Raw genomic sequence first — 58379 nt, forward strand, 5'->3', positions numbered from 1 at the left:
ACACCCAAACTTCTATCCCATGATGCTTTATCCCTAAACCCCTAAACCACTAAACCCTAAATCCTAAAACCCTAAATCCTAAAACCCTAAACCCTAAACCCTAAAACCTAAACCCCTAAATCCTAAAACCCTAACCCCCTAAACCCTAAAATCCTAAACCCTAAACCCTAAACCCTAATCCCTAAAACCCTAAACCTTAAACCCTAAACCATAAACCCTAAACCATAAAAAATAAAAAAAAACAATAATTTATAACATAAATAGCAGCATCTGAAATATATATATGTAAAATGTCAAACAGAAGAAAATTCAGAAATACACCCAAAAAACTAAGCTTTACACCCATATTCTGTAACTATACACCCAAAAAACTATTCCCTGCTTATGGTTCCCTGAACTGATAATACATAACACGTTCTGATATTGGCTGGAATCCAGACGCACCACTGATGCAGCATCAAAGAGGTTTAACTGGAAATAATATACTCACATATTAGCAAAAATATTAACAAGAAAATTAAACTCAATCATCACATGTTTAAAGAACATCACTTTTACCTCGTTTAGAGCTTTCGTTTACTTCTTCTTTGAGGTATTTGCAATCTGTTTGTCCAACTTTGAACCTAGCCTATTTTTTGGATGTCCTCTTGTTCGAACCCTTGGAGGGCTTTGAAGCTCGTTAACGGATTCCAAGTTGGCATCTTCGTGAGATAACGAACATGTCCACTTCTTTTTGGCTTTCAGTTCTTCCATCTCAACCATGACGTTATCGTACGCACAGTGCAGAATGGCAGTCAGCTCCTCCGATTCTAATGCAAATTCGCAAATATTTTGCGAACGAAACACCAATTTGTCAAACCTCTTGCTTCTTTTGATCCAACAGTGGCTCGTTGTGGCTGCTCTTGATGTGTGTGTGTCGCCTCTTTACCTTCTTGCTCCATCGTTCCAGTATATATCTCGGTGACACTTGGGTTACTCGTTCAAAGCTTAACACGCTTAGTGCGTGACGGCACAATATGCCTCTTGACTCGAATAATAAGCATTGGTATTTCACTTGGACTGCTACTGAGTCGTAAGTAACCACAAACTTGTTGAATATTGAGCTGGAAACTTGTTCTCCAACTTCGTATACTGAAAACCCTAGAGCGGAGTTCGTTAATCTTGTGATGCAATTTGCCTTTCCTCTGAATTGTGCTTAGACTTCCCTAAACTTTTGGTGAGTGTACACATGTTGAAACTAAGCTTCAATGGAGGATTTTGTTGCACACGGTATGACCGTATGAAAATCTGCAGCATCCGATTCTCTCTCTGCTTGCTCCCTGCTTCCGAGGCAATTATCGTATTGTTTGACAAATTGAATAAGCGAGCTGTTCCGTGTAATAAACTTGTTAAAAAATGAATGCATGCTCTCGCTCCTTTGTGTGCTTCTCATCCCCGCCCAGAAGTGATGATCCAGATAAATTGGAACCCATATATGACGATCTTCGTAAAGATCTGCATAATACACCCAAATAAGGCTATATTACACCCAAAAATATGCAATTTACACCTTTGCTGCAGATTTTAAACAACATTACCTGAAAGCCACTTGTTGTCCACAAGACCATACTTTAGCAGAAAATCATTCCAATTCCTATCAAATGAGTCTTTGCTATGAGAGTTCCAAATAACTTGGCTCATTTCTTGTTCAATTTCTGCGTGTCCCTTGTACCCATTTAATTTGCCTGGAATCTTCTTCGTGATGTGCCAAATACACCAACGGTGAATTGTTGTTGGCATACAAGCTTCTATAGCCCTTTTCATTGATGCGCATTGATCGGTGAGAATCCCTTTCAGAGCATTTCCTCCCATGAAACGAAGTCAACATTGAAATAACCATTTGAATGATTCAATTTCTTCGTTTTTCATCAAAGAGCATCCAAGAAGTGTTGACTGACCGTGGTGATTCACCCCGACAAAAGAAACACAAACCAAATTATACCTGAAACAAATTACGATATTGTAGAATGAAAAATCATTACGTACACCCAAATAATGCTTTTATACACCCAAAAATATCCAATATACACCTCTGCAGCAGATTCATAAAACAACATTAATTTAGCATCATAAACAAGAACAACACATTACCTGTTGGTATTGTAGGTCATGTCAAATGAAATAACATCTCTGAAATACTCAAAGGCAGCTCTGCTCCTTGCATCGGCCCAAAAAGCCAGCTTAATTGATTGATCATCGTCGAGTTCGAGCTCGGAAAAGAAATTCTAATTCTTCTCTTTCATTCTTAATAAATATTTCCTGAATTTCTTTGCATCTTCTTGTTCCGAAACATTCCGCACTTCTCTCGTGATGTAATTTCTCACATCCTTTTCAATAAAATTTAACTCGCGGTGACCCCCAACTGCCGCAACAAATGATTGGTTAGTTTTGCTTGGTCTGATACCAGCCTCCTCGTTATTCTCTATTGTACGACGAACGGACATGCTTAGTTCCCTGTGCTATTTGAGCATCTCTGCTTTAGTTGGACAGCAAGGGTGTGAATGATGCAGCACAACCTTCGAAATGATCCAAGCACCAACATCCTTTAATGTGTGTATATAAATTCTTGCAGGACAATTTAAACCAGCTATGGGATTTGTCTTCTCGGTCGGAGATATTTTAGATTTTTATTTTTCCTCTCTGCTACATGTAATCAATTGATTCTTAATCCCGTTTCTCTTCTTATTTGTGCTCCGAACTCTTGTAGAAAAACCTGCAGCCTTGGCATAGTCCTTGTAAAATTTTACAGCATTTTCAAGGGTGTTAAAAGTTATTCCAACCTTAGGAACAAACTGGTCATCAACAACACAGAGGGGCTGCAAAATACACCATGTTAAAAATAAGGATATACTATAAAGTTTCTGCACATCATAAAAAAAAATTAACAATTCAACTAAAATACACCCAAGAATTCCTGATCTACACCCGAACGACAACAACTCAACTAAAATAACAAGAAAAGCAATAAAATATAAATACACCCAAACTTCCCCTAAAATACACCCAAAAAGTTATGATCTACACCCGAATGTCTGATATAAAATGCAGAAAATTAATCAAAACTAGTACATTAGATTCAATTCACAGATTATGTTCACGCATTAATTTCACAGTCAATGTTCACGGATTATTTAGCTAGAAAATCATAAACGACTGACTGCATCAAATTCAGATTCAATAATTAACTGAAACTAAATCATACCTCAGGAACTTCGTTCGATTCAAATTCAAAATCTATTTCGCTCTGGTTCAGCTGACAATTTGAAGTTGAATCATCCATTATCTTCAAAACGAGTTCAAAGCTTGATTTCAGAAACCATGAAAATCGAAAAAAAAAAAACAAAGCAAGAATACAGACAGAGAAACTCACGTAAATGACGAAGAAGAAACCAGTGTTACACACGTAAAAACAACGAATGAAAAGGCAAAGAGAGAACGCACGAAGGAGATCGAACAAATTTGGCAAGAAACTCGAAAAAAGAAACGAAATCTTTTGAAATTAGAAGTTATATATTCGCGCGTTAATTGATTTGGATTGATTTAAAAGTCTGTTACATAGCGCGTGAAAGGTACGTAACATAAACAGCGCATTTAGCGGGTTCGTTCTTTTCAGAACTTATAAAACTTGTAAGCGCAAAACACTTAAATGTAGAGATTATTCCTTTATATTAATAATTTATATTTAAAAGAATAATTTATTAACCATGTTAACTACTTTTTTTTGGTAAGTTTATAAAACAACCCCTCAAAACTACAAATAGCATATCATTTTCTAAGTCGTATTATACTCGTTACTTTCTTGATAGTGCATTAATCGATTTTCACGTGCAAAATGTAACCCAATTTGCTTCTTTAATTTTCTTGCTACACTAACTATATCTACCAATAAATTTAGGAGATTACACCTGCAAAAGATATTTTCACGTAAAAATAATAATTAAAATAATGACATGTATTATACTAAATAATTTATAAAAATATTATTTACACATTAAAATTAATTATTATTTATTTATATATAAATATATATAATTTAATTTTTTAATATATATTTTATATTTATAGAATTTTAATGTAATCCTAGTTTAATAATTTAACATGTTAAATCATTCACAGCTTTTCAAGATCAAATATCAACTATATATAGCTAGTCACCAATTTATTTTACATTTATCATTTACAGATGCCTATCGATTAATGCGCGCGCGCACACACATATATATATATATTAAAAAAATATTTATAAAAGAGTAATCGCGAGTGCATGTGGCCGGGGTTTAATAAATAGAAAAATAAATGGTAATTGTCCAGCAATGTTCTATTTAAAAAAAAAAATTAGGAAGCCAGCACTGATTCAACTAATAAATTTAGAAATTAGTCAATAATTGAACAATAAAAAAAATTAAAACTAAAACAATAAAAAAATCCAAAATTAAAGTAAAATAAATATTTAAAAATAGAACAAAGTAAAAATCAATTTAAAGTATGAAATTTAGAATTTATAATTTACAATTAGAATTTAAAGTTGAATTTATAATTTACAGTTTAGAATATAAAATTTAGAGTTTATAATTTAAAATAGTTGATTGTTGTAAAATAAATAAATAAGGAAGAAAAATAAATATAAAATAGAAAAATATAAATATGCTCTTATCTCACTGTAATAGAAGTAATTTATATGTCTATGAATACTATAAATATTATAACTTAAAACTAAAGAGAGAGAGTTTATATTGTAATGTATAAAGAGAAAGAGAGAAATATTTGTGATTGTTATTGATGTGTGTGATCACAAGTTCACTTCTTCTATTTATATATACAAAAGATATTCATTTTCAACTATTATTAAATTTATTCTTCCTTGATATCTTCAGCCTTCAACATTGTAAAATATGAACCGCTCATATTAAATGACGGTCATCCACCTCATTTGTTCTTATCACAACACTCCTCCTTAGATGACCATTTAGGATTATGCCTCATTAAAACCTTACTAAAGAAAAACTCAATAGGAAAAAACTTTAATGAAGGAAAAATAGTACAATATCCTTTTGTGATGGGGACTGCCTCATTAAAAACCTTGTCAAGAAAAATCCAATGGGAAAAAAACCTAACCAAGGAAAAAAGAATACAGTCTCCCCCTCTTGTCGACATCATTTAATGTCTCGAAATCGACGCATCCCAATCTCATGTACCAATCTTTCAAAGGAGGATTTTGGGAGTGACTTTGTGAATAAATCTGCCAGATTGTCACTTGAGCGGATCTGTTGGACATCAATTGTCCCTTAATTTTGAAGATCATGAGTGAAGAAGAATTTAGGAGAAATATGTTTTGTTCTATCTCCTTTGATATATCCGCCTTTAAGTTGAGCAATGCATGCTGTATTATCTTCAAACAGGACAGTTGGAGATATTTTATGATCAATTAGTCCACATGATGACAGAATATATTGGATCAAACTCCTGAGCCAAAAACACTCGTGACTAGTTTCATGTATCGCTAGTATTTTAGCATGATTAGAGGATGTTGCCGCAATCATCTATTTTGTGGACCTCCATGATATAGTTGTTCCACCATATGTGAACAAGTATCCTGTTTGAGATCTCCCTTTGTGTGGATCAGACAAGTATCCAGCATCAGCATAGCCAACTAATTGTGACTTTGATCCATATGGATAAAACAATCACATATCAACCGTTCCATGAAGATATCGAAAAATTTGTTTGATTCTATTCCAATGTCTTCAAGTTGGAGAGGAACTATATCTTGCTAGTAAATTCACATCAAATGATATATCGGGTCTTGTATTATTAGCAAGATACATTATCGCTCCAATGGCACTAAGATATGGTACTTCAGGACCAATAATATCTTCATTTTCTTCCTTAGGACGGAATTGATCATTTTCCACATCCAAAGATCTTACGATCATTGGGGTACTTAACGGATGTGACTTATCCAAATAAAATCTCTTCAAAATTTTTTCTGTGTATGTTGTTTGATGAATAAAGATCCTATTCTTTGTATGCTCGATTTGCAGGTCGAGACAAAATTTAGTCTTTCCAAAATTTTTCATCTCAAACTCTTCTTTTAGAGTTTTTTATGATTGTTGGAATCTCTTCAAGAGTTCCAATGATATTTAAATCATCAATGTATACAGCAATTATAATGAACACAAATGCAGATTTCTTTATGAAAACATATGGGCAGATATCATTATTCTTGAATCCGTTTTTGGCCAAATACTCAGTAAGACGATTATACCACATTCGTCCAGATTGCTTCAGACCATATAAAGATCTTTGCAATTTGACTGAGTATAACCCCTATGAATTTTCATTGGATGATTTAGACATCTTTAGTCCTTCAAGGACTTTCATATAGATATCACGATCTAATGAGCCGTATAAGTAGGGTGTTACTACATCCATTAAATGCATATGTAATTTATGATATACGGATAAACTGACCAAATAACGCAATGTTATCGCATCCACTACAGGAGAATATGTTTCTTCATAATCTATACCGGGCCTTTGTGAAAAACCTTATGCCACAAGTCGAGCTTGTAGCATACGACTTCATCTTTCTCGTTTTGTTTTCTCACAAATACCCATCGGTATCCAACAGGTTTTACATCTTCTAGTGTACAGACTACAGGTCCAAAGACTTCATGTTTTGTAAGTGAGTCTAAGTCAGCCTTCATGGCTTCTTCCTATTTTTGCCAATCATTTCTTTGTCAACATTTTTCGACTGATCTTGGCTCAATATCTTTACTTTCATGCATGATATTTAATGCCATATTATATGCAAATATTTCATTGATAATTGTCTTATTTCGGTCCCATTTATCTCCTATAAAGACATAATTTATCGACATCTTGTTATTTTCACAATTTTCAGGTACCTGATCGTCTTCTGGCATTAAAACTATATCAGAATTTTGGACAACTACAGGTATCTTTTCTATGTCTTTTTCAACAGGAATAATATTTACCTCTTTTCTTTTTTGAGAATTTTTGTCTTTGGAATCGACAGGCCAGCCACGCTTCTAGCGTGAATTTGCTTCGGTGGCAATTTATCCGACTGGGACATCAACTCGAATCGGAGCATTTTCAGCCGGAATATAGGATTTAGTAATCCTTTTCGTATCAGAAAATGTATCAGACAATTCATTTGCTATTCTTTGCAAATGTATAATCTTTTGAACTTCTAATTCACATTGCCTTGATTGAGGATCTATATACATTAAAGATGATACATTCCAATTAAGTTCCTTTTCAGGAAACTTATTCTCTCCCCTTAATGTTGGAAATTTTGATTCATCAAAATGACAATCCGCAAACCGGGTTTTAAATACATCTACAGTTTGTATCTCAAAATACCTCACTATGGAGGGAGAATCATATCCAACATATATCCCCAATTTTCTTTGGGGCCCCTTTTTGGTGCGAAAAGGTGGTACACTGAGAACATATATCGCACACCCAAATATTCTTAAATGAAAAACATTTGCCTGATGGCCAAAAGCTAATTGCATAGGAGAGAACTGATGGTAACTCGTTGGCCTCAAACGAATAAGTGCTGCGGCATGTAAAATAGCATACCCCCAAGCTGAGGTTGGAAGTTTTGTTCTCATAAGTAAAGGTCTAGCAATCAATTGGAGGCGTTTAATAAGTGATTCTGCTAACCCATTTTATGTGTGAACATAAGCTACTGGATGTTCAACACTTATTCCATTAGCCATACAATAAGCATCAAAAGCTTAGGAAGTAAATTCACCAGCATTATCAAGACGAATTGCTTTGATTGAATTTTCTGGAAACTGTCCTTTTCATCGAATAATTTGAGCAAGTAATCTCGCAAACGCCAGGTTGCGAGAAGACAATAAGCACACATGTGACCATCTCGAAGATGCGTCTATTGGGACCATAAAATATCTAAAAGATCCACATGGTGGATGAATAGGTCTACATATATCGCCTTGAACTCTTTCTAGGAATTTAGGGAACTCAAATCCAATCTTTACCGGTGATAGCCTTAAAATTAACTTTTCCTGAGAACATATAGCACAACAAAATTCACTAGATTTAAGAATCTTCTAGTTCTTTAGTGAATGTCCATGAGAATTTTCAATAATTCTCTGCATCATGGTTGTTCCCGGATGACCCAATTGGTCGTGCCAAGTTACGAATTCATTTAGGCTAGTAAACTTCTGGTTTACAATGGCATGTAATTCAATTACACTAATTATAGTATAATACAACCCAGATGAAAGTGAGGGTAACTTTTCTAATATAATCTTTTTATTTGAATCATAGGTTGTGATATACAAGTACTTATGATTTTCCTCATTCATTGTTTCAATATATATCTATTTCGCCGAATATCTTTAAAACTCAACAAGTTCCTCAGAGACTTGGTAGATAATAGTGCATTATTTATTATGAATTTTGTTCCTCCAGGAAATAAAATTATAGCTCTTCTGGAGCCTTTTATCACATTGCGTGAGCCAATAATAGTATTAACATATTCTTCTTTTGGCACAAGATGAGTAAAATATATATTACTTTTGATAATGGTGTGCGAACTTACACTATCCGCAAGGCATAGATCTTCTTTATATGTCCTTACCATTCTCTTCAAAGACCAATAAAAATAAAATGAGTAGAAATATTTGCGTAGTAAAAGTATTTCCTTGATTGAAAATATTTTTCTAAGAAGTATAATATATACTGAAAATTTTATTGTTATTATCTTGTCACATTCAATAATTTTGAAATTCATAAACATAAATATTTTATCAAACATTATTCATATATATGACACTTGAAATTCAAATGCATCAAACTTAACAAGAAGTTTCTTACATTATTTATTCACATGAATACTTAACAAACACACACATTAAACTATTCCATCATTGATCAAATGACCAATATTTCCTTCAGGATCCTCAAAGAAATCAGATACATCACAATGAGTGGTGGAATTTTCAACATCATTTGAAACAAAATTTGTTTCCTTTTCTTTGTCGTCTTTTTTCAAAGATGCTTGATAAAGATCGACTAGGTGTCTTGGGGTACGACAGGTACGTGACCAATGGTCATTTCCACTACAACGGAAATATTTATCCTCAATTGATTTATTTTGCCCATTGTTCCTTTCTTTATCCCACTTCTGGTAAGATCCTTTCTTGTGAACATAATTTCTTTTCCTTCCATAATTTTTTTTGTTACCAAAACTTTGCCATTTACCTCTTATGGGGTTATGATTTGCTGCATTTGCTTCAAGAAATGGGGCGGCGCCAGTTGGGCGCACTTCATGATTTCTTAAAAGTAACTCATTGTTGCGTTTAGCAACAAGAAGGGGAGAAATTAGCTCAGGATATTTTTTTAATCCTTTTTTCGATACTGCTGCTGCAGGAGCATATTCGAGGTTTGGAAGTTCGAGAAAGTTTTCTCTAACATATCGGGTTTGAGGAAGTATCACCGTCTTTTGATGATTGTACCTTTCTTCAAGGTCTTTCCACAGACTTGCAGAATCTTTTAACGTGAGATATTCATTTTTCAATTATACGTCAAGATGACGACGAAGAAAAATTATGGCTTTGACTTTTAATTTATATGTTTACTAATACTATAAATATTATAACTTAAAAATAAAGAGAGAGAGAGAGAGTTTATATTGTAATGTATAAAGAGAGAGATAGAGAAATATTTGTGATTGTTATTGATGTGTGTTGTTTCAGACATTCACTTTCTCTATTTATACATACAAAAGGTATTCCTTTTCAATTATCATTAAATTCATTCTCTCTTGATATATTCAACCTTTAACATTGTAAAATATGAACCGCTCATATTAAATGATGGTCATACACCTCATTTGTTCTTATCACAACTATGACGACAAACCATGATAACTGATGGCTAAGATTGTAGTGTTAAAAGAAAATAAAATAAGTAAAAATAAAAGATAAAATAATAACTTCAAACAATAACAATGTATAATTGAGTTTTTTTTTTTTGGGCTGAAATTAGTTGTTTTTTTTTTTGATTTTTTAGTTGGATTGTGGGAAAAAAAATTAATTTACCTCGTCAAAATAACAATTTGTCCTTAGAAAAATTTTTTTGTATTCATATTCAAGAAATATTTACACATCTGGCTCATATACGGGTATTTCACATAGGACTGGTAATGGGTAGGATAGGGTAGAATTTGGACCCTCTCCTAACCCTACCCACGAGTTAAAAATTTTATTAAAATTTTATTCTATTCTACCTGCGGGTTGATAATCTTTCAACCCTAATCTTACTCGCACCCTAAAGTTCTAAACCCTACCCTACCCTACTCTATCCGCAAAAATATAAAATATTTTTAAAATAAATATAAAATTTAATCATTCCAAATTTCATACATATTAATAAATGCTTTGTATTACTAAATTAATTAACTAGTTTAGTGATTGTTCATTTATTGCAAGTCATTCCATGAGAGGTTGTGGATTTAACTCTCACTTATACTTAATTTTTATAAAATGTGTGTTATATATGGAGTGCGGCTAGAATAGAGTAATTTTTATAAAATATGTGTTATATATGGAGTGCGACTAGGATAGAGTATAGTACACCCTAAACCCGTACCCTACCATATCCGTAACGGGTCGGATAGCCTACCCGCGAATAGGGTATGTATTGCCAGTCCTAAATTTTCACAACCATTTTTTCAATAATAAATTTTATGAGTCGATTTCTATATTGATATTTTTTTTTATTATGAATTTGGAATATATCGTATTTACAACCATCCATAGGGTTAGTACCATAAAATTTAGGCCTTAGTCCTATATGGGTTAGGATAAAAAATGATCCAAAAATAAAGATTTCTTTTTTTTTTTTTTTCAAAAAAATCAGTTTGACAAAACTATTATACAACCTAGAGGGTTTGGAGCCAACTTTAGAAGTATCTCTTTTACCACATTTTCTAAATTTATTTTTAATATTTAATTTTGGCCTCTCATTTTAGCCCTATATTAATTATAGTTACCATATTTTTACCACTTTCGATCCTATATCATTGAAATCGGGTGGCAATCACCTAGGGAGTTGGTCAGCCGACGATTGTCCTGGTGTCAACCAATGATCGATCAGAATAGCAGGTCACCATAAACTGATCGATTAAGTTAAGGTCCATACGTTATTAGGTCAGTTATTAGAGTTGGTTCGTGTTGTTCAATAAGTAACCTAAAATTTTAAATAGTTTAGGACTAACTTCATAGATTATCAAGTCTAGCAGTTTAATTGAAAGACTATTGGGAACTAGGACTAAAAAAGACTTTTTAGAAGATGGGATTAATTTAAGATCAAGATTTTAGAGTGTGGATTTGGAACTAAACCGAGAGCCTAGAGTCAAATTGACATCTCTATTCATATCTATTGAAATTAAACACAATTGTGAGAACCCTAAAAGATATAAAGACCTAACTGATGATTTAACTTAAAATTTATCAAAACTAAATTATTAACTCTTGTTTCTAAGACATTTGAAAGTTTGTGGTGTGGCTACTGATTGAAGAACTCCATGACCCATAAGCTGGATACATTACAAATCAATGTTATGCTACTAAATCCAGATGCTTTGGCCAAATGCATGAAATCTTGGAGGGTTCGTTCCTTTCCTTTTGACATTTGAATCATCATGAAAACATCAGACCTGAAAGTCATCTTAGCAAAGTCTGTCTGCTCTGGCATTGCAGGAAGAATTTTGTCCACCACAATCACCTTCCCATCATTCGGTATAGCCTTCCGACAATTCTTTAATATCTTCAAGCATCCTTCGTCATCCCAATCATGAAGTATGTTCTAGAAATAAAATAATATAATCTAAAAAAATTATAGGATCAACTCAATCATAATGTATATAGTTTGTTCCATTAACATTAACTTCGGTTTCTAGTGTAAATGTTTGGGAGAAAAAATTTATTAATATATGCTAATGTGATCAAACATTACATGTACATAAAAAATCAGCTATCAAATAAATTTTTTATATAAAATAAAAAAATACATATGAAGAATGAATTCAATAACATATTTGTTATACACAAATATACAAAATCTAATTTATTAAATAATTTTTTTGAATATACTACATGTACATTAAAATCAGTCACTAGTATAAAATATATATTGAAAATAGGCTACACAACACATGTATTTATATACAAATATATGATTACTGATTTTGGTAACTAATTTTAGTATACAAATAGCATTTTTGTTAACAAAAATGTTTGGTAACCAAAGAAAATCAGCCAAAATCAGCTATAACTTGCCTTATTTAGCATTCATTAATTGTTGCGATAATTAATTAATGCTAAATAAAGCAAATTCTGGTTGTTTTTTTTGTCTACTCTTTGTGTATATTTGATGGATATAAGAGCAATGCACCAGAGAAGCATAAGGACCAAGTGACAGAGCAATCAAGAAAGTCTTCAAAAATATCTGTTTTAACTAATTTCCCTTTTTGCTTAGTTAGTTAGTTGTTCTGTTATCCTCTCTTAGACTAAATCAATCTCTTATACATGTATGTAAAGTGGATAACATGATAATCAAGTACACAAGTCACATATTCAATATCATAGTTTCTATATTCTGCAGAATTAATTTTCTCCTGTGTTTTCATCATTCTCTCAATCTTAGTGCTAAGTCCTTTAGATATTTTTTAAGGCCTATTTGCATTTAATTCAACCACTAGCCTCATGATGAATAATTTGCAAGTAACAGAATAACTTTAAACTCACAAGTCACACCTTAATAAAAATTGCATCCCCGTTGGGAACGCTCTCGAACATATCTCCGCCTATGTGCTCCACACCTGCAACAATAGAACAACATAATAACATTCAATTCTTTTTAGTAACACAATATTCATAATTTCAAAGCACATATACAACACGAGAGATCGCATACAAAATCAATAAAAAAAAAAAAAGAAAAACTTGGAAATTTGTTCTGTCATGTTACTAGCTTCATGTAACATCATGCCATCCTCAATTTCTAATAATCATATCAACTTCAAGAGTAGACAAGCCATCTTAAATTAAACAAAAATTTATACAAATAAATTAAATAATGGTAGATCATATATACCAGCATAGATGGGGGCATTTTCTATAACATGAGGCAAATCAAAATTGACACCCTGGATATTAGGGTATTTGGAAGTGATCAAGTTGAGAGTGGCCCCAAGACCGCCACCAACGTCAACCAGTTTATTGATGTGGTCGAAGCCTTTGTAGACATCAAGAATCCTCTTCATTGATATAGTGGAGGATGTGAGCATAGCTTTGTTGAAAATCTCGTTGAACCGTGGATCAATATTTGCATACTCGAACATATTCATACCATAAACCCTGTTGAATGGTATACCTCCTTCTAAGATCGCTCCTTTTAGTTCACTCCTGATAATTAAAAACCCACCAATAGAAAAAAGAAAGATACTATCGTAACTCATGCATATACTACTTACTTTGGAATGTTAAGTCTAAAATAAGTTGCAACTTTATTTATTTTCATGTGAAATTGATGGCAAAATATTATTAGATGATAATAGTAAATATATCAAGTTTGTTGTGATAAGAACGAGCAATAGTGGATGTCCATTCCCGTGTAAAACTCATATTTTCAAAGAAGGAATGACATTAAATGCATGTTAAAATTAAGTTCCCAATATATGTATAAATATATGTATAAATAGAGGCCTTTGCCTCTGAGAGAAAGCAAGCACACGTACAATTACAAATATTTCTATTTCTCTCTCTCTTTACAGTAATAAAATAAATGCAATTTTCTCTCTTTACTTTTAATACTTCTTTCTATCCTTACATATATATACATATTACAACATATAATATTAATATATATATATATAAATTATTATTGAGCTAATTATATAGAGTCTTCTATTTACATATTTTATTTTATATTTACATCTTCCTTATTTATTTAGTTGTTTTACAACACGTTATCAGCACGAGACTCTGAGCAAATTTTTAGAAGACTCAGGTAACAAATTTTCATTATGTCAAAACCCTCTCATCTTGAATTCAATGCTTTTGATATATCTGGAAATAATTATTTATCATGGATATTAGATGCTAAAATCCATCTTGATTCAATGGATCTTGGAGATACCATTAAGGCTGAAAATAATGCATCCCAGAAGGATAAAGCCAAAGCCATGATTTTTCTTCGTTGTCATCTTGACGAAGGATTGAAAAATGAATATCTCACATTAAAAGATCCTGCAGATTTTTGGAAAGACCTTGAAAAAAGGTATAATCATCAGAAAATGGTGATACTTCCTCAATCTCGATATGAATGGACGCACTTGCGTCTGCAGGATTTTAAATCTATAAATGAATATAATTCTGCAATGTTTCGAATCACCTCACGAATGAAATTATGTGGGAAAAAGATAACTGATCATGATATATTGGAGAAAATTTTCTCAACCTTCCATGCCTCGAATGTGCTCCTGCAGCAGCAGTATCGAGAAAAAGGGTTTAAAAAATATTTTGAGTTAATTTCTTGCCTTCTTGTTGCTGAACGCAATAATGAGTTGTTATTAAAAAATGATGAAGCGCGCCCAGCTGGCGCCGCCCCATTTCCTGAAGTAAATGCGGCAAATCATTACCCCAGAAGAGGTAAATGGCAAGGTTTCAATAACAAGAAAAATTATGGAAGGAAAATGAATTATATTCAAAAGAGAGGATCTCACCAGAAGTGGGATAAAGAAAGAAATATCGGGCAAAATAAATCAACAGAGGATAAGTGTTTCCGTTGTGGTGGAAAGGGCCATTGGTCACGTACCTGTCGTACCCCAAGGCACCTGGTCGATCTTTATCAGGCATCTTTGAAAAAGGATGACAAAGGAAAGGAAACAAATTTTGTTTCAAATGATACTGAAAATTCCACCACTCATTATGATGTATCTGATTTCTTTGAGGATCCTGAAGGGAATATTGGTCATCTGATCAATGATGGAATAGTTTAATATGTGGGATTGTGAAGTATCTATGTAAATAAATAATGTAAAGAACTTATTGTTAAGTTTTATTTCCTATGTATTTAAGTTTCAAATGTAATGTATATAAATAATGAAATATTAATGTTTATGAATTTTGAAATCATTAAATATGTCATGTTTTAAAATAAAATTTTAGTATATGACATTATGTGCATGTATTGCTACTCATTTTATTATTATTTGTCTTTGAAGAAAATGGCAAGGATATGTAATAAAGATGTATGCCTTGCGGATAGTGCAAGTTCGCACACTATTCTCAAAAGTGATATATATTTTACCCATCTTGTGCCAAAAGAAGAGTGTGTTAATACTATCATTGGCTCAGGCAATGTGATAGAAGGCTCCGAAAGAGCTATAATTTTGTTTCCTAGAGGAACAAAATTCATAATAAATAATGCACTGTTGTCTACCAAGTCTCGAAGAAACTTGTTGAGCTTTAAAGATATTCGCCAAAATGGATATCATATTGAGACTATGAATGAGGAAAATCATGAGTATTTATGTATCACAACTCATGATTCAAATAAAAATGTTATATTAGAAAAGTTGCCATCACTTTCATCTGAGTTATATTATACCAAGATTAGTGCAATTGAATCACATGCCATTCTAAACCAGAAGTTTACTAGCCCAAATGAATTCATAACTTGGCACGACCGATTGGGTCATCCGAAAACAACCATGATGCGGAGGATTATTGAAAACTCTCATGGACATTCACTAAAAAAACCAGAAGATTCTTAAAACTAGTGAATTTTGTTGTGCTGCATGTTCTTAGGGAAAGTTAATTTTAAGGCTATCACCAGTAAAGATTGGATTTGAGTCCTATGAATTCCTAGAAAGGATAGAAGGTGATATATGTGGACCTATTCATCCACCATATGGATCTTTTAGATATTTTATGGTCTTAATAGACGCATCTTCGAGATGGGCACATGTGTGCTTATTGTCTTCTCGCAACCTGACGTTTGCGAGATTACTGGCTCAAATTATTCGATTAAAAGCACAATTTCTAGAAAATCCAATCAAAGCAATTCGTCTTGATAATGCTGGTGAATTTACTTCCCAAGCTTTTGATGCTTATTGTATGGCTAATAGAATAAGTGTTAAACATCCAGTAGCTTATGTTCACACACAAAATGGGTTAGCAGAATCACTTATTAAGCGCCTCCAATTAATTGCTAGACCCTTGCTTATGAGAACAAATCTCCCAACCTCGGTTTGGGAGCATGCTATTTTACATGCCGCAGCACTTATTCGTTTGAGGCCAACGAGTTACCATCAGTTCTCTCCTATGCAATTAGCTTTTGGCCAGCAGCCAAATGTCTCCCATTTAAGAATATTTAGGTGTGCGATATATGTTCCCATTGCACCACCTAATCGCACCAAAATGGGACCCCAAAGAAAATTGGGGATATATGTTGGATATGATTCTCCCTCTATAGTGAGGTATCTTGAGATACAAACCGGGGATGTATTTAAAGCCTGGTTTGCGAATTGTCATTTTGATGAATCAAAATTTCCAACATTAGGGGGAGAGAATAAGCTTCCTGAAAAGGAACTTAATTGGAATGCATCATCCTTGATGCATTTAGATTCTCGATCAAGGCAATGTGAACTAGAAGTTCAAAAGATTATACATTTACAAAGAATAACAAATGAATTGCCTGATGCATTTTCAGATACAAAGAGGATAACCAAATCTTATATACCAACGGAAAATGCCCCAATTCGAGTTGATGTCCCAGTAGGACAAGTAGCCACTGAAGCAAATTCACGCCAGAAGCGTGGCAGGGCGGAAAATGCCCCAATTCGAATTGATGTCCCTGTAGGTCAAGTAGCCACTAAAGTAAATACACACCAGAAGCGTGGCAAGCCTGTTGGTTCCAAAGACAAAAATCCTCGAAAGAGAAAAGAGGTAAATAATATTCCTGTTGGAAAAGACATAGTAGAGACACCTGTAGTTGTCCAAAATTCTGATATAACGCCAGAAGACGTTCAGGTACCTGAAAATTGTGAAAATGACGAGATCTCGATAAATTATGTCTTTACAGGAGAGAAATGGGACCGAAATAAGACAATTGTCAATGAAATATTTGCATATAATGTGGCATTAAATATCATGCATGAAAGTAAGGATCTTGAGCCAAGATCAGTTGAAGAATGTCGACAAAGGAATGATTAGACAAAATGGGAAGAAGCCATGAAGGTTGAATTAGACTCACTTGCAAAACATGAAGTCTTTGGACCTATAGTCCGTACACCAGAAGATGTAAAACCTGTTGGATATAGGTGGGTATTTGTGAGAAAACATGAGAAAAATGAAGTTATGCGCTATAAAGCCCGACTTGTGGCACAAGGTTTTTCACAAAGGTCCGGTATAGATTATAAAGAAACGTATTCCCCTGTAGTGGATGCGATAACATTGCGTTATTTGGTCAGTTTATCTGCATATCATAAACTGCATATGCATTTAATGGATGTGGTAACAGCCTATTTATACGGCTCATTAGATCGAGATATCTATATGAAAGTCCCTGAAGGACTAAAGATATCTAAACCATCCAATGAATATTCGCAAGGGTTATACTCAGTCAAATTGCAAAGATCTTTATATGGTCTAAAGCAATCCGGACGAATGTGGTATAATCGTCTTACTGAGTATCTGGCCAAAAACGGATTCAAGAATGATGATATCTGCCCATGTGTTTTCATAAAGAAAACTACATATGGGTTCATTATAATTGCTGTGTACGTTGATGATTTAAATATTATTGGGACTCCTGAAGAGATTCCAACAATTATAAAAACTCTAAAAGAAGAGTTTGAGATGAAAGATCTTGGAAAGACTAAGTTTTGTCTCGGCCTGCAGATCGAGCATATAAAAAGTGGGATCTTTATTCATCAAGCAACATACACAGAGAAGATCTTGAAGATATTTTATATGGATAAGTCACATCTATTAAGTACTCCAATGATCGTAAGATCTTTGGATGTGAAAAAGGATCAATTCCGTCCTAAAGAAAAAAATGAAGATATCCTTGGTCCTGAAGTACCATATCTTAGTGTCATTGGAGCGCTAATGTATCTTGCTAATAATACACGACCTGATATATCATTTGCTGTGAATTTACTAGCAAGGTATAGTTCCTCTCCAACCAGAAGACATTGGAGTGGAGTCAAACAAATCTTTCGATATCTTCATGGAACGGTTGATAGGGGATTGTTTTATCCCTATGGATCCAAGTCACAACTGGTTGGCTATGCAGATGCCAGATACTTGTCTGATCCACATAAAGGGAGATCTCAAACAGGATACCTGTTCACATATGGTGGTACAGCTATATCATGGAGGTCCACAAAACAGACGATAGTAGCAACCTCCTCTAATCATGCTAAAATACTGGCGATTCACGAAGCTAGTTGTGAGTGTTTTTGGCTGAGGAGTCTGATTCAATATATTCTGTCATCATATGGACTGATTGATCATAAGATAGCTCCAACTGTCCTGTTTGAAGATAATACAGCATGCATTGCTCAACTTAAAGGCGGATACATCAAAGGTGATAGAACAAAGCATATTTCTCCCAAATTTTTCTTCACTCATAATCTTCAAAATCAAGGGACAATTGATGTCCAACAAATCTGCTCAAGTGACAATCTGGCAGATTTATTTACAAAGTCACTCCCAAAATCCTCCTTTGAAAGATTGGTACATGAGATTGGGATGCACCGATTTCGAGACATTAAATGATATCGGCAAGAGGAGGAGACTGTACTCTTTTTTCCTTGGTCAGGTTTTTTTCCTATTGGATTTTTCTTGACAAGGTTTTTAATGAGGCAGTCCCCATCACTAAAGGATATTGTACTCTTTTTCCTTCACTAAGGTTTTTTCCCACTGGGTTTTTCTTTAGTAAGGTTTTAACGAGGCAATAATCCTAAATGGGCATCCAAGGGGGAGTGTTGTGATAAGAACGAGCAACGTAGATGCCCATTCCCATGTAAAACTCACATTTTCAAAGAAGGAATGACATTAAATGCATGTTGAAATTAAGCTCCCAATATATGTATAAATAGAGGCCTTTGCCTCTGAGAGAAAGCAAGCACACATACAATTACAAATATTTCTATTTCCCCCCCTCTCTCTCTCTTTACAGTAATAAAACAAATGCAATTCTCTCTCTCTTTACTTTTAATACTTTTTTCTATCTTTACATATATATACATATTACAACATATAATATTAATGTACATATATAAATTATTATTGAGCTAATTATATAGAGTCTTCTATTTACATATTTTATTTTATATTTACATCTTCCTTATTTATTTAGTTGTTTTACAACAAAGTTATCCTATAATTTTGAATTATCAGCTTTATACGAAGGGAATTACTCAGATAAAAATGCTTAAAAAGTCTTTTTTTAAAGGTGTTTTTTAGTAATTAAAATTCAATATATATATAATTGATTAAATTGTGTTATTTTTATTAAAATTATATCAGATAAATTGATTTGGCCAAAAAATGATAAATTACACCTTGAACCGATCAAAATATTTTTTTATAAAAATGACTACAATATCTCTATTATAAAAAATAACTAATATATTCTTATTCTTATTCTTATTATATATATGTATAAAGTTTGAGAATCCTAAATTATAACCCTTCTTTTCTCTCTTTGCCGTCATAGAGTTAGGATTTATGGTTCTCAAAATTTAAAAAATATATATATAATAAAAATATTTTAGTCATTTTCTATAATAGAAATATTGTAGTCATTTTTTATAAAAAAAAAATATTAATTTAGATCGATTCAAGATTTGGTTTACCGATTTTTCGGTCAAATCAATTTATCTAATCTAATTTTAACAAAAACAATACGATTTAATCAATTATATATATATATATATATATATATATATATATATATATATATTAAATTTTAATATTAAAAAATATCTTTAAAAAAAGACGTTTTAAGCATCTTTATCTGAGTCGTTCCCTGATATAAAAACAAAATAATTAACTATATCTAAAACTCCTGAAATGAATTATTTGTTCATAAAATTAAATTTTAATTTATATTATCAACGATACACCTAGATCTTTATTAGTTAGGAAATAGTCAAAATCAGATATAATTTGTTATAATGTAATTGATTCTGAGGGTCAAATTAGTTTGATTGGTTCACAAGCTTATTCTATCTTCCCATGAATAACTTTTACTCTGTTTTTGAACTTCTCAATAACAGAATAAAGGAATTATAATTTAAAATAAGAAAAATAATATAAGAGTGAAATAATAATTTAAAAATATTTGACTAATAATCATTGAAAATAGTCGGTTTTTAATTGGATTTAAAGGATTAACCTAAGGTGTAGTTGCTGTCAGCCGTAATTATCAAGTTAGCATAACAAATAATTCTAAAAAAGTTATTACTTTCAAATTTTATATTTTATATTTTATATTTTTTTAAAAATAAATATTAAAAGAGTTAATTTTACATAAAAAAAATTAGCTAATACTTTTTATTTTTTATTATATTTTTTAATTTGACAAATTAAAAATTAATTCATCAAAAATTTAAACTTTATTTAAAAATTTATAATTAATCAATACATATTGTGATAAGAATACCTTATCACACCTTATGTGGATGCCTATTTTTCATAAGATACAATTTTTTAAGGATGACTGTATTTAATATAGTTTGAAAAATTGAAGCCTTGCACATGTATAAATAAGGGTATAGGCTGAGACTTTTGACACACAACAGAAACAATAAAATACTCTCTCTTTTATATACTGTTCTCTTCTCTCTCTCTCTTACAAATAAGTTGCTATATATATTCAATATATTGAGTTGATTATATTGGCTAATATTAATACTAGAGTCTTCTATTTTATCTTCTTTATTTATTTATTTTACAACACGTTATCAGCACGAGACTCTGATCAAATTTTAGGAAGACTCAGGTAACAAATTTTTATTATGTCGAAGTTCTCTCATCTTGAATTTAATGCTCTTGATATATCTAGAAATAATTATTTATCATGAATATTAGATGCTGAAATCCATCTTGATTCAATGGATCTTGGAGATACCATTAAGGCTGAAAATAATGCATCACAGAAAGATAAAGCCAAAGTCATGATTTTTCTTCGTCGTCATCTTGACGAAGGTTTGAAAAATGAATGTCTCACATTAAAAGATCATGCAGATCTTTGGAAAGACCTTGAAGAAAAGTACAATCATCAAAAGACGGTGATACTTCCTCAAGCCCGATATGAATGGACGCACTTGCGTTTACAGGATTTTAAATTCATAAATGAATATAATTCGGCAATGTTTCGAATCATCTCACGAATGAAATTATGTGGGGAAAAGATATCTAATAATGATATATCAGAGAAAACTTTCTCGACCTTCCATGCCTCGAATGTGCTCCTGCAGCAGCAGTATCGAGAAAAAGGATTTAAAAAGTATTATGAGTTAATTTCTTGCCTTTTTGTTGCTGAACGCAACAATGAGTTGCTCTTAAAGAATCATGAAGCACGCCCAGCTGGCGCCGCCCCCATTTCCTGAAGTAAATGCGGTAAATCATTACTCCAGAAGAGTTAAATGGCAAGGTTTTGGCAACAAGAAAAATTATGGAAGGAAAAGGAATTATGTTCAAAAGAGAGGATCTCACCAGAAGTGGGATAAAGAAAGAAATATTGGGCAAAATAAATCAACAAAGGATAAGTGTTTTCACTGTGGTGGAAATGGCCATTGGTCGCGTACCTGTCGTACACCAAGGCACCTAGTTGATCTTTATCAAGTATCTTTTTGAAAATGGATGACAAAGGAAATGAAACAAATTTTGTTTCAAATGATGCTGCAAATTTCACCACTCATTATAATGTATCTGATTTCTTTGAGGATCCTGAAGAAAATATTGGTCATTTGATCAACGATGGAATAGTTTAATATGTGAAATTGTTAAGTATCCATGTAAATAAATAATGTAAAGAACTTATTGTTAAGTTTTATTTTCTATGTATTTAAGTTTTAAATATGATGTATATAAATAATAAAATATTAATGTTTATGAATTTTGAAATCATTAAATGTGTCAAGTTTTAAAATAAAATTTTAGTATATGACATTATTTTTATGTACAGTGTTTTTTAGAAAAATAATTCCGATCAAGTGTTCAATTTAATTGTGCATACTACTCATTTTATTATTATTATTTGTCTTTGAAGAAAATGGCAAGGATATATAATGAAGATGCATGCCTTGTGGATAGTGCAAGTTCGCACACCATTCTCAAAAGTAATATATATTTTACCTATCTTGTGCCAAAAGAATAATATGTTAATACTATTATTGGCTCAAGCAATGTGATTGAAGGTTCCGGAAGAGCTATAATTTTATTTTTCGGAGGAACAAAATTCATAATAAATAATGCACTATTGTTTACCAAGTCTCTAAGAAACTTGTTAAGCTTTAAAGATATTCGCCGAAATGGATATCATATTGAGACTATGAATGAGGAAAATCATGAGTACTTATGTATCACAACTCATGATTCAAATAAAAATGTTATATTAGAAAAGTTGCCATCACTTTCATCTGAGTTATATTATACCAAGATTAGTGCAATTGAATCACATGCCATTCTAAACCAGAAGTTTACTAGCCCAAATGAATTCATAACTTGGCACGATCGATTGGGTCATCCGGAAACAACCATGATGCGGAGGATTATTGAAAACTCTCATGGACATTCACTAACAAAACTAGAAGATTCTTAAAACTAGTGAATTTTGTTGTGCTGCATGTTCTTAGGGAAAGTTAATTTTAAGGCTATCACCAGTAAAGATTGGATTTGAGTCCTATGAATTCCTAGAAAGGATTGAAGGTGATATATGTGGACCTATTCATCCACCATATGGATCTTTTAGATATTTTATGGTCTTAATAGACGCATCTTCGAGATGGGCACATGTGTGCTTATTGTCTTCTCGCAACCTGGCGTTTGCGAGATTACTGGCTCAAATTATTCGATTAAAAGCACAATTTCTAGAAAATCCAATCAAAGCAATTCGTCTTGATAATGCTGGTGAATTTACTCTCCAAGCATTTGATGCTTATTGTATGGCTAATGGAATAAGTGTTTAACATCTAATAGCTTATGTTCACACACAAAATGGGTTAGCAGAATCACTTATTAAACGCTTCCAATTAATTGATAGACCCTTCCTTATGAGAACAAATCTCCCAACCTCGGTTTGGGGGCATGCTATTTTACATGCCACAACACTTATTCGTTTGAGACCAACGAGTTACCATAAGTTCTTTCCTATGCAATTAGCTTTTGGCCAGCAGCCAAATGTTTTCCATTTAAGAATATTCGGGTGTGCGATATATGTTCCCATTGCAGCATCTAATCACACCAAAATGGAACCCCAAGAAAATTAAGGATATATGTTGGATATGATTCTCCCTCTATAGTGAGGTATCTTGAGATACAAACGGGAGATGTATTTAAAGCCCGATTAGCAGATTGTCATTTTGATGAATCAAAATTTCCAACATTAGGAGGAGAGAATAAGCTTCCTAAAAAGGAACTTAATTGGAATGAATCATCCTTGATGCATTTAGATCCTCGATCAGGGCAATGTGAACTAGAAGTTCAAAAGATTATACATTTGCAAAGAATAGCAAATGAATTGTCTGATGCATTTTCTGATACAAAGAGGATAACCAAATCTTATATACCAGCGGAAAATGCCCCAATTCGAATTGATGTCCCAGTAGGACAAGTAGCCACTGAAGCAAATTCACGCCAGAAGCGTGGCAGCCTGTCGATTCCAAAGACAAAAATCTTCGAAAAAGAAAAGAGGTAAATACTATTTCTGTTGAAAAAGACATAGTAAAGGCACCTGTAGTTGTCCAAAATTCTGATATAATTTTAACACCAGAAGACGTTCAGGTACTTGAAAATTGTGAAAATGACGAGATCTCGATAAATTATGTCTTTACAGGAGAGAAATGGGACCGAAATAAGACAATTGTCAATGAAATATTTGCATATAATGTGGCATTGAATATCATGCATGAAAATAAGGATCTTGAGTCAAGATCAGTCGAAGAATGTTGACAAATGAATGATTGGCCAAAATAGAAAGAAGCCATGAAGGCTGAGTTAGACTCACTTGCAAAACGTGAAGTCTTTGGACCTGTAGTCCGTACACTAAAAGATGTAAAATCTGTTGGATACCGATGGGTATTTGTGAGAAAACTTAATGAGAAAAATGAAGTTGTGCACTACAAAACCCGACTTGTGGCACAAGGTTTTTCACAAAGGCCCGATATAGATTATGAAGAAACGTATTCCCCTGTAGTGGATGCGATAACATTGCGTTATTTGGTCAGTTTATCTGCATATCATAAATTGCATATGCATTTAATGGATGTGGTAATAGCCTATTTATACGGCTCATTAGATCGGGATATCTATATGAAAGTCCTTGAAGGACTAAAGATATCTAAACCATCCAATGAATATTTGCAAGGGTTATACTCAGTTAAATTGCAAAGATCTTTATATGGTCTAAAGCAATCTAGACGGATGTGGTATAATCGTCTTATTGAGTATCTATCCAAAAATGGATTCAAGAATGATGATATCTGTCCATGTGTTTTCATAAAGAAATCTGCATCTGGGTTCATTATAATTGCTGTGTAAGTTGATGATATAAATATTATTGGAACTCTTGAAGAGATTCCAACAATTATTAAAACTCTAAAAGAAGAGTTTGAGATGAAAGATTTTGGAAAGACTAAATTTTGTCTCGGTTTGCAGATCGAGCATATGAAAAATGGGATCTTTAATCATCAAACAACATACACAGAAAAGATATTGAAAAGATTTTATATGAATAAGTCACATCCCTTGAGTACCCCAATGATCGTAAGATCTTTGGATGTGGAGAATGATCATTTCCATCCTAAAGAAGAGAATAAAGATATCATTGGTCCTGAAGTACCATATCTTAGTGCCATTGGAGCGCTATTGTATCTTTCTAATAATACACGACCCGATATATCATTTGCTGTGAATTTACTAGCAAGGTATAGTTCCTCTCCAACCAGAAGACATTAGAGTGGAATCAAGCAAATCTTTCGATATCTTCATGGAACGGTTGATATGGGATTGTTTTATCCCTATAGATCCAAGTCACAACTAGTTGGCAATGCAGATGCTGTCTACTTGTCTGATCCACATAAAGGAAGATCTCAAGCAGGATACCTGTTTACATATGGTGGAACAGCTATATCATGGAGGTCCACGAAACAGACGATTGCTGCAACATCCTCTACTCATGTCGAAATACTAGCGATTCATGAAGCAAGTCGCGAGTGTTTTTGGCTCAGGAGTTTGATCCAATATATTCTGTCATCATGTGGACTGATTGATCATAAGATAGCTCCAAATGTCCTGTTTGAAGATAATATATCATGAATTGCTCAACTTAAAGGTAGATACATCAAAGGTGATAGAACAAAGCATATTTCTCCCAAATTCTTGTTCACTCATGATTTTCAAAATCAAGGGACAATTGATGTCTAACAGATCCGCTCAAGTGACAATCTGACAAATTTATTTACAAAGTCACTCCCAAAATCCTCATTTGAAAGATTGGTACATGAGATTGGGATGCGCCGATTTCGAGACATTAACTGATGTCGACAAAAGGAGGAGATTGTACTCTTTTTTCCTTGGTAAGATTTTTTTTCACATTGGGTTTTTCTTAACAAGGTTTTTAATGAGGCAGTTCCCATCACTAAAGGATATTGTACTCTTTTTCCTTCACTAAAGTTTTTTTCATTGGATTTTTCTTTAGTAAGGTTTTAACGAGGCAATAATTCTAAATGGTCATTCAAGGGGAGTGTTGTGATAAGAATACCTTATCACACCTTATGTGGATGCCCATTTTCCATAAGATACAGTTTCTTAAGGACGACTGTATTTAATATAGTTTGAAAAAGTAAAGTCTTGTACATGTATAAATAGGGGTTTAACACACAAAAGAAACAATAAAATCACTCTCTCTTTTATATACTGTTCTCTTCTCTCTCTCTTACAAATAAGTTGCTATATATATATATTGAGTTAATTATATTGGCTAATATTAATACTAGAGTCATCTATTTTATCTTCTTTATTTATTTATTTTACAACAATTCATTATTAATTAAAATTTAATTTTCTACTCTTCTATCCTTATTATTTTTACTAATAATGTATGTGACAATATATAAATAAATATATGTATTATAAAATAATTTTACAGATAAAAAATTAATAAAATAGAATAATTTATTTAGTGAAAGGGCATAAAAATCCAAGATAAGATGCAATGCGTTTACTGACCAGCATGGATATAAGACTTTATCCAGAAGATGCGCCAAAGAGGGTCCCCAAGACACACCATCAGCATCAGTCACAAAGTATTTGGAAACAGGTGAGAGGCTATACAGTAGCCTGTGGTGCAAGTTATTAGAGCTTTCTGGATCTTCAACAACAGAACAAGACAGTAATGAATGACTTGCAAGAAGCCTTAGAACACGATCCAACATTGATGCTGCTTCAGGGTTGTTGCTTCCAATGCGATCCACAATGTCTTTTGCTGAGAGCTTTGCACCTTCGCCTTCTTTTGCTATGATCTCAAATACACCAAGCTCTATTGTGGTCCTCACAGCCATTGGAACCACAACTGAACATGCCATTTGCGCAAACATAAAGGCATCATCTTCTTGTTTCTCAAGTTTTGCATCGGAATCATGTGATGCAAGAGCCATAGATGTTCGGAAGCGACAGTAGCAACAAAGCAGAGAAATTGGATGGTGTTGTGTATGTAGCTTAGAGTTGGACTTATATAAACTGAAATAGAGTTGGACTTATATAAACTGAAATCTTATCTTATCTTAATATCTTGAAATGGGAGTTTTTGGCCCCATTTTTGGTACGCTGGTCAACTCACCACTTTTACCACAAAGATGCTGTCCATAGATTGCTTATTTTTTACGTTTAATTGTGGTTTAATAAAAAATATTTTTTTTAAATATATTTAAATATCACACATCAACATATTCAATTTTATGTTAATATATATTTTTTAAATAAATTTTAAAATAATATATATTATTAATTATTAAAATAAAAAATATTTTAAATATTTTATATAATTAAAAATATAAAATAATTAAAAATTAATTTATATTTTAATATAATAATATATTAAAATATTATTATAATTTATTTAAAAAATATTTTATATTTTATATATATATAATATTTTCGTATTTTTAAAAATTTTAAATTTGTGTGTATTGTATGTCTTGTATTTTATCATATTCCATATTCGAATAAGTGTCTTTGCATCATAATTTAGAAAGACTTTCACATGTACCAGTGTATTTGACTGGTACATTGTCACACTGATATACCGTAAATAATAGCCATTGAGATACTAATTAAAAAATAAAAACGATTGAAATGTCAGGGGAAATAACTGAAGTGCATTTTAGAACATTCAAAACATGGTGTGTAATAAACCTGTCTTATTATAGATGGATGTTGTAGAAAAAATGTGTCCCCTCTTGATGGGCTGTACTGTTGTAGCATTAATTGCTTATAAATGATTCTTGATTTAGCTAACTTAACTGTGTTAGCATTTAGAACCAATGCTCTACTATTGGTCTCTTTTTCTGAAAATAATGGACCTCTGGAGATGCAATTTTATCATTAGGCTAGTATAATGTTATTAGCCATTAAAATTATCATTTTTCGTCCTATTATTTCAAGTATTACACAAGTATTATAATACATTATAACATAAAATTTTTGGTTCTGAGATTAAAAAAAAAAAGTAATCTTTTATCATATTGGTATAATTAAAAAAAAGTGAGATTCAACAAAATAATCTTTTTAATAATATAAAAATTATTATCTAATATAATAAAAGAAATTAGAGAAAGATAGATTTAATGTATTTTTTATAAAAAATACTAGAAGATTATCAAAATTTATTATTTTTACTTATCAATTAGTTATTAATATTTAAAAGTATGGGATAAAGAATATTATTAGACTATTAGACTAAAAAAATTAAATTAATGACTAAATAATGACTAAAAATAATAAATTCTAATAGCTCTTAATATTTATTTTATTTCTAAAATAGTCTTTATCATATGTATATGAATAAAAAAATATTATTTTTTCATTTACAAAATTTAAACTCAAAATTTCTTAATTAAAGAATAAAATATTCATATACTCATTATCTTTACTAATCTTGTATTGTAATAATTATATATAATAAATAAAAAGAAATTAAAAAATACTGTATATCTACTAATTCATTAATTTATATATCTATCTATTAGTAATATATTAAAATAAAACCTAAAATAATCTTTAAATGCATTGTTATTTTTATCTTAAACCAAACTCACCAGTACATTTATGCCCACCAAATTTAAACACAACAAATTTCCATCTATTTTTTCAATGTAGTTGCCTGTTCCAATTATATCTGGGCCTGTATTTACTATTTACAGAGCCTATCAACTTCTAGCCATCTAAAATTTATTTTAATGTGACTTGACTTATTAATACAAGTTATCATTTAGTCACAAATTTATTATTTTTAGGTATCTTTTTTCTGCCTTTTTATGGATCTTTTCGTCAATATACACCATGCAAGATGACAAAAGCTTTACTAGCTAGCCACCGATCCATACATGGTATATTGTTGTACTAATAAAGTGGCTGGTATATGTGACAGTATGCTTGAAAATCTTCCCATAGCATTTTGCCATTTTCGGTGTAGTTATATCAAAGCCATCCATGTTTTGAATTGAATATACGCGTGTGAGAGTGAAAAATATAATTTTCAATTTTTTTTTTTTCATCCTCAGTTAATAGATGATCAACTGGGTTAGTTGTAGATGTGTGGAACAACGGAATTAGTCAAATTATCGTTACGATTCTGTTAGTTAATTAATTAGGAGTAAAGTTAATTCTAATTAATTAATTAAAAAATAGGTTTCTTATAAAAAAATTATTATCCTATTTTTTTAAATTTTAAAATAAAAAGAGATTAACTTAGTTAGCTGCTATAGTTGGTTCCTAAATTTTTTTTTATGATTATTATTTGGGTATCATTTTTTACTTCTATTATTTACAAATATAATATATATTTTTATATTCGTTTTCTTTATACATATAATGAAATTGCATGTTTTCTTTTAGTTGATAACAATATTATTTATATGTCTATTATATTATTATTTGTATTATTATATTAATATATATTTTTATATTATATATACATAATGAAATTACAGTTTTTCTTTTAGTTTGGTGATTCACGCAACAGAATCGTTTTTAGAATGGAATTCAATCAAAATTCAACTTGTTATACCTGAATAAAATAAGTTAACATAGTTTTTAGTTGTTTTTATTTATAAGTTGTTTTTATAATAAATAGTTTTTAATAGTTTTTGCACTTCAGGCGGATTCGTGATTATCTCCAACCTCTTCTCATAAGCTCATTTACACAATATTCGTTTTAGGGACATCTTAGAACGGTGAAATATAAGGTAAAGAGCAAAATTTAAAGATGTGTTTAGGTCGCAAAATCCAAACCACACATTCTAAAATCACACTTTTCATTTAAAACCGTAACTCTTCATAAAAGCGTTATCTAATGGAAAAAAGTAAATTAAAAGATTTAAGAGAAGAAATAATTAAGTTATCAAAATTAATAGATCAAAAATTAATGATTTTAACTAATGTTAACTGTAATGACACCGAATTCTTAAAATTAATACAAAATGATTTTTCTCAAAATCTTTATTTTACTATAAGTTTTATTGAAGGACTTCAAAAACCTGAAAAAACTTATTTTTCACATGGAATTTCTAAAAAATGTTACCATGGAAATGATTCACCACATCTTCATCATACCTTTAACCCACAATTAAATTCTATAGTAGACATGCTTGAAGAAATATTAGTATCTATAAAATTTCAAAGAAATAAGGAAAAAGAGAATCCCAAAGAAGAAAAATTTCACAATATAATCAACATAACAGATTTAAAAGTAAAACCACCACTAAAATTATGAATATTGAAGAAAAATTAGAAGAAGTTACAATGCTTTTTAAACAATTAAAGATGGCTCAAGAAAATAATATTATGGAACAAGGATTTCAAATAGAAGAAGAATTAGTAAACCCTGAAAATATAGAAAATGAAGAACACATCCTAGATTATTCAAGTGACGAGGAACCAGCAATTCCAATACAAGTAAAAAATGAAGCTGGAATATCTAAGGATAATCAATCTCAATTTAAATGGGAAACATGTTTTGATAATTATGCTTTTAAAAAAGGGTTTATAAATAAAGATTCAAAATAAACAAAAATACCATCAAAATACGTTCCTAAAATCCAGGAAATGGAAGGAGATAGAATGCTCGATTTAGACTGTAAAAAGAATGAAAAAAAAAATTTCGAAAATTGGTTGAATTCCTTGAATTCTCTTAGGAGAGCAAGGAGAGCTAAGAGTACTCATATGCTAGGAGGCTAAGAGTACTCATATGCTAGGAGAGCAAGGAGGAAGCTGCCAAGGCGATTCTATAGTCTGAGGAAGAATTCCCTTAGGAAAAATAATTCTAAACTCCCCTCTGGAGTTGGCATCTACAATCTCCCCTCTGGAGATAAAAACACCTTATGTAAAATATACTAAATAAAGGAAGTTTTTCCTCCAGAAAGGTACATCTTCATCCTAGTCTTCAATTATGAATTATTTAGAAAGTTTAGAATTAACAGAAGAATCTGATTATTATAGATTAACTGCTTTATTAGATAATGAAAAACAGGCTGTTCTAAAAATAGAATTAAATCTCAAATCAAATGAAAACTTTAATAAACAAAATCCCTTAAAAGAAGTTTTTAATAGAAAAAATATAATATACTATGGAAAAATTCAACTTGAAGCCCCTATAAAGATAAAATCCGCCAAGTTGAATTTATAGGGGCTTTAAGTTGAATTTTTTCATAGTATATTATATTTTTTCTATTAAAAACTTCTTTTAAGAGATTTTGTTTATTAAAGTTTTCATTTGATTTGAGATTTAATTCTGTTTTTAGAACAGCCTGTTTTTCATTATCTAATAAAGCAGTTAATCTATAATAATCAGATTCTTCTGTTAATTCTAAACTTTCTAAATAATTCATAATTGAAGACTAGGATGAAGATGTACCTTTCTGGAGAAAAAACTTCCTTTATTTAGTATATTTTACATAAGGTGTTTTTATCTCCAGAGGGGAGTTTAGAATTATTTTTCCTAAGGGAATTCTTCCTCAGACTATAGAATCGCCTTGGCAGCTTCCTCCTTGCTCTCCTAGCATATGAGTACTCTTAGCCTCCTGCTTTCTATTGTCTGATGCTTCTACAATTGCCTAAGCAACCTATTTATAATAGTTGGGTTTGATGGACAATTCCCATCCTTACCCTTCTTATGACGTCATTGCTTACGTCATTGTTTTGTTCTTTTGCACCAGCTACATTGTTGGTGCTCTATGACCTAAGTGCTTACGTCACTATGCAATAATGTTGAGAGATGCTTCAGATGCACTGTCCTCCTCTTTTATCATGTGACCCTCAGATGCATTGTCTCCTTCCTTCATCATGTGAGTTGATTTTGTTTCATTATTGCTTTCTTCAGATAGCTCTGAGGCACATAGCTGGCACTTGTGGTCTTCTCTGTCTTTTATCAAATAGCAGAGATTCCTCTTTATCCCTTCAGGGAGCTTTTCTAAAAGTCCAGATAAGTTGTAGAATGCTAATTCAAATTCCACCAAGAGTCTCATCTCTCTTTTTACAATTTCATTTCTTTTACTGGACACAAGCAGAGTATTTCTACTTTTATAATTAATCATTGTGTGAGATTCCTTCGTTATTTTTTGAGTTCTTTCAAAGACCCTTTCTAATGTGCTGGCTAACATTCCTTCATGACTGTAAATCGTTAAATCTTGAATCTGATCAATTGGTTGAAAATTTTCTGGGAAGACGGACATGAATATTACTTGGTGTGCTGGAACCAAACATTCTTCTTCTTCGTTAAAAATAGGTTGACTGTTTGTAAATTTTAGGGATATATCCCTTGGATTTACATTGTCAATCATATTTTTAAATCTCTTTACTGCATCAACGAATCCTGTAGGAAACTCACTAATAATTTTTAGGTCATTAAAAATTAAAATTGTATCAATTAATCCATATTGGAAAAACTGATAGGTGTCAGATGGGGAAGCATCTGGGAATATAACCAGCTTTGTTAGCTGTTCTTTGGCAATAGAATAATATCCCAAAATTGCCCTTTTTTCTTCAGTCCAATTCAGGACTATGTTAAGAGTTTCTCTGAGATTTGATCTACAGACCCTTTTCTTTTCCTTGATTTCAGCCCTTGTAGGAATGTTTCTTATTATCCCTGTTCTCTGGGTTTGAATTGGAGCTTTATCTGCTCTTTTTAAGGTTTGCTCTGGATGGAGAGCTTCATATTTCCTGAAGGATTCCTTTGCCTCTTCCAGTGTTAGAAACCCTCCTTTATGAATTATCCTTGATTGATGTGTGAATGGTGCTGCTTTTTCCCAGGCATCATATACTCCTTTCATGGGGCCATTATAAATTACATAATATTTTTTATCTTGGGTGGATTTTTTAATGATTTCAGAAATTGTTTTATTTTCTGAAATTTTTTCTTCACCTGATTTGTCCACCACGCTTAGCTGGCTGAACTCTGATGGTTTTGCTTGTTGTGTTGATTTCATTGCTTCGATGGCCTTCTTGAGAGATTGGATCTGTGTCCTTATTTGCTGACAATGCTTGCATTTTTCGAGCTCTTGCTCATATTTTTGAATTTCTTGATCTAATGCATTGTAGACGAACTCCATTCTCTTGTTAATGTATCTGCAATAACATTTTTGTCACCCTTAATATATTCAATTTTTATTGGATATTGTAACAAAAATAATTGCCATCTTACCAATCGTCCATGATTATAATCAACTTTTAAATTATATCGTATGAAACCTGTTAGGTAACTTGAATCTGTCCTTAAAGTAAATTCTCTGGGTAGTAAATCAATTTTCCATTTCTTAAGAGATTTAATTGCTGCTAGAGTTTCCTTTTCATGAGTGGTATATCTCTGTTCTGTTGGAGTAAAAGTCCCTGAAATATACCTGCAAAGTAATTTCTTTGGAGAATCTTTAGAATCTAGTGATTCTTTTTCTTGTTCCAAACTTTTTATAGCTTTCTTAGCTTTTAGACATCCTGACCAGGTTATGTCTGAAGCATCTGTTTCTACTATTAAGTAGTCATTTTCTACTGGAATATAAAGTTCTGGAAGTTTTTCACATAATTCTTTAATCTTTTGAATTTGCATACTATCTTTTTCATCCCATTTCCATTCTTTTTTAGTACTTATTTTTGGAAATAAGCTTTTAGTGTATTCTGTTATATTCTTTAAAAATCCTTGATCAGAAATATAATTTATACACCCTAAAAATCTTTGTAATTGTTTTCTATCTTCTATTTTATTAGGAAATAAATTTACCTTTTCTAGGACATTTGGCTGAAGTTTTAGCTTTCCTTGAGTGGATAGAATTAATCCAAGAAACTCTATTTCTTGTTTTGCTATTCTTGCTTTCTTTTTGCTAAGAACTAATCCTTTTTCTTTACATCTTTCTAAAACTATTAATAGTTTTTGAAGATGATCTTCTCTATCCTGTTTTGTAAAAATTAGTATATCATCAATGTACACTAAAACAAATTCATTTAAATCTTTTAGATTTTCTTCCAAAAATCTTTGATAAATACCTGGGGCTTGTTTTAATCCGAATGGTAATATATTCCATTCATAGAGCAACACACTTGTTGATTCTTTTGTTGGGCAAGTAAAAGCAGTTAATTTCTTTGTTTCTTCGTCTAAACGAAGTTGCCAATATCCTGATTTTGCATCAAGAGATGAAAACCAAGTTGCTCCTTTGATTTTTTCTAAAATAGAATCTTTTCTTGGAAGTTTATGAGCATCACCAATAGTTGCTTCATTCATCTTCTTATAGTTAATAACCATTCTTCGTTTTCCCCTTTTAATTTCATTATTGTTTTCGACATAAAAGGCTGGAGCCGCATGAGGACTTTTACTTAATCTTATAATTCCTTTTTCCAAAAGATCTCTACATTCTAGTGAAAACTCTTCTCTATCTCTTGCGGAATAAGGAATTTTATTTGGAACATTTATCTCTTTTATAGGATCTTTTAATTTAGTACTTACTAATTCGTTATTTGTATTTTTAATATCTAAAGGATTTTCAGCACAAATTTCATCTAAAAGTTGTTCTATCTTTATTTCAAGATTATTTTTTGGGATATTTATCTGAAAGTATAAATTTAAATAACATGTTTCTAATATAGAAAATATTTTGAATTTTAAGATCTTATCTATAGTAGTAGTTGGTATTTTTATACGTGTTGATTTTTGATTTATTGAAGAATCGTGTGGAGCTTTTAAAACTATATATGTTAATTCTTGAATGAATGGATGATATAGCTTTAAAAAATTATTTCCTATGATAAAATCCATTCCAGAATCTAACATATATATAGATGGAACAATGAACCTATAATTTTGAATAAAAATTTCAACCATCTCTGCTTTTTGGTCAATTTTATGTATTGATTTGTCAGCTATTCTAACTCTTAATGGTTTCTTTAATTTTTTCCAATCAAGTTTTATATTTGAACTAGCAAAGCATTGTGTTGCTCCAGAATCTATGAAAGCATTTATAAACTTTTCTGTTATTTTTATAGTAATAAATGTAGCATTATTACTCAGTCTCTGAGTCTGTTTCCGAGACATATTCAAAAATATAGTCTAAGTTATCATCAGATTCCTCTAAAGGTTCCATGAAACAAGACTTAGCAATTTCTATTTGTTTAGTAAGATCCTTTTTATCCTTCTTTTTCGGACATTCATTTACATAGTGTCCTTCTCCTTGGCAATACCAACATTTACAATTTTCTTTTTTATTCGGGCAATAGTTATTTCTTTGTCTTTTGTTTTTATTATTATTTTTCTTTCTAAAATATCTCTTTTTTCTCCAGTTTGGATAGTATTTTCTTTTTCTAAATTGATATTTTCTTTTTCTTTGAAAATTTTTATTAAGACCATATTTTTGAGGTATCTCTTCATTGTCTTGACAGCAAATTCTAATTATATTTGCAAATCTTTTTTGAGTTGCTTCTTGCATACAACGTTCTTTTATTTCCTCTCTTATTGCAGAGGTTGCTCCACCAAAATTATTTTCAATTGTCCCTCTGTTTATTTCTCTTATAAATCTTCCCATTATAAATTCATTAGCAGGATATGGAAGTTTTGTTATATACATACTAAGATAATAATTTTTATCTTCTTCTTTTAATTTGTAATAATGTATTCTATATTCACATATATAAGATTCCACATTGCATAGATCGTATATCTGAATATTAACTAAATGGTTTTTTGCTTCTTGATATTCTTTATTATAGACTTCTTGTCTATGATCTATAATATTTTTTCCAAAAAATTCTTTATATAGAATCATCATTATATATAATATCTTATCATAAGATGTTGTTTTTGTTGCTAAATCTTCTATTATTTGATTTTCTATTGATGTCATATAATCTCTTATAGTTCCTTTAGTATGAAACCCTATGTAATTCCAAATATCTCTTCCAGACAATTCACTAAGCTTTGGATTAGTAAAAGCTTCTAATAAAAAGGAATTCAACCAATTTTCGAAAATTTCTTTTTCATTCTTTTTACAGTCTAAATCGAGCATTCTATCTCCTTCCATTTCCTGGATTTTAGGAACGTATTTTGATGGTATTTTTGTATATTTTGAATCTTTATTTATAAACCCTTTTTTAAAAGCATAATTATCAAAACCTGTTTTCCATTTAAATTGAGATTGATTATCCTTAGATGTTCCAGCTTCATTTTTTACTTGTATTGGAATTGCTGGTTCCTCGTCACTTGAATAATCTAGGATGTGTTCTTCATTTTCTATATTTTCAGGGTTTACTAATTCTTCTTCTATTTGAAATCCTTGTTCCATAATATTATTTTCTTGAGCCATCTTTAATTGTTTAAAAAGCATTGTAACTTCTTCTAATTTTTCTTCAATATTCATAATTTTAGTGGTGGTTTTACTTTTAAATCTGTTATATTGATTATATTATGAAATTTTTCTTCTTTGGGATTCTCTTTTTCCTTATTTCTTTGAAATTTTATAGATACTAATATTTCTTCAAGCATGTCTACTATAGAGTTTAATTGTGGGTTAAAGGTATGATGAAGATGTGGTGAATCATTTCCATGGTAACATTTTTTAGAAATTCTACGTGAAAAATAAGTTTTTTCAAGTTTTTGAAGTCCTTCAATAAAACTTATAGTAAAATAAAGATTTTGAAAAAAATCATTTTGTATTGATTTTAAGAATTCGGTGTCATTACAGTTAACATTAGTTAAAATCATTAATTTTTGATTTATTAATTTTGATAACTTAATTATTTCTTCTCTTAAATCTTTTAATTTACTTTTTTCCATTAGGTGACGCTTTTGTGAAGAATTACGATTTTAAGTAAAAAGTGTGGTTTTAGAATGTATGGTTTGGATTTTGCCACCTAAGCACATCTTTAAATTTTGCTCTTTACCTTATATTTCACCTAGTTGAAATTATGGTGTTTGGAAAAAAAAATAAAAGAAAAAGATAATTTTAAAAAATTGTGAGTAATTGAATTTACTTATTTATTGACTAAAAGTTAATTATTTTTTTGTTAGACTCCGTAATTGGGTTTTAAAAAAATGATAATTTGCCCCACCGAAATAACAATTTTCCCTTAAAGATTTGTTTATGCTTTCATATTCAAGAAATATTTACCCATCCTACTCAGATACTGGTATTTCACAACCATTTCTTCAATGACTAATTTTATAAGTCGATTTCTAGATGTTGACAATATTATCTTTTCTGTTATGAATTTGGAATATATCGTATTTAGTACTGTCAATAGGTCAGTTCCATAAAATTTAGGCCTTAATCCTATGGGTTAGGATAAACGGTAAATACTATGGTGATAAACGCATATTGCTTATTTAGGTGATGAAAATACGTGGCTAAAATTACTTCTATACACGTGGCATCGATGCTGGGAGGAACGTCGATAATTACTGAATCAAAATCAGAGCTCTATATTATGTTGTCATCCATCTTATTGTGATTAGTTTAAATTAATCTTAATGTTAAAGATGTTGATTTATGGGCCGTTTTTGCATGGGTCTAATGTTTTTTTTTATGTAAAATGTGGATATGGTTTCATTGTTTTTTATAAGGATCTCGCTAGGGAGACAATGGACTATTTGTACAATGTGTATAATGAGACACAATGAGCTATTGAGTTACAAAATGAACATCTCCCATACTATTTAGAATAACTATTCGAATACTAGCGATAATAAACATCTTCCCAAAAACTTAAACTAATTTTGGGGTTCACTAAAGTTCGAACTCTTGACCTTACGGATCTAGCACTCTAATACCATATATGATACCACTCATCCCAAAAACTTCAGCTGATGGGAAAAGGTAACACTAATGATTATATCTCTAATACTCTCTAAACTTCCATTATACATATTGTATAAATATTTCATTGGCTCCTCATACTTTCTCTTTTTATAATCAAAAGAAAGATGTTAACGGTTTAGGGTCAATTTAATTTTTGGTAATCAGTAAGAAAAGAAGAATATTAGTAGCAATGATTAAAGCTGGGAAAAATTAGTTGCTGGTAAACAAAAACCATGTTAATAGAACTAACACTAACTAAATGAGTGAAAAATTGGAAAACAGGAAGAACAATAGTAGCGATTATAATAGCAACAACAACAATAATGACAACGATCATAATAATAATAATCGGTAATATTAGGTAAAAAAATTCAGTCAGAATTTATTTTATTTAGTATTTATTAATTATTATAATAATTAATAAATACTAAATAATTAATAAATATTAAATAAAAAAATTTTAACTATTTAACTAATATTTTTTAATTATTAAACATATTTGAATAATAATAATAGGCTCAATATAAGAATGTTAAATTTTGTTGCATGAGATTTGATGGACTATTTTTATTAGGGTTGATGAATGCATATGTAATTATATCATTACATTATGAATATTTAAGAAATTTTAGTTATGAGACTGATTATATCATTTAAAATTAGTATATGTGGTGTCGTATTGTGTTGTCATAAACATCTTTAAATTGCAATTAGTTTGGCTTAATGCAATGTATAATAATTTATGGAGGAAAAATGTTATATTTTAGTTAATTAGTGGACGACATATCTCATAATTGTTGACACGTGAAGTATATTATGTATAAATTGAGACATTATTTGAGATGGAATGTTTTAGTTTAAGATTTATTTGTTAGTTGGTAAGAGGTGGCATGCATGGAATTAGTTATTAATGTTGTATGATAGAAAATGTTAGATATGGTTATTTTAAGTTGAATGATTTAAGATTTATGATTTAGGGTCTAAGATTTAGAATCGACGAGTGAATATGTAGAGTTTAGTGGTTAAAAGTTAGGGATAAGATTTAAGATTTTATTGTGTGAAATTTAAAGTTTAGGATTTAGAGGATTATAGGTTGAAATGTAAAGTTTAGAGGGTTTAAAGTTTAATAGTTTAGAAGGTTTAAAATTTAGGATTGAAAATTGGGGGATATTAATGGATAATTTAGATGTATATAATATTTCTATGTATATTTAAATTATTTATTAATAAAGGACCGATGATTGAAAGACAGGTACTTGCCTCCACTGAAATTGTATATATATATATATATATATATATATATATATATATATATATATATATATATATCCTGTTTGTTTTATATATAGCCTGTTTGTTTTATTTTGTTTATCTCCATAATAAATTATAAATGACTTTTTTGAGGTTTATGTTAAAATATTTATTTTATTAAATTTAACCATATATTTGTCATGTTAAATTTGATTTAATATCAAAATTTAAATAAAAATAAATAAGTAGTAATAATATATTTATTAAAAGTGAAGACTTATAAGTAGTTGTCTTTATGTGAAACTAAAAATTGAAAATTGTTAAATAATAATTTAGTCAAACTTATCAAATTTTTTAACGATTCTCAAATTACAATTTTACATAAAAATAATTACACGTGAGTTTTTATCTTTTTAAAAACTAGCCAACTAGTTAATCACCAAACTGAAATTTAATTTTATAAACATAAGTAAAATTATTAGTCTTTTTTAAAAAATTTGATTGAGATAAAAAAATATTATATATCTATTAATTAGTAGAAAAATATAGTTAATGAACCAACTTTTAACTATCCACATTAACCAACGTTATTTTTTAATAGTAAAAATTCTACTTTTAGAAGGTTTAAGATTTAAAATATAAAATAAATAAAATTATTTTAAAAAAGTTAATTGGCATTGACTAAAAGAAATAAACTTCCTAATTAAAATTTATTGATTTTTTTATTTTAACTCTCTTATATACATAATATTCTAAATATATATATATAAAAAAAAGAAAATTCTACTTAGCTTATATACATCATGGTTAAGGGTTTATGATTTAGGATCTTAGATTTAGAATTTAGAATTTAAAATTTATTGATAAGTGTGTAAAATTTAGTGGTTAGAAATTAATAATAGTGTCTAGGGTTTATTAGGTAAAATTTAAAGTTTAAGATTTAGAAGGTTATATTTTAAAATGTAGAGTTTGGAGGGTTTAAGGTTTAATAATTTAGAGGGTTTAGAATTTAGGGTTGGAAATAAGGGTAAATCGACGTTTACCGAAAGAGAGGTAGTTATTTCTACTAAATATATATATGCCCTCTTTGTTTTATTTTCTTTGTCTCCATAATAAATTATAAATGACTTTTTTGAGGTTTATGTTAAAATATTTATTTTATTTAATGTAACCATATATTTGTCTTGTTAAATTTGATTTAATATCAAAATTTAAATAAAAATGAATAAGTAGTAATAATATATTTATTAAAAGTGAAGACTTATAAATAGTTGTCTTCATGTGAAATTAACTGGTAAAAACTGGTAAATAATGATTTAGTCAAACTTCTCAAATCTTCTAATGATTCTCAAATTATTATAATTTTACATAAAAACAACTATACGTAAGTTTTTATCTTTTTAAAAATTAGCCAACTAATTAATCACCAAAATATAGTTAACGAAGCAACTTTTAACTATCGACATTAACCAATAATGTTGTTTTTTAATTGTAAAAATTTTACTTTTAGAAGGTTTAAGATTTAAAATATAAAATAAACAAAATTATTTTAAAAAAGTTAATTGGCATTGACTAAAAGAAATAAACTTCCTAATTAAAATTTTATTGATTTTTTTTATTTTAACTCTTATACATAATAGTCTAAGGGAGCCACTCAAATAAAGACATTTAAAACGTCTTTTTTTAAAGATGTTTTTTAGTAATTAAAATTCAATACATATAACTGATTAAACCGTGCTATTTTTATCAAAATTAGATCAGACAAATTAATTTGACAAAAAAATCGACGAACTAAATCTTGAACCGATCTAAATTAATATTTTTTTTTATAAAAAATGACTACAATACCCTTATTATAAAAAATGACAAAATACTCTTATTATATATATATATATATATATATATATATATATATATATATATATATATATATATATATTTGAGAATTCTAAATCCTAACATTTCTATTTTCTCTAAGCCGTCATGTGGTTAATATATATAAGTATTTTAGTTATTTGTTATAATAGGGGTATTGTAGTTATTTTTTATAAAAAACTATAATTTAGATTGGTTTAAAATTTGGTTCTCGATGTTTTTTGCCAAATCGGTTTGTTCGATCTAATTATGACAGAAATAATACAATTTATTTAATTATATATGTTAAATTTTAATTATTAAAAAACATCTTTAAAAAAAGACGTTTTAGGCGTCTTTTTCTAAGTGACTCTCATAGTCTAAATATATGTAAAAAAAAATTCTACTTAGTTTATACATCATGGTTAAGGGTTTAGGATTTAGGGTCTTAAATTTAGAATTTAGAATGCATTGATGAGTGTGTAGAATTTAGTGGTTAGAAGTTAGAAATAGCGTTTAGGATTTATTATGTGAAGTTTAAGGTTTAAGATTAAGAAGGTTATAATTTGAAATGTAGGGTTTGGAGGGTATAAGGTTTAATAATTTAGAGGATTTAGAATTTAGGGTTGGAAATAGGGGCAGACCGACATTTATCAAAAGAAAGGTACTTATCTCCACTGAAATTGTAAAATAATATTTTATATATATATATATATATATATGCCCTCTTTGTTTTATTTTCTTTGTCTTCGTAATAAATTATAAATGACTTTTTTTAGGTTTATGTTAAAATATTTATTTTATTAAATTTAACCATATATTTGTTTGGTTGAATTTGATTTAATATCAAAATTTAAATAAAAATGAATAAGTAATGATAATATATTTATTAAAAGTGAAGACTTATAAATAATTGACTTCATGTGAAATTAATAGTTAAAAATCGTTAAATGAGATTTAGGGTATAGAATTTAAAATTTAAGATTTAGATTTATGCATTAGGATGTAGATTGTTTGCAGGCTTAAGACAAAAAATTTATGATTTATGGTTTAAGAGATGTATGGTTTGTAATATTTAGGATATTTGTAGAGTTTTAGTCAAATATTTTTAGAGAAGACGATATTTTCCTTCTTTATGAAATGTCTAAATGACATTCTCTTCCATCTTTATTTTTAAAATGTATACTCTTCTGTCTCCTCTACGGCAAGGATTAAATAACATATGTTGTAATTCAGTTAATTAAAATATTCGTTAATAATTATTTTTATATATATTAGTGATAATTATTTTATTGTAACAAAAAAAATAATAATGTAAAATATATACTTATTATGAATGTAATAGTTTTTATTTATTTTCAGTATTTTACGTTTCAATCTACTAAAAATATGTCTAAAATTCTTACTAACTTAAGTATTAGAGTCTCTTGCATATAATATCCCCCATCTTATTAATACATATTTTTTTTATAGAACTTTATTTTTTATTTGATTTTGTATATTTTTTACTATGTGTTCTTAAATTAGTATATATTTTATTTACTATTGTTAATTTTTATAATATATATTCTATTAGAAAGATATAATTAAATACAAAAAAGAGTACTAAAAATGAATATTAAAAAATTATAACAAAAAGAATACTAAATTTCAACACATAAATTTAAATTCTCTTCTTTAGTACTTTTTTTGTATTTAATCTTTCTAACTTGTATTTAAATTCTCCTCCCTTTCATTTGTAAATGTGTGAAAATGACTCTCAACCATCACACTACTCACTCTAGATTTCATATGTATAGTGCAGCTCGGTGCAACCATAAACTGCTAGACCCCTTCTACAGTTTATGTTTATTTTCGATTCCAACAAAAATCGTGGAACCCCGGTTTCTGGCCAAATGCAACATGAACGTAAACTGTGGAACCCCTCCACGATTTATGTATATTTAGAAACCGTAGAATTCTTCAACAGTTTGCATAGTTTTATAAAAAATTATATTTTCGTATCCAAACTACAAAAGTTGTATTTCTGTAATTTTAAAATCCAAATATTTTATTTGGGTGATTTGCCATTATTATTATTATTATTATTATTATTATTATCTCTATTTTTTTTGTCATGCAATTATTTTTTCTCTTTGAGTTCGTGAAAATTTTGAGAACTACATTAATGTGATAACAAAAACTGCATTCTATAATCATAAAAGGATAAAAATAAAACCTAAGCCCACAAAAAAGCCCAACAAAAAAATCACTTCATTAGAGTTAATTTCAAGGTTCTGAAAACCGAACCGGTCATCAAACCGCTTTAGTCATTGGTTCACTAATTTAGTGGTTCAACCGGTTTAACCGATGGTCTAACCGGAAAAACCGTTTTAAAATAAAATAATAAATAAATTATAAAGGACCAAAAGTTGAGGATACTCCAAGAACTCCTGTTAGATGCAACTGCATTCAACATTATCACATATTCTCACACACACACAAATTCAAAGCCTTACATCAAAGAACAATCACAGCAAGTGATTTGGAAAGAAAATGTAAACACCGAACAATCACAAGCATACACAACATGTGAATATTATTATAGCAAACATAATACAAAATAGCTCTTCTAATGCGTCTCCTAAAATATCCCAAATAAAAAAGCTACATGATCTGATCCACTTGATTCAGAAAGTTACATCTATTGGAAAAATTAAGAATCAACTAAAAGAAAAAGAAGAGGAAGGCCTGGTTGATTCGATTCAATTCGCTGAGAGAGTTGGGATTTTGATTCAGAAATCATGCCGATGGTGGATTCATTTCCAGAGGACATGATACTTCCTCCCAATATAAGCTCACTGCGCATAAGCACATTGAAGTGTCTCAAGAAGCTAAACTACAGAGGTTCCAATATCTGAATGCTCTTTATATACTTGAAATTCATTGCTGTGACATCCTTTATTTCTTGCCTGATGAAGAATTTCCTTCCACCCTTAATCAACTTTATGTCCAAGAATGCCCTTTGCTGACTCCAAGACTTAAACCAAATAGTGGGAAGGAGTGGCACAAGGTGGCTCGAATTCCACACATACAAATTGATGACCAAATACTCTATTTAGGGAACTAGTGCCAAAGCTAGGCACTCAGGTTAGAGGACTATAAACACTATGCACAGGCAACATGTTATGCATTCTGATGAGGACAAAAGAGATGAATCCATGTTGTGCCGGTTTCATTGTGTCCTGATCTGTACTACCCTTTGATTTTCATTTTTAGCATTCAGCAAAAAATATTACAAAACAGCAACAAGTAATCCCTAATCCCTGAACAAAAATTTCAATAATGATTTGATTTTCATTTTTAGCAGCAGCAAGAAAATTTCAACAAATATTTCAAGAATTAAAGAAAGAGCAACAGCACAAAATCAGCAAAAATTAGCAATTTCACAATTTCACATTAAAAATCAGCAAACAAAGGCTTTGGGGAGAGAAGACAGAGACACGAACAAGAATCGAAAAAGTGAAAGCAATGACACTAACCATCGATGGAGTCACGGACGGCGACCGGGGAGACGACGGTGAGTGGCGAGCTGCTCCAAGCCAACAAAACAGAGAAGCCATGGAGGACGGATGGAGGATAGGGGGAAGGAGGAGGCCGAGCTACAAGAGAGGGCCTGGCCACAGACGGCGGCGACAGCATGGACGGCGGCAGCACTGCGGCAGAACAGTTGCAGGGAGGACCTAGGGTTTTGGTTTGATGATTTAACTTTGCTTCAAAGTTCAGAGGGATTCACAAATTGGGGGGGTGTGGTGGGGGAAGGGGGGAGGGAGTAAAGCTGTAAAGGTAACGCTTTTTCTTTTTTTTTTTTTGCAAATAATCAAAACGGTGCCGTTTAAAGAGAACCGGCCGGTTACCGGTTCGGTCCAACCGGCCGGTTCTCGACCGGTTTGGCGGTTTTGGAACGGTTTTCAAATGGGCGGTTATTAGAGATGGACCGGACCGTTTTCATTGTCGGTTCCCGGTTGGACCGGTTCAACCGGCCGGTCCGGTCCGGTTTTCAGAACATTGGTTAATTTACATTGAGCTAATTATGTCATGAAACGGAATAATTCTAGAGGTACTATTGACTCAAATCAGACAATGTCTCCTAAAAAATTATGCCAAAGACACACGTCACGAAATAATACTATCTACGTTACTTTCATTACTTAAAAAAGCAAAAATCCTTCATCACCTTAGCATTCACCTAAACAATTATCCAAAAACAAAGATTTTTTTTTATCAAAAAGTTCAACTAGACGGACCAGAATCCTATAGAACCTAGAGGATGGGTTATCTTTCCTAGGAGAGATTATCAAAGATCTAAGTGAGATAAGAGAGAAAAAAAAGAAGGGAGTGGGCGGTAACAGCATCAGCTCAGTTGAAAAAGGTATGGAATTTCTACCCAGATTGAATGAAAAACAAAAGAAGACTTGTGAATAGCCAGAAGAGCAAGTGGGCCTTATAGAAAAAGAAATAGGAGACTAGAATATGGCCCAAAAGAGAATATACAACAACAGGCTATGATGGACGAGATAAAAAAAAACTCTTTTACAACATTTATTTATTTTAGGGTAGAAACTCACGTATAATTAATTACTTAACTTTATATAAAATTGATAGCTAATAGTCGTTAGATGATAATTTAGTCAAACTTATCAAATTATTTAACGACTCTCAATTATCAACTTATTTTAATATTTTAATATTTAACGACTCTCAACTCTCAACTATCAAATTATAAATTATTTATAATTACCGTACTTTTTCGCTTTCTATCCTACATTCCTACGTCATCTCGGATCGACTGGCGGTCAACTGGAGGGTTGGTCGGCGGACGGTTGTCTTGGTGTCAACGAACGATTGATTTGGATAAAAGATTGCGATCAATCGGTCAGTTAGATTAAGGTTTTTATGTTATTCAAGGTGGGTCATTGGTTATTAGAGCTGGCTGATGATGTTTCTAAGACATTTAAAAATTTGTGGTGTGGCTACTGGTTGAAGAACTCCATGACCCATAAGCTGGATACATTACAAAGCAATGTTATGCTACTAAATCCAAATGCTTTGGCTAAATGCATGAAATCTTGGTGGGTTCGTTCCTTCCCTCTTGGCATTTGAATCATCATGAAAGCATCAGACCTGAAATCCATCTTAGCAACATCTATCTGTTCTGACACTACAAGAAGAACTTTGTTCACTACAACCACCTTCCCATCATTCGGTATAGCCTTCCGACAATTCTTTAATATTTTCTGTAAGATTTGAAAAAATATTAATTGAATAATTAATTAATTAATTAATTAAATAAGAGTAAGCTAAGAGAATTTAAAATGTTTTGTTTGGATTAAAAATTTAAAATTTAGAAATTTACAGATAAATCGAACTCAGAAAATTAATTAGAATGCAAAAATGTAATTATTTGTATAAAAATACGTATCGGCGTTATAATTAATTGTACAGGCTTAAGTCTGTTCGGTATTGCGTATGAGAAAAATAAAACTGTAAAAATAACTAAAAAAATATTTAGAATAAAAATCGGAACACTTATCTTAAAGATTTTGGTCCTAGGTGGGACCAATAGACGAAAGAACATAAATGCCCCTCACTCACTTAGATAAAAACGTAACACACCCCATTTCACACATCAGAAGCTCCAGATGCCTAGCAAGGTGTCTCTCGACCCGCATCTGAAAAACACAACATAGTATGTGATTAGAACCGGAGGTTCTCAGCATGGTAAAGGTACCATGCACATAAGATATAAGGTCCTGGAAATGCCAGAGGCAATCCTAGAATGCCGACACTCAGATTATAAATCTTAAGGGACTAAAACAGAAACCATAAACACGGGTAGATATCTAAGGTTCTTAAGGTTCTAACTCAATCCTAACTTAATCTCTCAAATTATAATCTGCTCACTGTCTCATTCAACTCTAACCCTTACCACTGACCCAACCAGTCACGGCCTATGGCCCAAATTAAACCAGCTCGGCCTTCGGCCCAAAGAAACTCAACCCGGCCTCCGGCCCATTTAAAAACAGATCATCATTATCACCCGTCCACCACCAAGGTACTCAAAACAGAAGGACAATCACAAACACAAGCATATACAAGGCAAACACATTTAAAAAACAGTTACAGCAAGTATCACAGTTATTAGTTAAACAGAATTTATCAGATAGGCAAACCAAAACAATTATGCACACCCAAACAAAGCAAACAAATACAACATGATGCATGCCTATCCTACTGGCTGTGAGCTCAGGTGTCGGTTACTTTGCCAGAACCCGACACATTTGGTAGCTAACCCAGACATTGGTCTCTAAGTTGCGCATCTCCAGGAGGGTCATAAACAAAAGAGAGTGCCTTTCCACATCGAAGGAGTGTGCCTTTCCACCTTGCAACCAGAGAAGAATGTGGGAAAAATAATATAAAGAAGATGCCTTTTCACCTTCTCCACATCCCATCATGACAAGAGAGGGGACTTTTGTCCTCAACTTGCCATCAGAACACATTTTCAAATTAATACGCAAGCGGGATCACACCCAGACCTTGCCATCTGGACCATTCTGGTCACACACACATCTCGACCGTTCCAGCCACACATAGTTATCCTCAATCTCATCATTAACACCTCAATTCAATTATTCTAGACCTTCCTTTACTTCCAAGTAACCTTGCTTTCCATAGCCTAATCACATCACTTTCAACCTTTACTTCATCTCCAAGTTACCTCTATTTCCTAGCTTCAACTTACTATTAGAGTTACTACTATGATCTGGGACTAAAAGAGTGAAAATAAAGGTTTGGAGGGTCAACTTTCCGTAGAACCTGGGGTGACTATGCTTCTGAGCATACTCTGGCTGTGTGTACATGCTATTTAGGATGTCTACTTGACATATATAGCATACATGTTCATGAACATTACCTTTGGAGATTCGAAGCTCTAGACTTTAGATATTAAGACTGATCACCTTAATATCAATTGTTCGGTGCGGATAGGACCCAAAGGGCATCTCGTGGACACGAGTGAGGTGATACGGTTAATTTTCTTGACTGCTGTTAAGAAAGATGATGCTGAAGGGATGGAGCGCGGAGATTTCAAGGACATTAGGACTATTAGGTTGAGAAAGAGAAGTTGCAGGAGATACGCCATTGCGGAGGCCGACAGAAGGTTGAGGTAATTGCAATAACTGGATTTATAGAGCAGTGTGCGACTGTGGAATGCTGTATTTGTTCATAGCCTAAGATAGGGATATAAACCCAAAACTGAAAATGTCAAGTTTAGTATTAAACTTAGAACCAAGCTGAATCGTTCCAAGTAAGGTATTGCTGTTCGAGCCTGCAGAGTTTAGTGAAATTTATGGTCAGCGGTGGACGAATGATTGAGATCCTTAGAGATAAAGGAATTAGAATGCAGCAATGGAAGCACACCGAGTGGAAAGACCTTGGGACTATAAAAAGTTTAGTTAACGAGGAGAGTATTTCCATCCGTTTTCTCTAGTAACTGGAATTTTCAAGGGCAAAAATTTCTGTTAGGGGGTAGGATGTAAAACACGTAAAATTAATAAATTAATTATTAATCAAAGTGATTATAAAATGAGATTTGATAGTTTAATATAATAGAGCTAATTAAAATATGAATTTTGACATCAATTTTAAAGAATTTGGCCCAAGATTGGGCCGAACGGGCCGAACCGGTCGAACCGAGCCCAGAATTGGCCCAAGCCCAACCCAACAGCCCAAAGTACATTAAGAAGAAGCTTTCTTCTTCCTTTCATTCAGCATCAACGTTGAAGGAATGTTCATGGTGGGGGGGGGGGAGGGAAGAAAACAAACCCTAATACCACAATTAAACTACCATAACTTCTTACTCCGAGCTCCAATCGCCGCACCGTTTACAGTCACGCGATCACCGTATCGAGCTCTACGATTATATCGGATCAATTTCTTTGGTAAGTCACTCTAACACTCCAGCCTCTCTACCCCTCCAATTTTCGAAAAGTAGCGAGAATCCATGTTGAAAATTTGTGATTTTAGTTCTTTAGGTTCAAGTTTAGCTTGAGGAACTTGTGGGCCTTTGCTCAATCAAGATATATTAAGGTGAGGATTCTCAAATTCTGAAAATTATAGTTTATATGAGTTTGGATATTGAATTTGGGTGTGATACATGTGAATTAGGCTTGTATATGTGTATGTTGAAGTTGATTGAGTACAATGGAGGCTTGGTGAAAGATTGGTGCTAAAGCTTTATTGAATTTGGACTTGTGGGGGCTGTGTGTGTGACCTTGGTGAGTTGCCTTGGGAAATATATGGAAATCGGCCAAGGTATGGTTTAGGTTTCACGTATTTAATATATAATGTTCTGTGAAAACTTAGGCTAGATAACCACAGGATAGGTTGGAACATATGAACTTGTTTAATGCTTAGTGACTGATAAACCACTATTTTATGGTTTATCTTGTGCTCAATTGAGTGGTTTTTATCAACTCTTTACCCATTTATTCATACTATTTGCATGGTTTTACATTTGCCTTCCTAATTATGTGCTTTGATTGAAAACATGCTTCTTTGGCCTTAAGTTTCCTATGTTTAAATCCTCTCCTATTACCATTAGATGCCTTGATATGCGTGTTAAGTAATTTCAGAGATTACAGGGCAGGAATGGCTTAGAGGATGGAAAGGAAGCACGCAAAATTGGAAGGAATACAAGAAGTTGGAGAAATTGCTAAGCTGTCCAGCATGACCTCTTCGCACTCAAACGGCTATAACTTTAGCTACAGAGGTTCAAATGACGCGGTTCTAGTTGCGTTGGAAAGCTAACATCCGGGGCTTCGATTTGATATATAATATGCCATAGTTGCTCTAACGCTAGGCGACGCGACCGCGTGCCCCATGCGGCCGCGTCGCAGTGACGAAAATCAGCGTGTTTGAATTCGCAACCAGCGAATTCTGGGCTGTTTCTGACCCAGTTTGCGGCCCAGAAAACACATATTAGAGGCTATAAAGTGGGAGAATGCATCCATTCATCAACAAGCTCTCAAATTCACAATTTTAGAATTTAGATGTAGTTTTTAGAGAGAGAGGTTCTCTCCTCTCTCTTAGGATTAGGATTTAGGACTTCTTTTAGTTTTAGGAGTGACTCTCAATCCAGGTTCAATGTTCTTTTATTTATTTTTTCAATTTAATTTATGAACATCCATGTCAGATTTAAGTTCTTTTGTTAATGCAATTTGAGATATTTCAGTTTAATATTGCTTTCTTTTATTTACATGATTATTGCTTCCCATCTGAAGGCATTCTTATTCCAGTAGATTTACTTTTTCCCTTTTGGTTTTGGTTAAGAAATCAGTAACTCAGGAGTTATCCAATTCAACAGCATAATTGATAATTGTTATCTTGCCAATTGAGTTGAACTTCAATAATCCCAATCTTTTCTTAGGAAATAAATAGGATTCGAAGATCAAACCAATTTATCCCTTGACTTTCCTTTGCTTTAGTAAAGGTCAACTAAGTGGAATTAAGATTCAACTTTCATTATTATTGATAAGGATAACTAAGTCTGGACTTCCAATTTCTCATACCTTGCCAAAAGTTTATTTTATAGTTATTATTATTTTATTTTACTTGTCATTCAACTAACTTTTTACCTTAATCCAAAATCCCAATTTACAAGGCTCATAACCAATAATAAGAACACCTCCCTGCAATTTCTTGAGAAGACGACCCGGGGTTTAAATACTCGGTTATCAATTTCAAAGGGGTTTGTTACTTGTGACAACCAAAACATTTGTAAGAAAGGTTGATTGCTTGGTTTAGTAACTATACTTACAACGAGAGTTTACTATAACTTCTAAACCATCAATCTTCCGCTCTTTCAAAATGGCGCCGTTGCCGGGGAATTGCAAACGTATGCCTTATTATTGGTAATTGTAAATATTTTATTTTTGCTTGTTTATTTGTTTTTATTTTTGCTTTTTCTTAAGTTAAGAGGTTATTGGTTTTTATTTTAAAAATTTTTATTTTATCTTATCTTATTTCAAAAATCAAATTTCAAAAATTCAAATTTAAAAATTTTCAAATTCAAAATTTAAATAACCTTTTAATTCAAATTTATTTTTATTTTTATTTTTAATTTTTATTTTGCTACTATGAACTCTCACCCCTTTGGCTATGAGTCTGGTTACAATTATGTTGCAGGAAGAAGAAATTACAATGAGAACAGGCATCAAGGTTGGAACAATCAAAGATGGGAGGAGCCACAAGGATTTGATCAACCCTCATGGCAATAACCACCTCCAGTGGACTATCAACAACCACCACCATATGCCTATGAACCCATTCCTCAACATGACTTTGGACCACCATACTCACAAGCCCCTTTCCACCATTCACCTCCATATGACCCTAATCCACATCCACCATGCCAACCACCTTATGAGCCAAATGAACCATACACAGAACCACCACTTTAATATTCACCATCTCCATATCATTATCAAGATGAACCACCTTCCTATTATGAATCCTCTCTCCCAACCAATGAATCCTCACATCCACCCCAACCTCCAATGGATGACAGACTTCGTGTTATTCTTCAAAGGCAAGAAAGGATGAATAAGAGTGTGCAAAATTTTGCGGCCGCCTTCGGCGAGTTAATAAATATAATAGCTTCCCAATATCTGAGCACTCAAAGAACTCCCAGGGCTACATGTGGAGAATCAAAAGAAGAGCAAAGCATGAAGGAAACACTAGAAGTTTCGGTGGACAATGAAGAACATGGCTTTGTATTGAAACAAGTGGAGGAAGCCATAATAGTTGCAGAGGAAGAAATGGTTGAAGATTTAGGAGATGCTGAACCTCCATGGGAAAGTCAGGTTATAGAACCTCCTTCCAAGGCGATTGAAATTGATGCTGAAAAGGGTGTACAACCCCCAAGGCATATCATAGTTGAAGACTTGGAAGAGGTTGGTCTAGAGATGGAGATTAAAGAAGAAAAAGCACAGCCTCCCACACTCTTGGTAAGTAATGAATAAGAGATTGAATTGGAAGAAAGCTACCAAGAGGAAGAGGTTGAAATTAAGAAAGTTTGCAAAGAGGTGGAAATTGTCAAAGAGCACAAGGGAGTGGAGCTTGAAATCACCTTGCCAAAGTTATTGGAGACCCCTCCCCCTAAGTTACCATCATCCTTCACAACATTCAAGTAGGTAAAATTCATATCCCTTAGCTTTCTAATTCCACTTGAATATGGGCTACTGGAGACGGATGGTCAACTTAGAGCTTTTTGTGGCATTAAGAGTAAGAGGAAGATGGTCAGTAAGAGTTGTCAAGCAAGGTTCAACATGGTTGTGTGCTCAAAGTTTAAAGGTTGGTGTAAAGCTCAACTGAATGGGTCTAGGAAGTTGTTTGGCTGCTTTAGTGAGAATTCAGATTGCTTGCTACCCGGATGGAATCATGATTATCAACACAAAGACGGGTGTAAAAGCAAGGTTTGGGATCCTAGAATCTGTTTTGACATCCAACACCCCGGGAGCCTAAGAATCTGTTTGAAGCTGCTCAAAGGCTTCACGTGCCTTGTTTGGGATCCCGGAGGATATTGGAATCACAAACATTGGTGGAGATTCCTAGATGAGTACAAGCATAAGCCACCATAACAGGGAGCTCACCAAATGTCCAACTTAAGGACTCTAACTAAAAGTGCTAGGTGGGAGACAACCCACCATGGTATGATCGTTCCTTTTTCAATTTTATTTCGTTTTGTTTTTATTTTATTTTATTTTATTGAACCTGGAATCATGCATAGCATTCACATTAAGCATTGCATTCCGCATTTTGCATATATAAAAAAAATGCCACACGACGCGACCGCATCAGCGACGCGTCTGCGTCGCATGGAGAGGAGAGAAAAATAAAAAACGAACAGAGAGTCACGCTGGAGCGTGGCTGGAGGCGTGCCAGTGGCACAAATCAACCCACGCGACCGCGTCGCTGACGCGTCTGCGTCGTATGGGCATAATGGCCTCCCACGCGGCCGCGTGTCCTGATTTTTGACGTAAAAAGGGTGCACAACGAATTATTGTGCGCGAGTGGTGCTGGATTGGTGCTGAATGCACAATTTTATCCATGCGGACGCATGGCTCACGCGTCCACGTCGTTCCCTTCTGAAGCCCACTCACGTGATCGCATGCCCCACGTGATTGCGTCACCCCAAATTTGGCAAATATATCAATTCGAACAGAGAGTTGTGTAGGCGCGAAGCTGCACTCGCGCCAGAAGCACAACATGGGTCACGCGACCGCGTGACCGACGCGACTGCGTCGCCTGTGCCGCACAGCTCAAACTTAATTGCCAAAATATCTTTTCTTCTTCTTCTTCTCCAAATCCTAATTTTTCTTTTCCCTCCTTATTTCTTCTTTACTTCTTCTTCTCTTCTTTCCCTTCTCATTCTTCTTATTTTTCTTTTTATTTTATTTTAATTGCATACTTTCATTCATTGCATTATTTTCATTGGTGTTAGAAATTTATTTGGGTCATTATTTCTATATTTTACTTGTGGACTATTAGAGGAATTACTTGACAATTATATATTACTTTTTAAAGGATTGCTTGCATGTTCAATTTAATACTTTCAAATAGCTTATTTACCATGCATGCTATGTGTTTGTGAAAACGCCCGTATGGCATTGTGCACTATTTTTAAGATTTCTTTTAATCTACTACTATAAATGCCTGTTTTTTACAAAACCCTTTTTATATTTTATTAATTAAATATAATTGTTATTACAAACATGTTGTTAGTTTGAAAGACTTGGTAATCTAACTTGGATATTGAATGCTTGATCTATGCTACTCATGCCTTTGCCAGCATGCCAATAAACACCTTGCATTCACTTGTTATCATATGCACTAGCTATTTTCCATTGATGACTTTTCACATGTACTCATGAGCGTGTGTCAACGTCATTCTTCTTTATTGTGCAATGATTACCACCTTTCCCGCTCTCTTCCTTGCTATAACCCTTAGCTTTAAAAGTCACTTTCTTTTTTTCTTTTCAGGATGGCCACCAAGAAGGGTAAAAGAGAAAGCTACTCCCAAATCACCGGCAAGGAAAGGAACAAAAAGAGCCCCAGTTGAAGCAACCCGTCCACTTGTATATCTTAGCATGCACCGAGGACGGTACAATCTTTAAGTGTGGGGAGGTCGATACCGATCTTCGTGGGTTAGTACCTTCCTGTCTCAACACCAATGTTTTAATTTTCTTTGTTAAATTAGTTGTTGCATTTGCATATTTATTTAATTTTATGCATTTAGTTACTGCTTGGTTAAAATAATAAGTTTCTTTTTAAGATCTAATTTTTGAAAATTTTCACTAATTTAAATAATATATATATATATATATATATATATATATATATATTTAATTTTTATGTGTTAAAACTTGTTTGAAGTTGTATGTGGAACATGGTTTTTGAGCCAAAGAACACACAACCTGTGAGATTTTAAGCTTATTTATATGGTTACATTATTTAACTATAAATATTTTATTCTTGTGTGTTTTCTTCTCTATAATTGCAATCTTTGCTTTGTTCCATTCTATATGTCCATTATTTAGTATATTTACATGCTTGCACATGATTGAGGCCATTGTTTAATTTTAGCTCACTTATCCCAAATAAGCCTACCCTTTAAATCACCCTTATCAGCCACTTTGAGCCTTTTAATCCCCATTTGTTCTATATTTTACCACATCACTAGCCTTAAGCGGAAAATAAATTAATTATCCCAATTGAATCTTTGGTTAGCTTAAGATAGAGATTGTGCATCAAATAAGTGTGGGGAAATTGTGGGAACATGGGTTGATAAGGGAATGTATCATGTTTCTAATTTATTTGAATATTGGGAATTTGGGAACCTACTCATGAAAAACCAAAATAGAAAAATAATGGAAAATCCATGTGCATTGATAAGTTATGTTTATTTCTCTACAAAAAAAATCCAAAAATATTCAATAAATAAGTAAATAAATAAGGGGACAAAATTACCCCAATGTTAAGTTAATAAAAAGATCAATGCACATGTGATAAAAGTAAAAAAAAAAAAATCAAAATTTTGGTACATGAGTATGGAAATCATACAAAAGTGGGAATTATGGGTAGCTAGGCATGAATTTAAAAGTATATAGAGTATATGTATATTAGGTGAGAGCTTAGGTTAATTAAAGATTCATATTATAGCTCACTTGGCCATACATATATCCTTACCTTTACCTCAGCCCCATTACAACCTTGAAAAGACCTCATGATGTTTGCATTGGTACATTAAATATTTGTTGACTGGTTAGATGAAGAACAAAGTTTAGAAAGCATGATTAGAGAAGAGTAGAGTGAATTATCCTATACACTTGAGAGACTAGAGTGATATACACTACCAGTGAGGGTTCAGTGCTTGATTGTATGTTCCCTACTTTAATGAGCTGTCTTCTTACAAGTTTACTTACTTTTTATTGTATAATTTGAATTAGTGAAATTTGATTTATTTTTGTCTTGGAGAACTTATTTACTTTTAACTAAGTAGGTAGAAATATTTTGCATGTAGTTGCATAGATAGGTTGCATTTCATACATTCTACCATTCCTCTTCATCTTTTTAGCTTCTCTTGAGCTTAGTATGAGGACATGCTAATGTTTAAGTGTGGGGAGGTTGATAAACCACTATTTTATGGTTTATCTTGTGCTCAATTGAGTGATTTTTATCAACTCTTTACCCATTTATTCATACTATTTGCATGGTTTTACATTTGCCTTCCTAATTATGTGCTTTGATTGAAAACATGCTTCTTTGGCCTTAAGTTCCCTATGTTTAAATCCTCTCTTATTACCATTAGATGTCTTGATATGCGTGTTAAGTGATTTCAGAGATTACAGGATAGGAATGGCTCAGAGGATGGAAAGGAAGCACGCAAAATTGGAAGGAATACAAGAAGTTGGAGAAATTGCTAAGCTGTCCAGCATGACCTCTTCGCACTCAAACGGCTATAACTTTAGCTACAATGGTCCAAATGACGCGGTTCTAGTTGCGTTGGAAAGATAACGTCCGCGGCTTCGATTTGATATATAATATGCCATAGTTGCCCTAACGCTAGGCGACGCGACCGCGTGCCCCATGCGGCCGCATCGCAGTGACGAAAATTAGCGTGTTTGAATTTGCAACCAGCGAATTCTGGGCTGTTTCTGACCCAGTTTGCAGCCCAGAAAACACAGATTAGAGGCTATAAAGTGGGGGAATGCATCCATTCATCAACAAGCTCTCAAATTCACAATTTTAGAATTTAGATGTAGTTTTTAGAGAGAGAGGTTCTCTCCTCTCTCTTAGGATTAGGATTTAGGACTTCTCTTAGTTTTAGGAGTGACTCTCAATCCAGGTTCAATGTTCTTTTATTTATTTTTCCAATTTAATTTATGAACATCCATGTCAGATTTAAGTTCTTTTGTTAATGCAATTTGAGGTATTTAAATTTAATATTGCTTTCTTTTATTTACATGATTATTGCTTCCCATCTGAAGGCATTTTTATTCCAGTAGATTTACTTTTCCCCTTTTGGTTTTGGTTAAGAAATCAGTAACTCAGGAGTTATCCAATTCAACAGCATAATTGATAATTGTTATCTTGCCAATTGAGTTGAACTTCAATAATCCCAATCTTTTCTTAGGAAATAAATAGGATTCGAAGATCAAACCAATTTATCCCTTGACTTTCCTTTGCTTTAGTAAAGGTCAACTAAGTGGAATTAAGATTCAACTTTCATTATTATTGATAAGGATAACTAAGTCTGGACTTCCAATTTCTCATACCTTGCCAAAAGTTTATTTTATAGTTATTATTATTTTATTTTACTTGTCATTCAACTAACTTTTTACCTTAATCCAAAACCCCAATTTACAAGACTCATAACCAATAATAAAAACACCTCCCTGCAATTCCTTGAGAAGACGACCCGAGGTTTAAATACTCGGTTATCAATTTCAAAGGGGTTTGTTACTTGTGACAACCAAAACATTTGTATGAAAGGACTTTTGAAGGTTTAGAGACTATACTTGTAACGAGGATTTATCCGCAAATTTCTAGACCACGCAAAAGTTCTCTCATCAGTGACCTTTGTTGGATAAATGATAAATAATGTTTTGATGATGATGAGTATATGTATTTGTGTGATGAAAAGTCATCCTAGCCTAGTTTTACTAGTCTTTTTCTTTGATTTTTAATAGATTTTATGCACTTTCTTGGGCCACAAGTAAGTCAATTGGGTGGAATTTCATGTTTCCTTAGATTCAATCAACCATGGATGAATTGATGCATTTTCATGAGTTTTGTGCCATAATTGCTTAGATGACAAGAAGAAGAATAACCCTCATGATTATAGCATAGCTTTGATGCAATTGTTGATTGATGATAGGTGGAATAAAGCTTGGAAGAAGGTTGCAAGAATGGGCTTGGAAAGAAGGGATTCACGTTTGAGCTAACGTTTGCCTCAAAAGTGAATCCAAACGTGAGTAGCAGCTGAGAATCACCACTGGAGGTCGCCCACGTTTGCACCAACGTTTGCCTCAAACGTTGAGGCAAACGTTGGCTGAAGATTAATCAAGGGAAGGGCTAACGTTTGCGCCAACGTTTGCCTCAAACGTGAGGTCAAACGTTGGCCACATTTTAGCATGGAAGAGCACCCCTGTTTGATGGTTTAAATGAGCCACGTTTGTGCCAACATTTGCCTCAAACGTTAGGCCAAACGTTGGCTAGAAGAGCTGCTTGGGAAGGGCCACGTTTGAGCTAACGTTTGACCTCAAACGTTGGCTCAAACGTGGATGGCAGCAAAAGTGGCCGAGCTGCATAATTGGTTTCACGAAGACGTTTGAGTCAATGTTTGCCTCAAACGTTGACTCAAACGTGAATGGTTCATGGTCCGGTTCACAAGTGGATTTCTTCCCAACACCAAGAGCAATCAACAGAGGCTATTATCAACCCAATTCCATCAAGACCAAGGGCCCAATTCAAGGCTTGAAGATCATTAGAAGAGAGTGTATAAATAGATTAGAATTTAAGTTTTTCGAGAGCTTCCTTTTTTATAATTTTTAATACTTACAGTAGAGAGCTCATCTTGACATTTTGAGTTGTTGCTTTTAGAATTTGAGAGTTCCTGGGAAGGAGAATTGAATTCTCTTCCCCTGGGTTGTTTTTGCTTTCTTCTCTATACACTTTGTTTAAATCTTGGGGGTTGGAGAATTGAAGGAATTCTGTTTCAATCTCACCCTGAGATCTCTCTGTTTGATTTACTGCACTTTTTGAGAAATCAATATTTGAATTCCTTTCT

The 58379-nt window shown here is 32.0% G+C and overlaps 1 protein-coding gene and 1 long non-coding RNA gene across 3 annotated transcripts; both read right to left on the minus strand.

The window, feature by feature from the left end:
• Nucleotides 1-11446: 11446 nt before the first annotated feature.
• On the minus strand, nucleotides 11447-27164 carry LOC112767010 (cathecol O-methyltransferase 1). Of its 2 annotated transcripts, XM_072222575.1 has the most exons (5): nucleotides 26568-27164; nucleotides 17092-17139; nucleotides 13195-13505; nucleotides 12855-12919; nucleotides 11447-11904 (listed from the first exon to the last, which is right to left on the minus strand). In XM_072222575.1, exons 1-5 carry the CDS (start codon nucleotides 26993-26995, stop codon nucleotides 11605-11607), a joined length of 1152 nt encoding a protein of 383 aa, XP_072078676.1. In that variant the 5' UTR covers nucleotides 26996-27164; the 3' UTR covers nucleotides 11447-11604. The 2 variants fall into 2 exon arrangements, with proteins under 2 accessions (XP_072078676.1, XP_025668680.1); XM_025812895.3 differs by lacking the exon at nucleotides 17092-17139.
• A 16387-nt stretch (nucleotides 27165-43551) lies between these two features.
• LOC112767350 (uncharacterized) lies at nucleotides 43552-44783 on the minus strand. The gene is made up of 2 exons (XR_003184876.3): nucleotides 44512-44783; nucleotides 43552-44295 (listed from the first exon to the last, which is right to left on the minus strand). It is a non-coding gene; the product is annotated as an uncharacterized lncRNA (long non-coding RNA).
• Nucleotides 44784-58379: the final 13596 nt, after the last annotated feature.

This window comes from Arachis hypogaea, chromosome 17, assembly GCF_003086295.3.
Source record: "Arachis hypogaea cultivar Tifrunner chromosome 17, arahy.Tifrunner.gnm2.J5K5, whole genome shotgun sequence".
Taxonomy (NCBI): Eukaryota; Viridiplantae; Streptophyta; class Magnoliopsida; order Fabales; family Fabaceae; genus Arachis; species Arachis hypogaea.

Excerpts from the sequence above, each read along its gene's own strand:
- LOC112767010 (XM_072222575.1), bottom strand. The coding sequence starts at position 26,995 with ATGGCTCTTGCATCACATGATTCCGATGCAAAACTTGAGAAACAAGAA. Across the intron at positions 13,506-17,091 it reads AGAATTTTGGACAACTACAG|GAGTGAACTAAAAGGAGCGA; the intron begins GTGTCTCTACTA and ends TTTAATTATCAG. Across the intron at positions 11,905-12,854 it reads GGGATGCAATTTTTATTAAG|AACATACTTCATGATTGGGA; the intron begins GTGTGACTTGTG and ends TTTTATTTCTAG.